Source organism: Parambassis ranga, unplaced genomic scaffold (assembly GCF_900634625.1).
Source record: "Parambassis ranga unplaced genomic scaffold, fParRan2.1 scaffold_22_arrow_ctg1, whole genome shotgun sequence".
NCBI lineage: Eukaryota > Metazoa > Chordata > Actinopteri > Ambassidae > Parambassis > Parambassis ranga.
In genome coordinates, this window is record NW_021144778.1 from 2,669,457 (window position 1) to 2,741,545 (window position 72,089).

Sequence of the window (72,089 nt, forward strand, 5' to 3'; positions counted from 1 at the left end):
TGTCACATGAAGGATGCATAGATAAGAAGCCATGTTTGCCAAAGAGGAAAATGTTCTGAAACATCTGTGTGGAAAAGTTCCTTTGGGGAGTTTTGCTTGAGTCAATGATGTTATATCCAAATGTTTCTGAAACGGGTGAAAGGACAAAGAGACTAAACTGGACAGAGTAGCAAAGTTCATTCTGCACACAGCTGACAAGAGAAAAACACTCTACAAGCGATCTCAGGAACAGGTGCAGTTTTGTGAGGAGTGTGAAAAGCGATGTCTGCAACGTAAGATGAGGTGGGAGATTGCTATGCATAAACGGGGATCTGCTCGTGCAGTTGATGGCTGTATGCACAGTTTTTGAACAAAATGTACTAATGACGTATTCCCTTAAAGCTTAATGAATTATTTTCAGGGTGTCTTCTATGTAATAAATATAAAAAGTTACAATGCTATGCGTATCCATAACGTTTTAATTAGGGATGTCCCGATCAGGTTTTTTTGCCTCATTTTGAGTATCTGCCCATACCGAGTGTGTGTGTGTGTGTGTCCAGAGTGCCACGCTAGGAGATTGCACACACGCAGCAGCTCATCAAGGTCTCGAACCAGGATCTCTCGAGCCAAAAGCAGCTGTCATACCCCTACACTACAGGACACAGAGCCACCCTGCACAGAAGGAATTCACTTTGAGAGTCCTAATAAATATATTCGAGTCCTGATCGGGAGGTAATGTCCGATTCCGATCGAGTCTGAAATCACGTAATCGGTCTCACACTGTGCTGAGGCTTGCTTCGGTCACGTGACTAGTGACGTTTGAACCACTTCAGTGACGTTTGAAGCAGTTGAGTGCTTCGAACGGCATACGAGTCATGTGATTGGTTCGGGTTGTGAATCGCTTGGTGGGATCGGGTGTGTTCAGGGATATGACTATATATCAATATATAGTAATAGATCAATCAGTTAGATAGTGAAATATATTAGCTACATTGATACATACATCGCAATTTGTCATTGTGTACATGTTAGTAGAAGAAAAGTTATTGATCACGTTTCTCTGGCATGTGTGTGTGGAGGACCTCTTGCTGATTCGCGTATCATAAGTTTTGAACCCGGAACCTCTCGCACCCAAACCGACAATGATTCCCCTACACCAGCATCCAGCTTTGTTCTCCGCCGCAAATGCTTTAATTGTGTTAAACATTTTAATCGGATTAATCATGATGATCACTTCAAATGTAACTTTGTATACAAATTTTGTGCAGTAAAAGTGAAAGTTTAATGTATTTTATTGTGTCAGCCTGAAACCATTCAACCATGTAGTGTAGTCAAACGAGACTGTGCGGCGATTCAAATCCCAAACAATCCATGAACCAATAACACGCACCACAGTTCATTTTATCCACCACTAGATGTCCTACTGGAGCACTGTGTCAATGAAGCCTCGAGTAATGAACCTTTTTCTTGAATCGTGTGTCGAAGCTTCAACACAGAACACTGTGCAGTGACACAGCTCCCCATCAGCTTCAAGTAATGTTCTCACTCTGAGCAGCAGCCAGGTTCAAAGTCTTTAATGCAGCCATAAAATGGTGGAAACCTGTGCAGTAACATGTTATCATCCATCACTGATTAACAAGCAGAGATCCAATGCAGCTGTAGAGATTGAGTTATGATGCACAGATGGTGTTCAGGAATCATATGAACATTTCTAACAGCATTCTGAGGCCGTCTCTTAAAATGAAGTGTTTCCAGAAACCTGCCTTCATATTGTATAAACTGAGAATACCTCATCTGCTCACTTCTTTCATCCACCCACAATCAATCTGCTCAGATTATTCATTTTCAGGATCTGGACCACTGTGCTGGCAGAACAACCAAAGCATTGATGTGTCTGATCGTATCAAATAATAATTTTCTGCAAATTTGTAAATCTGTTCTTTGCTTCTGTCACAGTCTCGCTGTGGGTTGTGATCTAACTACACAAAGTCCTCACACAGTTTATTCATAGTAACAGTCAGATAAGAACATCAAATGTTACATTTATAGCGAGTGTAAATGATGTTTGGAGCGGATGGATTTGTTTTCACTGAAACACACTTTATTAAGAAGGTGTGTTTCTCCTTCCTTACGGTCAGATCAAGGTCTGTAACTGTAACTGATAAGAACTCTGTGCTGGTTCAGTCTGTGAATGTTTGACCTGAGCTCTTTGTTCCAAAGGTCAGAACACTGTCATCATGTTTCCTTAAAGAAGCCTTGAGTGTGACGATGAATCCAGAGAGCTGAGCCTTTCTGTGCATCAACAGAGCGTTGAAAAGCTGCTGCTGTGAGTTCCATGTTTGTTCTTTCTCTGCTGTTTTCCTGCTGATGGACGTCACCTTCACTCCTCGGCTTCATCCAGATTCTTTTCTCCATCAGGAGGTAACTAACAGCAGTTTATTGATGAGTGTTGTTGTGTTACTGTGACTTCAAGTGTTTGCTTGTTGTGCTTCATTTGGAAGATTTACTGTATCTGTTCGTCTCGTGCCGATCATCTGATTGTTAGAGATCTTTGTGTCATTCTAACAGACAGTGTGATTCAGCTAGTGAGAGGCGTTCACTGTCCTGTTGTGGAGGACTGCTGGCTGCTTCATACAGTCATTAAACATGTTCCAGATGTTTGAAAATGTTCACAGTCAGCATGAAACAGAGTCTGTCATCAAACTGCTCTTTGTAGAGCAATGCAGCATCTGTTAACACTGTGTCTGCATCATGTGTTCAGTCAGACACTTTTGACTTTTTACATTCTCACTGTGTCACTCATTCATGTTGGTCTGTAGATGGAGCTTTTACTGAGCAGCAGCCAGGTTCAAAGTCTTTAATGCAGCCATAAAATGGTGGAAACCTGTGCAGTAACATGTTATCATCCATCACTGATTAACAAGCAGAGATCCAATGCAGCTGTAGAGATTGAGTTATGATGCACAGATGGTTTTCAGGAATCATAAGAACACTTCTAACAGCATTATGAGGCCGTCTCTTAAAATGAAGTGTTTCCAGAAGTGATGAGCTGAAAACTCTCAGCTGTTTTTTAAAGCTTGGAGAAAGATGGAGGTCCTGCTTATAAACAGTCCAAAAGCACTTTTTATGAATCCTACAAAAACATAGTTTTATAGATAAGTTACAATCCAATGTTTCAGACATCATATGAAATCTTTAATGTAAAATGCTTCTTCACTGTTTATCATGACGTTATTTCTAGACTCTCTGTACTCTGACCCATGTTTACTTTGTCTCCATCTGCTGGTAGAATCCAGAGTGACAGTGGTATTCAGTGGTGTAAGTGTTGGGGGGAGTGTTGTGTTTGTATGAAGGTGTGTGCTAGCAGGTCCCAGGTGTCTTTTTAGTCATTTCATTTTAGTCTTTTAGTCTTTAAAAACGTGAGGTCAGTCCTGATCCGGTCCTTTTGGGATGATTAAACATTCCAGTCATTAAGTCACAGCATCTGCTCACGTAAACAGCTGCAGCCATTTGCTGAAATCATTTCAGTTATTTTTTGTACACACAGCACCCCATGTTGACAGGAAAACATTTCTGCAGATGAAAAAACAAAAAGTGAAATATGATTCTGATGGTTCTAACCTTCAGTCCAGCTGTGTCTGTGGACATGATGAGGAAAGACACACACCTGTCTGTATAAGACCTTACAGCTCACAGTGCATGTTAGAGCACATGTGACCCGCTGACAGTGAGTACAGTCTTCTCTCTGTACACCACACTCTCTGTTATGATTGTCTTCACACCTCAGTGCGAGTATTTGGGTTTTTACTGACCTGACCTTTGACCTCTCTGACCTCACAAAGAGGGCAGAGTCCAAAGGTCAGCACCAGTTCCTCTTGAACACACCATAAACCAGCTGATAGACTGATGATCTTTATTCTTTGATTGATCCCAAACTGGGAAATTTTTTAATCTGAGCCAACAGTCTGTTTAAACCTGTTCAGAGTTTCTAGGAAGTCATGTGACCACAGAGGCTCCTCCTATGATGAAGTATAAACACCCTGAACACTGACTGCTCTCTGCTTCGTCACAGAAACCAACAGCACAGGTAAGACTCACTCACTGTGAAGGAATAATGAGAAAATGCTTCCAACATGTTGAGTGCAGAGTTTTAATGTGGACATTAGCTGGATAGATCAGTAGGAATCAATGGCTTTTATGTTATCATGTTCTATTATGAAGGTGACATCATAAGGTCACAGGTAAAGTATAAAAATGTTGACGTTTCTTTGATGGCCACTTTAGCTTCAAGATGGGAATGGTGACCCTGTGGCCATCTCTCCCCAGATGAAAGCTCTGAGTGTTACAAGAATGTTTTTAGCATGGCCACTCTCTTCCATGTAGTCTACTGTGCTTTATTTCATCTTTGAACAGCACATATATGCTCTGGTATGCAGAACTTATAAATAACCATGGTGGGCCGCCATGGACAGAAATGCCAGGGCCACATTTTAGTCCCAGGTCAGCCCTGATAAAGAGAATGTAGTTTGGTTGTAACAGGATCAACTCATTGTAAACTGGTGTTTAGAATTTCAATACATCACCCTTATCAATGTGCAGCTGTGAGGAGGTTGTAGCCTACTGAGATGTGAGTGGAGCTGGATGCTCACAAAGAGGAGAACCATGCTGCTTCTGCTCTGCTCCATCCTGTGCTGATCTGCAGTTCATTGATTGCTGAGCTCCATCTAGTGGACAGACAGTAGAAGTGAATCAGGAAATGTCTTTCAGACACTTGTCGGACCGGTTTCACCGTCACTGACGTGTTCAGACTGTGAGGCTGTGAGGAAGTGACGGCGTCCTCAGATCAGATTGTGTCAGACAGCAGGAATGAGGAGGACCAGGAGCAGCTTCTTCTCCACACAGGAAGCTGGAAAGTGTCTGTAAGTCCATCTGAACTGATCCAGCAGGTGAGAGTCCTTCCAGAGAAATCTCTCCATGTCTGATCACACTGTGCTGCATCACTGACTGATGGTACAGTACAGATGTTTCTGCTGCTGATTGGCTGCTTTCTCTTTGCTCTTTGATGACTTTTATAGCAGATGAACAGCTGTTTCAGAACAAGTTGTTACTTGTAGTGTTTTTCTGTTCGAGTCACAGCAGACTGTAGAACACAGCTCTCAGGTCACATGATCAGTGAGAAATGCAGGGAGTGTCAGAACCGGTCTGACAGCTTTCTGAGTTTTTGTGTTCACTGAGCTGTGTGGAGTTACTGTAATTCAATTCATGTCAGACAGACAAACAACAAGCGTCTCTGTTGATCGTTCTCTCTGTAAAGTTCAGCAGCTTCATTTGCTCTGAAACTCAGATCGACTCGTTCAAAGCTTCAAGCGGAGAAAAGGTCGCTTTATTCTGACTTTATCAGATCAGTCTGTTTCAGGTTTAACACGCCTGTGCTGCGTTTTATTTTTCATGAATTCATATCGATGATTGAAACTCATCAGAAGAAACATTTTCTCTTCAAGGGTTCATAAATATGTGAATCTAATATTTGCCATGAGGAGAAGTGTGTCAGTCCTCAGAGCTCAGACAGTAGCTGCTCATGTGTTTGTCCTTTCTATAGAAAACAGTCCACAGACTGTTACAGAGGAAGGTCTCAGTGCTTCACTCAGTCTGTTCACACTGTGACAGAAACACACATGAACACATGTTCATTTATTCACATGTTCACACATGGAGAGAAGTGACAGAATTCTGAAGCAAACACTGAATGTGTGTGTGCACTGTTCCACTTACAGCATGTGACATCAATAATAACAGCATCAGAGATGTTGGTGTGTTTACAGACTCACCAAAACCTGGACCTGGACCTGGACCTGGACCTGGGCCTGGACCTGGGCCTGGACCTGGACCTGGACCTGGACCTGGACCTGGACCTGGACCTGCCAGCTGTGTGTCCATGAAGAGTGATTGGTCAAAGGATCATCCCTTGAATTTCAAAGCTGTTGATCCATCTGAGGGTCAAAGGTCAGAGTTAATGTCACAGCTGCAGTTTGTTTCCATCATTATTAAACATTTAAAGTGTAACATGATGTTCAGCATCATTTTTCCAGAAGAAGCTCAGAGTCAGTGTTTGTGATTCTATCAGGATCCAGGATGTGAGAGCAGACTCTGCTGGACCTGGACCCAGCTGTGTGTCCATGAAAAGTGATCAGTCGATGGGTAGGCCCATTGAATTCAAAGCTGATCAGCCATCTGATGATCAAAGGTAAGAATCACTCTGGAAGTGTCTCCATGCTGTGATGAGCTCTGCTGGACTCTTGGGGTTGTATGTGTCTGTTTGCAGGTGGTTGATGGTTTGGAGCATCTGTAGCACAGAGTAATGCATATTTACAGTGCTGCTTCAAAGTGTATGAATCATTTAAAATCTTCTATATGTCTGCATAAACATGACTTAAACATCTGCCTCACTGTACTAGAAAGGCAGCCCACTGAAACAAAGTATGGAAAGACATTTCAGTAATAAAACATTTAAATAAATGATAGATTCATACACTGTGTGTAAATATTATTGTGCTGCCCCCTATAGTCAGCCAAAATTCTATGTTTGAGTTGAGATTGTCCTACGAGGCTTCCGTAGTAGCATAATGGTTCCAGAGCCAAGTGGAAAGTTTCTGCTGTGTTTTTTCATCCTGCTACATGTTTTTTAGTCGTCTGAGAATATCTGTCTGTAAGTATTATGTTTCATAAGCCCTTACCTTACGTCATGCGCTCATAGGAGGCACTTTAAGTTATTTAAGTTTAAGAAAACGGGTTAAAAGTGTGACGCTAATAGCGCTAGCGACCTTATGGGTTTTTCAATGCAAATTAGCATTGTGCTAATCGCTAGCGGTTTATGCATTTTTCTGTTGTCTAGCTCAGCTATGTTTTGTCGGCTGCAGAATTCAGCATTGATCGTGTTTCGGGTCATATTTATGCAGAAATATAGAAAGTTTGACCAACTTCCCAAAACGACTGTAGCTGTCAGCCTATATGTAGCTAGGAGCTAGTCTCCTCCTCCTCAGATTCCCAGGGTCCTGGTTTGGATTTTTGCACGTACCTCACACTGCTGATTATTCTGACTTGAACACAGCCTGTGCAGAACTTTAAGGTGGCTTCTGTTCTTCGGTGTTTTTGGTTGAATTTGGTCAAATTGTGATCAAATAAATTGTGTGATAACAGTTGTTCAGTCTCTTGTAGTGGCCATCATGGACACTGATCCAGCTCTGTGTCCATGAAAAGTGAACATTTCACAAATGTTGATACCACTTTAAGTCCTGTTTCTGTAACTTAGCAGAGTTCTTCAATGATCATGTGGGTCTGCTTGGCTCTGTAAAAGACCCATAAGCAGGTCTGTGTTTGTAGATGTATAATAGAAAGTATCAGTATGTATTTATGTTGTCATGTTATCATCTCATGGTGGTTTCTGAAGGCTTTAAGTAAAGGAAATAACAAAGGTCTGCAGTGTCATGTGTTACAACCGGCCAATTCAGAGTGGTTGCGATTCTTTCAAAGGCACTAAAATAGTAATCCACCTCAGACTCTCTGAATGGTGGCACTAAAGCAATGTGCTTGCTCACATCAAATGTGTCACGAGGAGAATGAGGAACCTGTCGTGAGGCAGATGGGTGTGGAGTCGCAGAGGGGAGACGCTCTAGCTCTAAGGCCCTCACCTTCAGGTGCATGGCCTCCACCTCTAACTCGCGATTTCTCAAATCAATTTCTTTTATTCTGAGAGTTAGCTGCATCTCCTCTGCCGTCATAGCAGGCGTAACAGACGGACCAGAGGGAGCGGTTGGGCTGGGCCGCACCGTGTCACGGGAGCTCACGTCAGCTTTCGCCGCCTCCTCTACAGAGGGCACAGACACACACAGACCTTCCTCCACCAGCTTTTCCTGCAAAAGCTCTTTCAGTTCCTCCTTTTTAACGTTTTGAGGCACTCTGACCTGAAAACGCGCAGCAATCATTAATAAATCCACCTTCCTACACTTGTCCAACTGCTGGACTGTAGGATTCTTCACAAAATACTCTAGATCAAACTCCATATTCAGAGCAAAACTGTCAACCAGTATTATGCAGAGTAATATGAAAAATACAATATTCCAAAAAAACGACGAATTGCCAATTACTTACTGACACGAATCAAAACACGAACGAGCCAAATTTAACTTACCGATAACAAACGTTTTACTTACCAACACGCTTTCAAAAGAATCGACGAGCCCCCAATTTATGTTACAACCGGCCTAGGGGAAACCTAGTTGTAGCATAAAGTGACTCTTCCTTCCTGTTCCGACTCCCAAGGTAGATATGAAAAAATATCAACGACGAATGGAATTTATATAAATTTATTTATAAACGAACCGAGACAACAGAAACCTTCAGGGTGAGCAATGCCAAAATAACAAACAAAACAACTAAGGTTCTCAGCTCCTGTCTTTCCTGAACAAAAGAAAAGAGATTCAAACAAAGATACAGGTGACTTCCCTGACTTCCTAACAAAAAACAGGAGAAAACGAATAAACAAAAACGGCTTCTCACCCCTACTCAAATGTGCCTGGTATGTAATAATAACTTAAATTCAATTACTCTAGGTAAAGCCAAAATCAAACGACGAGTCTAAATTACATAAATTAATATTCACAGTCTAATGTCCAATATACAAGCAAAAATCGAGTGCAGTCTTCTCGAGATGTGGAGAGGAGGGCAAGAGCATCGGGTGGCTGATGTGGAGGGTTTTTAAATTCAGAGCCCATCTGTGTCCTCCAATCCTCGAGCTCCATGTCATCCAGCTGCAGAACCAATAGTATGCTCCCCCCTGTTGGCGGGGAGGGAGAACACTCACACACACAAAATATGACTTAGTCATAACACATGATATAGACTCTATATCATCACACTGCAACATTGTCTGACTGCGATTCATTACAAACCCATCCTGCTGCACATCGCTTAATGTTAAAGAAAGAGAAACATGGTGAGTGGAAGATTTAACTGAACTCTTACAGCTGTGCTGGCAGCCATTAAAGCAGAATATGTGAAGAAGAACAAATTACAAACCTGCTGGATGCAGCTGAACAGTGTGGAGTCAGGATAGTTTTCATTTTTAATACACACATTTTGTGTATTAATTAATTTTCTTCACCAGTCTGTTGACTGTTGTGTGTCTGTTTAAAGTGAAAACACATCAAAACACTTAGTGAAGTGATTGTGTTGTTAAATGCTGATGTTTCTGTCACAGACTGCAGCAACCCAGTGTTCAGACTCCTGCTCAGGACGCCATATTTATGGTGAGTACAAACAGCTTCTAACTACAACACAACAGTCCTGGTGCTCTACAGAGACCCAGAGCCTGACCCCTGAGCAAGCATTCACAGAGACAGAACTGTGGTAGTAATACTTATAACTACAGCAGCTGTGCATACACAACACTTCATATCTAATGTTGTAGATTCAAGTAATACATGTATGAACATAAGCTGTAATATCATGAAACACTAAACTGTTATTCTGCTCCTCAAAGTCTGAGAGTTTATACTCTGTTGTTCTGTTCCAGCTGCTGGAGGAGAACATTGTCAGGTTTGTGAAGGACGAGCTGAAGAAGATCCAGAAGCTCCTGAGTCCAGATTACCCAGAATGCTCAGAGAGTCAGAGGGAGGATGAGGAGGATGAAGAGCAGAGGAGCAGCAGAGAGTCATTAGTGCAGATCACAGTGCACTTCCTGAGGAGGATGAAGCAGGAGGAGCTGGCTGAGCGTCTGCAGAGCAGTAAGAGGATTTGAAGAGCTTTAACATGATGGAAAGAGGAAATGAAGTTTACATTTACACACTCTGCTGTTAATATGATGCAGACATCTGTGAATTCTTCTGACTGAAAACACAAACTGTTTGTCTACAACTGATGAACAGATTTCATGGAGACAGAAAATATTTATTTGACACATTTATTGTAGCGTTCACTTATTAATGACATTTATTGTTTGTTCAGGAACTCCTGCTGCAGAGTGTGGACGTAAACTCAAGTCTAACCTGAGGAAGAAGTTCCAGTGTGTGTTTGAGGGGATCGCTAAAGCAGGAGAGCTGACCCTTCTGAACCAGATCTACACAGAGCTCTACATCACAGAGGGGGGGACTGCAGAGGTCAATGAGGAACATGAGGTCAGACAGATTGAAGCAGCATCCAGGAAAGCACACAGACCAGAAACAAGCATCAGACCAGAAGGCATCTTTAAAGGCTCACCTGGAAGACAGGAACCAATCAGAACAGTGATGACAAAGGGAGTGGCTGGCATCGGGAAAACAGTCCTAACACAGAAGTTCACTCTGGACTGGGCTGAAAACAAAGCCAACCAGGACATCCAGTTCACATTTCCATTCACTTTCAGAGAGCTGAATGTGCTGAGAGAGAGAAAGTTCAGCTTGGTGGAACTTGTTCATCACTTCTTCACTGAAACCAAAGAAGCAGGAATCTGCAGCTTTCAGCGCCTCCAGGTGGTCTTCATCTTTGATGGTCTGGATGAGTGTCGACTTCCTCTGGACTTCCACAACAATGACATCCTGACTGATGTCACAGAGTCCACCTCAGTGGATGTGCTGCTGACAAACCTCATCAGGGGGAAGCTGCTTCCCTCTGCTCGCCTCTGGATCACCACACGACCTGCAGCAGCCAATCAGATCCCTCCTGACTGTGTGGACGTGGTGACAGAGGTCAGAGGGTTCACTGACCCACAGAAGGAGGAGTACTTCAGGAAGAGGTTCAGAGAGGAGGAGCAGGCCAGCAGGATCATCTCCCACATCAAGACATCACGAAGCCTCCACATCATGTGCCACATCCCAGTCTTCTGCTGGATCACTGCTACAGTTCTGGAGGACATGTTGGAAACCAGAGAGGGAGGACAGCTGCCCAAGACCCTGACTGAGATGTACATCCACTTCCTGGTGGTTCAGACCAAAGTGAAGAAGATCAAGTATGATGGAGGAGCTGAAACAGATCCACAGTGGAGTCCAGAGAGCAGGGAGATGATCCAGTCTCTGGGAAAACTGGCTTTTGATCAGCTGCAGAAAGGAAACCTGATCTTCTATGAGTCAGACCTGACAGAGTGTGGCATCGATATCACAGCAGCCTCAGTGTACTCAGGAGTGTTCACACAGGTCTTTAAAGAGGAGAGAGGCCTGTACCAGGACAAGGTGTTCTGCTTCATCCATCTGAGCGTTCAGGAGTTTCTGGCTGCTTTCCACCTCATACGCTGTTTCATTGATGGGGACGATGAAGAGCTGGTGAACTTCCTGGGAAAGAAAAGTTGGTCATCTCTGGATGACATCCTGGACAGAGTCATGAAGAAATCTCTGAACAGTGAAACTGGCCACCTGGACCTGATGGTTCGCTTCCTTCATGGTCTCTCCCTGCAGTCAAACCAGAGACTTTTAAAAGACCTGCTGGGTCAGACAGAGATCAGTTCAGAGGCCATCCAGAGAGCCATCAACAACCTGAAACAGAGACGCACTGATACAGTGTCCCCTGACAGAAGCATCAACATCTTCCACTGTCTGATGGAGATGAACGACCTCTCAGTGCATCAGGAGATCCAAGAGTTCCTGCAGTCAGAGACCAGATCAGAGAAGGAACTCTCTGAGATTCACTGCTCAGCTCTGGCCTACATGCTGCAGATGTCAGAGGAGGTTCTTGATGAGCTAGACCTGATGAAGTATAACACAACAACAGAAGGACGATTGAGACTGCTTCCAGCTGTGAGGAACTGCAGAAAGTTCAGGTGAGTCCAGATGTGACCAATCAGTGTAGATTACTGGTTTAGTTCTTAGACACATTCACACTGTGTGTTTCTCTCTAACGGAGCTCCTTGTGTTCATTGACACATCACATCAGCTGTGTTTTTGTCTCAGATGTTCTTCTACTGTGAAAACATTGTTTTGTATGTTTCTGTTTGAAGCTGTTAAATGAATGGACAATAAATGTGTCTTTATTTGTAGTTAAAACAGCTGCATGTGGCCAAAGAGCTGCACAAACTACATACACTCAACAAAAATATAAACGCAACACTTTTGTTTTTGCTCCCATGTTTCATGAGATGGACTTGAAGATCTAAACTTCATTCCAGATACACAATATTACCATTCCTCTCAAACATTGTTCACAAATGTGTCTAAATGTGTGATAGTGAGCACTTCTGCTTTGCTGAGATAATCCATCCCACCTCACAGGTGTGCCACATCAAGATGCTGATCTGACATCATGATTAGTGCACAGGTGTACCTCAAACTGCCCACAATAAAAGGCCACCCTGAAATGTGCAGTTTTGTCTCACAGCAAAATGCCACAGATGCCACAAGCATTGAGGGAGCGTGCAATTGGCATGCTGACAGCAGGAATGTCAACCAGATCTGTTGCTCGTGCATTGAATGTTCATTTCTCCACCATAAGCCGTCTCCAAAGGCGTTTCAGAGAATATGGCAGTACATCCAACCGGCCTCACAACCGCAGACCACGAGTAACCACACCAGCCCAGGACCTCCACATCCAGCAGGTTCACCTCCGAGATCGTCTGAGACCAGCCACTCAGACAGCTGCTGAAACAATTGGTTTGCATAACCAAACAATTTCTGCACAAACTGTCAGAAACCGTCTCAGGGAAGCTCAACTGCATCCTCATCGCGGTCTTAACCTGACTCCAGATCGTCGCCGTAACAGACTTGAGTGGGCAAATGCTCACATTCGATGGCGTCTAGCACGTTGGAGAGGTGTTCTCTTCACGGATGAATCTCGGTTTACATTGTTCAGGGCAGATGGCAGACAGCGTGTGTGGCGTCGTGTGGGTGAGCGCTTTGCTGATGTCAATGTTGTGGATCGAGTGGCCCGTGGTGGTGGGGTCATGGTATGGGCAGGCATCTGTTATGGACGAAGAACACAGGTGCATTTTATTGATGGCATTTTGAATGCACAGAGATACCGTGATGAGATCCTGAGGCCCATTGTTGTGCCATACATCCATGAACATCACCTCATGTTTCAGCAAGATAATGCACGGCCCCATGTTGCAAGGATCTGTACACAATTCTTGGAAGCTGAAAATGTCCCAGTTCTTGCATGGCCAGCATACTCACCGGACATGTCACCCATTGAACATGTTTGGGATGTGCTTGACCGGCGTATACGACAGCGTGCACCAGTTCCCACTAATATCCAGCAACTTCGCACAGCCATTGAAGAGGAGTGGACCAACATTCCACAGGCCACAATAGACAATCTGATAAACTCTATGTGAAGAAGATGTGTTGCACTGCATGAGGCAAATGGTGGTCACACCAGATACTGACTGGTTCTGAGTCCCCAGACCGCCAATAAAGCAGAAACAAAATGCACATTTCAGGGTGGCCTTTTATTGTGGGCAGTTTAAGGTACACCTGTGCACTAATCATGATGTCAGATCAGCATCTTGATGTGGCACACCTGTGAGGTGGGATGGATTATCTCAGCAAAGCAGAAGTGCTCACTATCACACATTTAGACAGATTTGTGAACAATGTTTGAGAGGAATGGTAATATTGTGTATCTGGAATGAAGTTTAGATCTTCAAGTCCATCTCATGAAACATGGGAGCAAAAACAAAAGTGTTGCGTTTATATTTTTGTTGAGTGTAGATACAAAGACTGCAAAAACTGCAGCACAACATCATGGTATGCAAACATGCAGACACATACCATTACACAAACAGTTCAATCAGGATGTCACACAACTGAATAACTCTTTAAAGTCTCTGCATGAAAGAGAAGAATTTATCTTTCAGCAATATCAGCTGGAAGAACCTACAACAGAGGAATAAAGTGAAATACACTGTCAAAATGAGACGATGAGAATGATCAGAACTATTGTTACATGTCAAACAGTCAGATCAAATGAGATCACTGCTACTACTTAAAGTGTCCCTTTCATAATGTTCTGATATTTCTGTCATCACAGACTTTCTGACTGTGACCTCTCAGAGACTCACTGTGAAGTTGTGGCCTCAGCTCTGAAGTCCGACCCCTCCCATCTGACAGAGCTCGACATGAACCGGAACAGGCTGGAGGATTCAGGACTGAAGCAGCTATGTGCTGGACTGGACAGTCCTCACTGCATACTGCAGGTTCTCAGGTCAGTTAATGTTATTATTAGGCTGAGGTCCAGTTTTTAAATCATCTGTCAGGACTGACAGACAGAAAAGGACCACAGACATGTGTATAAGGTGTAAGGTTTGGGTTTACTGAAGCTCTTTGAGATGCAGCATGGTTTTGTTTTCAGTTGTATATCAGCATGAGTTGCAGATATAACTAGTACAAATGAGTTCCAAAATAAAATTGTTGGAACTTTCTGGTGTAAAATATTTCCGACAAACATATGTGAATATAGAAAACACTTCAACAACATGTAGCGCTCCCCTCTGTAGTCATATTGATGATGTTATGTGCGATCACAGACGGAGATCCAGAAGCAGGTACATTTACTCACTTTAATAGAGAAAACAAAAAACTACCACTGAGGCGAAAACTGAGCTGAGTCCAAAATATAACCAAAAACAACCACAAGGGCGAACTACGAGGTAACTTGAAGGAGGAACGAAAAACAACCACGAGGGCGAAGCACAACTCAGGTCCAGGGCGAGAAACAACCGGGTGGCGTGGCTGGAGGCCTAAGCAAAAAACAAGGTAAGTCACTGGTCACTTAGAACGGACAGAAAGGTGGCTGGTTGCTTAGTACGAAAATAGCAGTGAAGAACTGGCGCCGAGGAGAAGGGAGGCGGCGCTTAAGTAGCCGGCGGAATGACGGGAAACGGAACCCAGGTGAGAAGAAGCCACGACTCCACCCAGCTGGACCATCGAGCCTGGAAAGAACAAAAACAAGGAAACGAGCAAGAAATGAAAAACACAGGAAGTGCCAGAGGAGCAACTCTCACCACATTACAGATGAGGGCAGGCTTTTAGGTTCTTTTAAAGTATTTATCCAATGTTTCTTAACCCTGATTAACTCAGTTTTAATTATTATCTTGGATGTCCCTTTAATACACACAAGTGCAGTGTTTGACCCATCAATCAAATGGCCATCTTTAAATTAGATTTTTAATGAAGATCTTAACTACGTCTGCATATGTCTCTGCAATTGAATCTCTGCCCTTTCTCAGGTGAGTAATAAGTAACACAACACAAGGTTTTAGAAAAATAATTCTCAGTTATTTAAGAAAAGGTTAATGCTGGTGAACTAAGACATGAAAATCAAATTAGAATATTGTTTTGGAGCCTTAAACATCAAATGTCACTTTTTTAACCCTCATGCGTTGTTCGGGACATTTTTGTCCTCTGAGAGAAATTTTTCTGTTTATTTTGGCCATAACTTTGTCAATATGTGGACAAATTGAATCATTTTTCCTCAATAAGCTTAATTTTACATAAATTTTGTTAATATGATTTTAAAATTTTTCATAGGTCAACGGTACACTGTGGGCAAATTTTACCCCCTAATGTGTTGTTCGGGGACAAAAACGTCCCCTAACTTTAACGGTTTTAAAAATATATTAGATAAATATTTTTTTGAAATTTTTTTGCATAGACCTTTTAATTAACTTCAGTTCTAATCAACAGTAGTGAAAAAATCATTTTCCCCCAGGATTTTAACCCTTTAATCACCAATTTTATAAGGGGTGGTGCTGAAAATTGAAAAAAAAACACACAAAATGGCTCATTTTTAATAGAAAAGGTGAATGTGGACTGGATTCTTTTTAACCTTTATTATAGTCTTGGTCATGTCAAACATCAGTAAAAAAATTGACTTTATTGCATTATTAGTTTTTGCACAGCACTGGATTTTCTTTTTTTCTCCCATTTTGTCCCATAGACTTACATTATAAACACACTTTTTTTGACTGCACAGCCATGGCACTAAATAATCATGCATTCTTGATTGTTGGTGGTTTACCCTGTTGGTAGGAGGTAACATTTGTGATTTTTACAGTTAACAACTTAATTACCATATTAACCCTTTACCTGCAGGCCTGTGCTCATGTACTGTAGTTTCTGGCTTAAGTATATGGAGTTATAGGGAGTATTTTAGCACATAATTGTGTGTCTACACACTGTGTGTGTATGTTAGAGAGGAAGAGAGCCATTTGCACACTGTCAGGGAAGGAAAGTCAGGAAAATAAAGTTACTAAGTAAGTGAAGTGTACCTAATTCAGACGTACAACGGCAATGCATAAGCATGTAAAATGAAAACATCCAGGAGTTCTGGCGTCTGAAGTTGTGGATGGGTAAAATAGCTGTTTTTTTTTTTTTTTTAGCTTTCGGAAAACACGTCCTCCAGTAGAGTGACTTTACTTTTAGGTTAGTGTCTCAGTTGAGATCACTGAATTAGTCTAAGTGAGGTCTAAGTGCCCCTTTTCCATGGTGTGTTGCGCTCCACACGACCATACGTACATGTGCATGTTACTAAATAGACACCATAGATAGATAACTTGATAACATAATAAATAATCATTGACTAACCAAATCTAATCTACAGTTTAGTCCCCTACTAAAATTAGTATTAAAAGTAGTTTAGTAAAGTAAAGTAAATTTGTTGCAGCCCTAAAAGTAAGTGCCGGGCCCTTTGATGCTGAGAGGTTCAGACTAAACAAAACAAAAACACTAGTGGACTTGCATGCATCCTCCTGGTCATTTAATGGTGACAAGAGCAGCAAGCAGCATGAAGAGAGGATTCACCTGTGCATGAGTGAAGGATTCACTTGTGAACGAATGAAGGATTCGCTTGTGAACAAGTGACGGATCTACTTGTGCAGCCTTCACAGCTTCACAGCCTGGCCCTTCATAGAGCCAGGCTGCACAATCATTTCCAGAGATTGTGCACAAGTGAATCCTCTCTTCATGTTGCTTTCTGCTCTTCTCACCATCAAATGACCACAAGGTCACATGTAAGACCACTTGCCTTTTTGTTTTGTTTAGTCTGCACCTGTAGACATCAAAGGGCCATAGCAACACTTTCTTTGTTTTTGTTTACTATGAAGACTCTGTGGTTGTGTGTACTCACAGACAACAAGATCAGTGTGCAAATGGCTCTCTTCCTCTCTAACATACACACACAGTGTGTAGACACACAATTATGTGCTAAAATACTCCCTATAACTCCATATACAAGCCAGAAACTACACTACATGAGCACAGGCCTGCAGGTAAAGGGTTAATATGGTAATTAAGTTGTTAACTGTAAAAATCACAAATGTTACCTCCTACCAACAGGGTAAACCACCAACAATCAAGAATGCATGATTATGTAGTGCCATGGCTGTGCAGTCAAAAAAAGTGTGTTTATAATGTAAGTCTATGGGACAAAATGGGAGAAAAAAAGAAAATCCAGTGCTGTGCAAAAACTAATAATGCAATAAAGTCAATTTTTTTACTGATGTTTGACATGACCAAGACTGTAATAAAGGTTCAAAAGAATCCAGTCCACATTCACCTTTTCTATTAAAAATGAGCCATTTTGTGTGTTTTTTTTTTCAATTTTCAGCACCACCCCTTATAAAATTGGTGATTAAAGGGTTAAAATCCTGGGGGAAAATGATTTTTTCACTACTGTTGATTAGAACTGAAGTTAATTAAAAGGGCTATGCAAAAAAAATTCAAAAATATATTTATCTAATATATTTTTAAAACCGTTAAAGTTAGGGGACGTTTTTGTCCCCGAACAACACATTAGGGTAGTGTTTGCGAACAATGCATGAGGGTTAAAGAAAAACACTCCAGCTGTTTGGAGGCAAAAACACAATATAACCTTTTTTCTTAACCCTCTAATGAATTCAGAAACTCAGTTTACCAACCTCAAGGTCACTTAAACAAAAGTTGTGGCCCCCACACCTTAATACACTCTATAAAGCAGCAACTTAAATGATTACAGACTGACATATACCGCAGCAGGCCTGATGCGGTGCTTGTGTTCGTGGACGCCCAAAACTTAATGGCCGCTTCACTCTGTGAGCAAAATAAAACAAGCACCTGAGGTGTTCCAGTCCCGTCCTCCAACAGTCACAGGAGCAGGCTCAGCATCAGCATCTCACCACAGACTCCGTCTACTGTCTCTATCCTCTCTTCTTGCCGGAAGAAACTCCCAAGTCCTAGTGGCTCCAACCTCCGTCCGTGTCTCTTCTCTGTCCTCAGGTGGAAAACAGCAGATGAGCTCCTCAAACAGTCGACTGAGTGAGTCCAACTAGAGCTAGAAAAAGTCCCTTCACTTGTCATCAACTGACTTGAATCTATTCTTCCAGGTGGCTAACAGCTAGCTTTAGCATTAGCACCAAACATAAACCGTCTGAACTTCGTGCTGAAAGTCTTCCCGCCTCTCAGTATGCTGCTAGACTTCTTCTCACAGATTGTCCTGTCAACAACCTTAAGACACAAGTTACACACCGTTTTGTGCACTGCTAACTTAGAAATGAAGACAGAAAATCTCTGTTACACATGTTTCTCCGACACACCTCTCCTAGTCTGTGTCACACTGTGCTCACGGTCCTGTCACTTGTTATTAACCCCATCTATGCTGGTGGGACATCTTTCAGCAACATTCTTTAACATAACACGACAAACATGTAACACTTTTTTACCCTTTGAAATCACATTTTAAATGCTTACACATTTAAACTTGAACTGAAATGATCAACACTCATTAAAACATGTGGGGATTTTAAACTGGGTTACAAACAAAACACATTTAGGAATGAAACCTTCTAGATGTAGGCTTCACTCAAGAGATTAAATGATGATGGATTGTGCAAGTACATCTATAACATTAAACTGCAACTCATTAAACAAGACGAAAATATGAATTGACACACTATGAACACAAAGTTAACTAGAAAGCATTTCCTGCAGAAAATGTGAGTTTGGTTGCTGCAGCTGAAGCATTGCTCTGAATGATGTGAAGGATGGCTCTGAATTGCTGGAGAATCTGCAGTCTGAATTTAAGTTGCTGAAACACTTTGAATAGATGAAGCTGTTTTATGTGAAAAGTAGAAAACCTTTGAACATTAGGAAGTTATGAAACAGAAACTGCTGAAGATGAACAATATGAAGTCACTGACCTTAAAGAATAGCCTGGAAATGCACCATAAAGGTCTGAGGCTGGAATCATATCTAAAGCTAATAAGGACAGGCTGTATGGTTTTAATGTGGAAAAGTATCAGAGTTACCTCCCCCAGAACATTTTGGATGAAGTAGAAGCCATTTCCTGCATTCTGGTGGATTTCAACAGCTATTATACTGACAGAAGTAAAGGGTTAACTCAACAACTATTACTGAGAGATTCAATAACTCCTTATTTATTTTAAGCCATGATGACAAATATAAAACCAACTGAAAATGAAACAGTTCTGTCAGCCTCATGGTGGCACTACACTAACAGGTTATTAGAACAAAATGTTTACATCTGTTACTGTCTACCTCTGTGCCACCATGACTTTAACCACAAAAACCACATTTCTGTTTCACTGTATTCCCAATGAGGCCATCAGCTGCACTGTCAGGCTTTAGAGACTTCACAGAACAGATCAGATTAAACAGATTAGAAACAGATTACCCAAAGCCTCCAAAAAAAGCTGCACAACAGGTAACTTAGTTCACATGAATCTGTGCTGATGTGTCTGCTTGTGTTGATCAGCACACAATCAGTTCACATGAAGTGACTGAAACACAGAGGGAGGATCAATATAGAAGGAAACCCGCTCCCTGTCTCTCACTCCTGGCCTGCCCTATATGCCATAACGTCTGCTGCACCGTGTGCTTGCAGCTGAATCTCAGACCTCACCTGGCAACAATACATTTTTTTCTGATTGGCTGATTCCTGTTCTCTGCCATAGAAATGACAGATGATTAATAATAAAAAATGTACAAACATAATTCACAAATTATAACCACTGACATTACTAAGCTTAGACAATAGTGTCCTTTCATGTTGTAGAATTGTTTTTTTCATTGCACTGCTCTACTTCTTACAATTATTCAGTATTGTTAAATGTACACATTTCATTTCTTTCAGGCTGAGCAGCTGTAACCTCTCAGAGAGAAGCTGTGAAGCTCTGTCCTCAGTCCTCAGCTCCCAGTCCTCAAGTCTGAGAGAGCTGGATCTGGATAATAACGACCTGCAGGATTCAGGAGTGAAGCAGCTGTCTCACGGATTAGGGGGTCCAGACTGCAGACTGGAGACTCTCAGGTCAGGATCCAGCTTGTTGATCATCAGTTAAATTCTGCTTCATGTTCATGTTGAAGATCTGTTGGATTTTTCTTCTTTCTTCTTGAGTTCATGACATGTTTTGTTCCTCCAGTCTGTCAGGTTGTCTGATCACACAGGAGGGCTGTGCTTCTCTGGCCTCGGCTCTGACCTCCAACCCCTCCTATCTGAGAGAGCTGGACCTGAGCTACAATCATCCAGGAGACTCAGGAGTGAAGCTGCTGTCTGCTTTACTCAACAGTCCAGATTGTAGTCTGAAGACTCTCAGGTACACAGAGACCACAGAGCATGAGTCCTCCTCAGTCTGTCAGTTTAGCTCATATATCCACAGCTGTTGATGGATGGACTGAAACTGCAGAGAAGAAATAATCACTGATCCCTGATGTTCATCTTCCTCCATCATTAAGTGTCCATCATGTTAACTTCACTTTTCTTTATACACGTTCTTCATGTCAAAATACATACAGACTGATTTTCAGTCACACTTAGTGCAGATCAAATACTAAATGATGCCCTACTTATTAATGTCCTCAGCTGTAAGAACCACTGAATTATTTCCACAAACAAATGTTCCTGAAACAATCCATATGTGAAGCTTCAGAGGAGACAACAACACAATGGTAGAAGGAGGAGTTCCTTCAGTCAGAGACAGAGAGCAGGGAGACACTACAATATTATCACTGTAACAACTACACACAGACATGAGTGAATGTATTTATTTGAAGTGTGTCAGAAACTCTTCCATCCATGACACATGTGAACCAGGCTTGTGTTTGCATATAGAGTGAAAGGAACAAACAGTCAGAGACAGTGTGGCTTGTTTGCTGCTTTGGATAAATGCACAATGCTGAGATCAAACCTACACTGTTGCTGCATGAAGAGGATTTTACAGTAAAGCACTGACAGAGAGCAATATTTCACAGAATGGAGGACATGAATAAACACAGAGCAGATCAGGAGAGACTCTTCTGGAGTCGACACAGATGAGTTTCAGTCTGTTTGTGTGTCTCTGACAAACTGAGGAACTCTGCTTCATGTTGATCAGCAGTTTGGACTCATGTTGGTTAGAAAATCATTCTGACTGTGTTTCTTCCTGCAGGGTGGAGCATGGTGGAGAGCAGTGGTTAAAACCTGGGCTGAGGAAGTGTAAGTTTGACTCAGTCTTTCCTCATGTTATTGTGCATGAGTCAGTGTTCTATCAGTCCATCAGAGCTGTTGTAGCGCAGCCTCGGCGGTTGGATTTCTTTGGTGTTTACTGGAGTTTATTACTCCCCAGCAGGAGTTTTAGGTTCCAGCTTTGTCATTGGTTTTCCTTTTTTCTCTTGTTAGGGAGCTTTAGTGTGTTGTAGTGTCTCTGTGTTTGTTTGGGCACTGCTCAGCTCTGAGTTCATGAACTGCAGCCTAACACTGAAACCAGCCTGTGTAGCTGCCGATCTGAGAGTGGGGACGAGTGGGGAGGTGCAGACATGCTGTGTGTGGGTTTCCCCTCAGCCTGGGACATAACAGAGACAACCAAAGCAGACAAAAGACAAAATCCAATAAGAGACCACAAAGGGTTGAAAAGGTCCAAACACAGGAAGAAACAGCTCCACAGTCCAAAAGCAGGCAGGACTCAGACACAAAGAATCTCATCCAAAGGGTCAGACTGGACTGATGGACTGAAGAGTGAAGACACTGAGACACTGAGCTGTGAGCAGCATTATTAGGGTTAGGGTTAGGGCGAGAAACGCCACTGTTTAAGAAAACGAGTTACCACCAAAATAAGTTTCACACGGGGTCTCTGTTTAAAGTTTTTAATCAATTAGTAACAAAACACGTTATCCGCCATGTTTCCCTGCACCGCTTCTTCCCTTTTTTCCCAATCTGCTACAAACGCCCTGATTTTCAGCACAATGCAGCATTTCCATTCAACCAATCACGGGGCAGCTTTCCAACTGTCATGGCGGCGCCCTGTCAGTAGATAGAAAGTATGTCCAGTCGTCTTTTAAATGAGTGTTTTAGCTATGTGAATAACTTTGACAGTATCCATGAGGCAGTCCTCTTTTCTTCCATGGGAAAAAAGCGGAAGCCTTCCATACAGAATCCCGAAACTCAGCTGGAGGGAAAATACCGGCCACTTCCTGTTCACATACTAAAGAGAAAAACTTTTGTCATTTCTCTTCATTTGTTAGGCGGGACAGCCGAAACCAGTTAAACAAGCTTTTACTGACAGCTCTGAACAGACCACATTAACTTATCATTCATCTTAGTGCAGCCGCCACAACTTCCATTTCACAAACCATTGTTTAATCTTCAGTTATTATATTTCCTTTTATTTTGCTTTGTGCTTTGGTTTCATTCTGTAACACTGGACTTATTTTTATGAAGGTTTGAACTCTGACAGTGTTTGAACAGGAGAGAAAGGAGTATAGAGTGTGTAGTGAGGGCTTCACAGCCTTAAAGCATCTAGAATAACTGTAAAAAATAAAGCCCATCACTTCACGGATTTCACCTTTTGCGGGTTATTTTTGGAACGTAACCCCGCGATTAACGAGGGACCTCTGATGAGAAGGAAGAGACTGGGCTCTCAGCTGCAGTAAAGGGGGCAGGTCTGGCTCCAACACAGGTTTCAATGTGCAAGATGTCTTGCCCTCACATTCTTCTTCCATTTCCACTTGTCCTGAAACTTCGGCCTTCGCTGTCAACCTTCCTTTTCTTACTCACACTTGCCATTTTAGAAATGGGCAATAAAAAAAAAAACACAGATCACTGGCAAAACAGGGTGAGAGTTTGACCATGTTTGCTGCCATCTTGTGGTGAAATGTTAAATATATATAAATAATAATCATTTTTAAATGTGTGATTTCATCCTGTGGACAACAGTACTGGTGGCATATTATGACATTATTGATTTTATGACAGAGGCTTCGGCCCAGTGAACATATGAACTGGACTTTTGGTCTGTTCTACAGGAAAAACCCTCAATGATAATGCACCAACAATCCCAACCAAAGAAAGGAACATAAGGACAGAAGAACCAAACAGGAAAGAAAATAGAAATAACTATTGTATATATAACCTAGAAAATTTCACAAGACATTTTGAGTGGGCCAATGCGCGCTCACCCACACTCTGCTGCCGGTCCGCCCCATTATATACCACCAAACCTCATTCCTGATCACCGGCAGATGTGAAAGATGCCACTGATGACATTTCATGCTTTTACAGTGTTTCTGATTGGTTTTATATAAGGTTTAATAGGCCCCAAGCTTCTCCATTCATTCTGAATGGAGGAATCCTAAAGATGTGGATGTGACTTTGGCTGCTATTTTATGAAGTTTGGTAAAAGACATGAACATGAGGACTCAGTATGATAAAGTCCAACTCCTTATGAGCAGTTTGCAGTTGAAATGAATGTTCTGTGTAGAGGCATGCCAGACTGATAGGCTTCCAAAGTTAGCTGGGTTTTGTCAGGGATCTCACCAGTTTCCCATTATTTCCTATGAGGGGGGTTAGGTCAGCTTAAGTGGCTTGCCTGTCAAAACAAAAAGTGGCACAGACATGGGGACTCTATAGGTCAGAGGTCTAATGTTTATCTACATTTTACATTTTGAATGAAGGTTCTGTGTGAAAGCATGCCCAAACGCCATGCCTTCAAAGTTTTGACAGTGATTTGATGCCTGTGGGGAGGGTCGATCGCAGTTTTTCTGGATTTTTTCAAACACCGTTTATCCGATCGCTACCAAACCTCAGAGGGTAGTAGTCCTGACCGAGCCGGTCGATTTGATGTATAATTTGTAGGGGTGGCTAGCGCTAGTTAGCTGTGTAATGAATTAGAGGCTTTTATTTTGAAAATCAGTGTGTGTCTGTGTAAGTGTGTATGTGTGTGTGTGTCTGTGTAAGTGTGTGTGTGTGTGTGTGGGGGGGGTGGGGGGGGGGGGGGGGGGGTTGGGGACACTCCCTAATGCATGTTAAAACATGTTTAAGTGTTTTATTTTGAAAATCTACACGTCAGCCATATCCTGTTATTGTGCAGGGTCTTTTATTTTGAAAATCCATGTTTGTGTGTCTGTGTGTTGGCAGGTGTGTATAGTGTGTGTCTGCATATTTCTGGGTGGCTTGTGTGTAGTTTACCAGGCCTAGTAAGGTGTGTAATGATTTGGAGGCTTTTATTTTGAAAATCTCTGTGTGTGTGTGTGTGTGTGTGTGTGTGTGTGTGTGTGTGTGTGTGTGTGTGTGTGTGTGTGTGTGTGTGTGTGTGTGTGTGTGTGTGTGTTTGTGTGTGTTCCTGTATGGGGCTTTTGGATGATGCTCTTTATCCAATGATACAGTTGATGCTGCTGTTCTTCTCATGTTCTAAATGTGTCGTCTGTCTTTACTCACATTGCTGCAAATATCCAGTTTGTGTTTGAACACAAAGCTGATAGTTGTGTGTTTGTTCATTCAAACATTAGTGACAAAAAGTCTGATGATAAACTTTGTATGAATGAACAACACATCAGTCAGTAAAGACAGAATGAAGCCATCAGATGTGTCAGATGATAAACTGCAGCTGTGTCTTTTTCTCTCCATCAGATTTCTGTCAACTTGAAGTCGACACAAACTCAGTGCACACAAAGCTCAAACTGTCTGACAACAACAGGAAGGTGACATGTGTGGAGGAGGAGCAGCCATATCCTGATCATCCAGACAGATTTGACTGGTGGCCTCAGCTGCTGTGTAGAAATGTTCTGACTGGTCGCTGTTACTGGGAGGTCAAGTGGAGAGGATTGGTTTATATATCAGTGAGTTACAGAAGAATCAGAAGGAAAGGAGACAGTGATGACTGCAGGTTTGGAGGAAACAATCAGTCCTGGAGTCTGAGCTGCTCTGATCGTCGTTACTCTGTCCGTCACAATAACAGAGTAACATCCATCTCCTCCTCCTCTGTCTCTGACAGAGCAGCAGTGTATGTGGACTGTCCTGCTGGCACTCTGTCCTTCTACAGAGTCTCCTCTGACACACTGATCCACCTCCACACCTTCAGCACCACATTCACTCAGCCTCTACATGCTGGGTTCAGGTTCTGGTCTCGTGGTTCCTCAGTGAGTCTGTGCTGTGTGTAGAAGCAGAGTGTGTGGAAGTGACAGCAGCTTCAACTTTGTGCTTTAAATGTTGATGATGTTTCACTTTCATTTGAATCACTGACTGTGATTTCAGGTCAGAACATGTTTTTGTCTTAGAAGCAGTGAAATGAAGAATGTGAAGCTGAATTTATGATCATGAACTTTGACATGTCCTCACAAATGAAACCCTTACATTAAGAAATTCATGATTCCATGTTGTTATGGCTCTGATATTAAAATGTAGTATTATAATAGGAGTTAATGGACCTAAGTGGAAAACACCATTTAAAACTGCTGCAATACAAACACTAATAACTCCAACTCAATATTTTGGATAAACTTTGACATGACAGATATAAAATAATGCCTGAGCCTCCCAACTTGTAAAATAACTTGTTTTGTGCATGTTTACATGAAATATTTGCATCATGCAATCTACCTGGCATTTAAAGCGTTAAACTCCTCCAATGATGTCATGTTTGGTAGTTCTGAGCAGTCCTGAAGTTGTTCCACATATTGATGCAGAAAAATATGAATCTGTTCAGTTTTTAGAGCAGTTTTTAGAAGCGGACATTTTTGTCCCTGATGACACAAAGGGTAGTAAATGTGTTTCCCAGTGTTCTGGTGATGGATCAGAAACATTTACATTTGAATTCTAAAATTTGTGTTGAACTGCCCGATTGCCCTTTTTCTCCTCAACCTGTGACGTCGGCGGAACTGCGATCACTCACCTGCTCCTGCCCGGGACGTTAAAAAGAAGCAAAGACACAGAGAAAGACTCAGAGAGACACTGCAGCACTACCACGCAGCTGTGGACCTTTCTGAACCAACCCTGAAGCACAGCCGGTCAGAGCGCGCTACGATCGCTGCGTTTAACTGCGCTAAATCTTTGTGGCGCTGTCGCGGTGCGTTCAATGACGCTCCGTAAATGTGCGCTTTTACACGTTTATTTTGTGTTTAGTTATTTTGATAAGATCGATTTTAAACATGTGGTAAAAGCATAAATTATTAGTAAAATACTGCTTCAAACTAAAGCTGTGGAATCCAAACATGTTCAGGGACATTAGTGGCAGATGTAGCCAGGTATAAAAAGACCATAAGACCATAAGTGTTATTGAAACACTGCTCACATGAACAGTAGTGAATGTTTGAGCACTTTAATGCCAAGTTCTCAGAAATGATATACTTAGATGTACTGAATGTTGTACAACTGAAAGTTAGATTAGAGATTTGAATAGAGATTAAGATTAATGTCAGAGTTACATGGAAAGACTTATGTTTCTGACATTTGATGTCCTGAATGATGCATCTGAGAATTCATGGTGTTGAATGTCATTTTCTGACCTGGTCTGTAGGTCAGGGTTTTTTTGAGGACGGATGTTGTCCAGGACCAACATCTGTGCTGAAACCGATGGCGAGCCAAGTCCCCTGAAGAGATTCCAGCACCGAGTAGATATCCACGTATACACACCCATTCACACTTACATCACAGAACAAGCATCCTTGGAACAAGGTGAACTGCCGTAACTCTACAACCCATATACCTGAGACCATTGTGATTTTGGTTTAAGGGCCCCAACGGGAAATCAGTCATTTTTATAGTGTGCACACTATTTCTTTTTCTTTTCCTAACTCTTTGAGTTATTTGATATTTTTGTACAAACCAGACAAATGATCTTGTCATTTGTAATAATATAAGAGTGGCTGCTCAACTGTTCCTCTTGTGTCTGCCTCATTATTGCTGCTCAGCACAGTGGCTCCTGTCCAATTTGGTTTCTTCTGGTTCTGGTCCAGATTTCATCATTATTATACTGTAATTCACTTTTATACTGTTAGAACTGGTTACACAAACTGTCTGTTCAAATACAGTCCTTCATTTAAAGTGCACTTACCTGCATAGCGTGCTAAGCTAGCTGCTAAAATATGCACTGTCACTTTCATCTTTCAATTCTGAACATTTGTTTGTATGTTTTTTTGAGGTTTTTCACCTGATCTGATCTGATCTGAACCTGATTCTGACACTACAAGATTCAATAAAGCAAAGCAGAAATAAAGCGATGACTGAGTGGAGTCCAGCTGACCTTCAGTCACAAAGAGTCATCCTTTCAAGTGGAAACACTGCAAAACCATATAACACTGGCCAATGTGTGTAGAGAGAGTCTCTGTTACACAAACTGTGCCATATGCACCAACACAGATACAATGGTGCCGGGTAAAGAGGCAAAAATACCCACTGGACAAAGAAGTCCACAGTGACCTGAGGGTTAAGTGCATCCAAAACCTGCTCACACTGCAAGATCTGTGTTCAGGTGTGTACAGTGAGTTGCTGTTAAACTCTTCTTAAGGTGACAGCTGCATTTGCAAACTGAGTAAAAGCACATTCAGGGATTTTTCTACTAAATATTTGATGTGTACAAATGATTATTTTCTACCTACATTTCTCACTGTTAATGTCATTTTAAAACATGTTCTGGTCATCTGGAGTATTGTTGCTTCCACCAACACTAAACACATTTATTGTAAATATGTAGCTCATGATAGGACCAACAAGGCAAAGTTTAAATGTTGCTGTGTCAGACATTTACAAGCAGATCACAGTGAAGATGAGTCTGATGGCGGACTGCAGGAGTCACCGCCTGTACCGTTCCTGGAGCAGCAGAGTTTTTTAGTGTTATCATTCCATAGGTCATCATGCTTTTACACATAATAAACCTATACTTATTAAAGCTATTTATAAATGATATTATGTATTTATTGTAAAACATTTATTATAGTTTCCTGTTAAATATTCCTCGGTGTCAGTTTGATATTACATCCTTGAACCAACCAATAAATACATGTCCCTGAGACGGACCATTATTCATCTTGAAGAGTTCAACATGTGTATTATTACACTGCATCTTACAAAAGATAAAAGATGATATTTATTTCAGAAGAGACTGATTATTCTGTGCATCAGACAGAGTGATGAGCAGCAGAGGCAGAGGATGAGGAGCCGCTCTTTAGAGGACACTGAGGTGGCTGTTAAAGAGCCGCTGTGGTTTGAGGAGCCGCGGACACTTCAAGCTCTCTCTCCGTGGATGCAGCGGGCCAGCTGGATGTCTTTGGGCGTGATGGTGAGCCTCTTGGCATGGATGGCGCACAGGTTGGTGTCCTCGAACAGGCCGACCAGGTGCTGGCCTCCTGCAGAGCCATGACAGCGGAGCTCTGGAAGTAGTCAGCTCCATGTTTGATTATTCTAGATGCTTTAAGGCTGTGAACCCCTCACTGCACACTTTAAACTCCGTTCTCTCTGTTTAAACACTGTCAGAGTTCAAACCTTCGTAGGAAATAAGTCCAGTATTACAGAATGAAACCAAAGATCAAACCTGTTTTCAGCAGCATTCTGCATTCTGGAGATGGACTGACACTGGTCTACGGACTATCCGGACCAGAACTCAATGAGCTGTAAGAGAAAAACAAGGTGAGAGGTGAACTGGTTATAGGAGGGACCACTGTAATGCAAACATGTGATTTGCTGATTCTGGTGTTTTTAGGTTTTGATTTAAATTCCACAAAATCATTTATTTGCATTCAGTTATTTTTGATTGTAACCATATATAATTCATACTTCTGTCTGTGTTCTAAGAGTCTTAAAATATGTGGTTTCCTTTTTATTTACAGTGTGCATGTCATGTGACTTATGAACGTACAGTTTGTGCATATATATAAACAGTTTGATTTCCAGGTTGATGCAGCAACAGCTGCTGCTCTGACACCATTGTTCATGTCTTCCTCTCTCTGCACTGTGTTAACACACCTGAATGCTGCAGAGCATCTTCTTCTTTCCTGCTAAATAAATAATGGCCCTGTGGTCTGGTGGTGTCGGTTCACCTTGGACAGCGATGGACAGGGGGACAGGAAGGTCCGGCTGCTCTCAGCTGGGACCTGTGTGTGTCTGGGTGCACACACACCTGCAGTCTGCCCACAGTTACTGACGTAGCCACTCCGTCACACCCCAGCTGACACATGACCGCACCAGGTGGCTGCTGCTATGACAGTTAGTGTTTGTCAGCATTCCTCGTTAGTATAGTGGATAGTATCTCCGCCTGTCTCGCGGAAGACCGGGGTTCGATTCCCCGACGGGGAGAAAGACTTTTACCACCAGATAGGATGATACTGACCCTGTACATTATTTATTTAGTTTCTGATGCACTATGTACAGTTTTCTTACAGACCACTTCTCCCTCCACTCACCTGTGCAATAACTGTTCATGTGTAAACTGTTGATGATTCTATTCTATATTTTATTGGTAGTTTATTTTATCATATATATCTTTTCTTAACTTATCCTTTGCTATCTGTACCTACTGTTGCAAAAATGCAATTTCCCCATTGTGTGACTAATAAAGGTTTCTTAATCTTAATCTTAAGACTGTCTGGAGGACACACAGAGTGGACATGGGTCACAGAGTGCTGCTGCTGTTTGTGTCTCTGCAGCATGGGCAGCTGCTCCTGCTCCACTCGTCACCGGCTGATTGTTCACACCTGTGATCAGTCATCAGCCAATCCTGCTGCAGCTTCCATCTAGTATATGTGTCCAATGGAAGCTGAGCAACATGTCAGCTACACACATAGAAACACTACACATAGTTTGTCATATAAATAACATGGATTGAATCATGTTGTACAGTCAATGGAAACAAAAAGCACTGAGAGTGGTGCTGGTAGTGCAGCAGTGGATGGAGGCTGAAGTGCTGCCCCCTAGTGTCAATATTTGGTATTAACTCCGACTACATATTCCACCTTTAACTCTCTGCCATATATACTGTGCCATGTGTGAAGTGATAATAACATGTGAATGTGAATTTATTGTAAAGAACTTTACTTATTATCCCTGTTATAAGTGAGCAGTGTGTGTGTGTGTGTTTGATGGAGTGTGTAATGTCTGCTCAGTGTTACTGATGCTGCTGTGTGTGATCTGAAAACTGATCAAACTGTGATGTGTCTGATGCTGACAGAAGAATCAGAGGTCAGACAGTCGGATCCTCCTCTGTGACACCTTTAACATCATATCAGAAATCTCTGTCTGCTTCTGGTACATGCAGCTGATCACCAGCAGGGGGCTCACTGCTTTGCTGTCACTCAGTGTAACAATGGAACTGTTAGAATGATGGTGCGGCTCACACAGGTGTGTGTGGTTGAGGTTAATCAGTGCAACAATAGCTGTGTCTCATTTCAGGGTCTGCATCCTTCGGAGGACGCAGCCTACACGGTCGCGTCCTCCTGAGGATCCTCCGGAGGATCCTCAACCGTTGGTAAATGGGACGGTCTGGCCTTCAAAGCACTTCCTGATTGTGGCGCGACGTCATAAATTTTGCCCCAGGAAAAACAAAAGCAGCGACAGCGACACAACACGGACTACACAACAAGCGGGACAACAGTGTGGATTTAGAAATTTGGAATTTTTTAATATATTTATTTGTTGTTGGAGGAAGAGGAGAGGCGGCTCCAGCAGCAGCTAAACCAGTGACGGCTCATTTTCTTCAGGCTGGGAGAGCGCAGTGGGGAGGTGACGGTAAGCTGCTGTTTAACCATATTATTAATCATAATTAATATACCAGTTACTGAGCAAACGCTAGCCATATAACCAGTAGATAGACAAATATGATTAAATGCAATTTATATTTTATTCAGTTGTAAGACTTGATACAGGGTCTGTTTGTAATTTTAATACTTTAAATTAAATAGCTACATGTGTAAGAACCCTGCAAATAACCCTGAAAGCACTGCTTTAATGTGTCATTAAGCATCAGGTCTGTCACTGCACCAGAGAATTACTGCTGGGTGGAGGAGAGTGGGGCTCCCTGCAGGACCAGCTGTCTGTCCTGGAGGAGGTGTACTGACCATCATCACCTCTGGAGGGTGAGGATACATATTTTATAGCTTTTCATATTTTAAGCTGCTTTGGAAGCCGCTCTGTTGAAGTTATTATTTTTATTTTTGCCCTTTTTAAAAACATCTTTAGTAACATGGCAGCCGCCGATCGTCAGCTCTGCAAACCCTGATGGACGATGTGGTGGACAGAGGAGACAGGCACCCCCCTCCCCCAGATGTCCCACTCACAGCCAGAGGACTCCAAGGTCTTCACCGTGACATCATCCAGTCCAGCAGCACCAAGGACTCCTGCTCAGCCAAACATTTATATATATGTTCTTTGTGAATAGTATTTTCTGCTGATCTTTATAAATAATAAACTGCACATTTTCATAATGCCCACTGGTAAATAGTTAGAAATGTTCAAACTGTGTCTTTGTAAATATTGTACATAACAGAACAATAAATGATTTACTGTGGTCACTGAGAAGTTGTTCAAAAGTTTACTTCAATTATAAATAGGTAATGAAACACATGATGTAACAAGGTTAGAAGAGTTTAAGAACACAGAGACAAGAACGATTTAATATACAATTTAATAAGTAACATTTAAATAACACAGAACATAAAAATCCTCTCTCTCTCTCTCTCCTCACTCTGGCTCCCTCTGGTGGACCATTTGTATATTACTACAGGTTTCATAGTTTTTTTTATGTTTTTTATTTTATATGTTTTTTTCATACTTCTTGATACCACTTAGTATTTCGTGAGAATTACTTACTCTGATTACTCTTATTACTCTATACTGGCCACTATTTACTTTGACAGCAAGGGAGAATATTTTTTCCAACTGACTAATAATTCAAAAGTAACATTTTCACACACACACATTTTCACACCAAGAACAAGCAGCAGGTGCATTCTCACAGCTTTAGTCTGTCCCTCAGCCACATTACACACTTACTATAAACACCAGTCTGTCAACCTGATTTAAATCATATAAACTGCCAGTGATGAAAGAGTGAAGCACACATTTGCATCAGAAGCAGCAGAACAACACGCAACACACACAAGAACTACATCTGTCAATTAGTTAAAAGGCTGTCCCACATATTAATGCTACCAAGGTGATGACAGTGTGCTTTAACACAGCACTCATCATCTATGGCCTCTCCTTATTACACTTTCAGTCACAACACACTGCACTAACCACAGTAACCAAACATGGCAGACCACAGTCATTTACCCAGTCACAGCTGCACTGATGCTTTTACACTGTCCCACACAACTTCATTCATTGAGAGCATTATAGCACCAAAGCAGCACATTAATATGAAACCACACATGATTAGGACTCACTGACCCTGTTAGCCTTTCACATGCAGCAAAATACACTAACTACTTTAATAATTTAAATTAAGTTTAATTAATTTAATTTAATATTAGCAATATGCAGAGAGAAGACAGCATGAAACTGCCACATCATTACAGAGCTTCAGCAATATTAAGCAATGCTTATATTCTCAGTTCACTGTTAAAATGAATGAGCCCTGCTCCATTTAGCACCTGCTGATTAACATAAGCCACAGTACTTTTCCATTAGCAGGCTAGCAGCCACAGGCTAGCAGCCACCCGCTAGCAGCCACGCCTGTCTGTACAAACCAGCACGGCACAGACCGTTTGTAAAACACACCATAACCTCCAAAAAGCTTTAAGAGACATTTCTTCCAGAACATTCCATCAACAGAGCTCAGCACATTTGAAACAGCAGCACATGTTAAACCATTACACTCACAGCAGAGCAGGTTATTGGACAAATACACACAGCACATCATTATCTCCACACTGCACAATAACACCAATGTATGACACGTTTTTAAACATGTAGCAACATTATCAGCATGGATATGTTAAGCTAGGAAGCTAACAACAAGCAGGAGGAGCAAACCGCGTCTTACCTCTCATAAGCTGATGAAGGAGGGTCTGACCGTCGTTTGCGTCACACGGTTTTTATATCAGGGCCAAGGGTCCAATCAGATGTCCCCTTCAGTGACCGTGCACCTGGCTGTCATAGGACGGACTGTCTGTCAGTCAGTCAAATGTCAGCCATGTTGGTCAGTTTGTAACTGGTATCTTTATTGGTTAAGAAAAGGCCGGTCATTATTCAAAATAATAAGTGTACTCAGTAACGAATTGTGATGTTAAAAATAGCGAAGTACATTATTTTGTTACATTTGTACTTAAGTACAAGTAAAAGTACTGGCTTAAAAATAAAGTACAAGTACCCAGAAAAACTACTTAATTACAGTAACTTGAGTATTTGTAATCAGTTACTGCCACCCTTGGATATATGCAGTGCTTCCCCGGGATATTTGCAGTCCACCCCTGGACACATGCAGTCCACCCCTGGATATATGCAGTGCAGTGCAGTGAGGAATGCTCTGATCTGTACAATGGAGAAACCAAACAACTACTCCAAAAACTGGCCTTCAATGTTTGTCAAGATGCTTATGTTTAAGGCAAAAGCTGTGACCTTGTTCAAGTTTTGCAGCATATTTTCGCTCGAAGCCGTGAACATATGTTAATCAAACAGACGAGGTGGCCGAGTGGTTAAGGCGATGGACTGCTAATCCATTGTGCTCTGCATGCGTGGGTTCGAATCCCATCCTCGTCGTTTCATAATTTAAGGTCAACGTCCTGACACAGGATCATCACTTGATGGTGTCATAAATATTCCAATTTAAGACTAGTGGTTAACGCCTTTACATGTCTCTGGTTCTCTTCCAGGCAGTTTTACACATAGTGGAGGTTCCATGATGTAATGGTTAGCACTCTGGACTCTGACTCCAGCAATCTGAGTTCAAATCTCAGTGGAACCTTTTGTTTGGACAGTAATCCTGGTGTTCTGTCTACACAGATCACTCTATGGAGAAGTCCACAGTCTGTTCATTGGTCCAGCTGCAGTCATTAATTACTGAAATAAATCAACCTTTTGATGATATTCTACTTTCAAGTGTTTATTTCTTTTAGTTTTGATGGTTATAACGACAACCAATGAAAACCAACATTCAGTAGGTCAGGAAATGAGAATATGTGAAAAGGTTCAACATTGAAGACACCTGGAGCCACTCTAACCAGATAATGGACAAAACACCTGCAAAGGCCTTTAAATGGTCTCAGTCTAGTTCTGTAGGCTGCACAACCACAGGAAGACTGCTGACTTGACAGTTGCCCAAAAGACGACCATTGACACCTTGCACAAGGAGGGCAAGACACAAAGAGGCTGGCTGTTCACAGAGCTCTGTCCAAGCACATTAACAGAGAGGGAAGGGGTGTACAAGCAAGAGGGAGTACAAAGTGTTCTGCCCAAACAGGGACTTGAACCCTGGACCCTCAGATTAAAAGTCTGATGCTTCCAATAGTTCACTAGTACACTTCATGTAGTGCAGTGAGTCCTGATTGACTTGCAATTGATCCTTTGTACAAGGGGGATTAGCTAAAATGGTAGAGTGCTTGCTTAGCATGTGAGAGGTAGCGGGATCGATGCCCGCATCCTCCAGCCTGCATTTTAACAGGGAGGGTGTAGCTGGATGGATGAGGATGGATGGATAATGTAGTGGACTCACACCCAGCAGATCAAGTCCCAGAGGTTACAGCATCATTTATTAGCTTCCCCTCAGGGAAGCTGCTGTTTACAAGCTGTTTACAGAGAGAAGCAAGAAAACAACAGTCAGCATCATCTTCCATAAAAACACATGACAATAACATGTGAGACAGAGAGTTTATGATCAGTGCTCCCCCTGCTGGTTAGGACATATGATGACATTTTAAATGTACCAGTCAAAAGTCACTCAGTGGTTTGTCTTTGTTTTTATGACTTTCTACATTGTAGATTCATCCTGAAGACATCAGAGCTATGAAGGAACACATGTGGAATGATGCAGTGAACAAACAAACAAGTGTTAAACCAAGCAGAATATGTTTGATGTTTGACATTCTTCCAAGCAGCCAGCTTTTGCTTTGATGACAGCTTTGCACACTCTTTGCATTCTCTCAATCTGAACTGAACCACCAATGCTGTGCAATGCTGACATCTAGTGGTGGAATCCCAGGCTGCAGCTTCCTCATTCCAAAATCAATCCCTCCTCCACATAAAGTCAGAAGTTCTAAATGTGAGTCATTAAATGAGAGGTTCCAGCAGAAACTTCCAAACATCTGAAGAGAAGCTGAGAAGCCTGAGATACAGGGGCTGCAAGCTGTGCTTCAACTGTTCCTGTTTAGACAATGTCTTTTAAAATTTTCTGATCAAATCACATTAGTTTGTATATTTATATTACACACAGAGCTGTTGTTTCAGTCACATTCATTTGTTATGTGTACAGTGGGTGCAGGAAGTATTCAGACCCCCTTAAATGTTTCACTTTGTTATATTGCAGCCATTTGCTAAAATCATTGAAGTTCATTTTTCCTCATTCATGTCCACACAGTTCCCCATACTGACAGAAACACACAGAGTTGTTGACATGTTTGCAGATGTATTAAAAAGACAAAGTGAAATATGACATGGTCCTAAGTATCAGAGCCTTTGCTGTGACTCTCATATATTGAACTCAGGTGCGTCCATTTCTTCTGATCGTCCTTCAGATGGTTCTACACCTTCATCTGAGTCCAGCTGTCTTTGATGATACTGATTGGACTTGATGAGGAAAGACACACACCTGTCTGTATAAGACCTTACAGCTCACAGTGCAGGTCACATACTGGGTGATGACGTCCTCCTGCAGGTGTTACTGTGGAACAACTGCTCTGGATTGGGATGAGTCTGAATAGAACTTTGTTAGCTTTGTAAAGCTGTGTGGTAGTTAGAGAGGAACTGAAAAGAGTCAACAACAAGGAGTTGGTCTCCAACAGAATACAGTTACACATCAGGGCTCGTCCGGGATTTGAACCCGGGACCTCTCGCACCCTAAGCGAGAATCATACCCCTAGACCAACGAGCCATGTGTGACCTCTTATTTTTCATGATTCAGTCGGTGGAAGAACAACACAAAGCACATGTTTTCTTAGTTTGACATTGGTAAAGATATGAACAAAGATTTCTTCTAACTGTGTCAACAAAGATTGAACACTTTGCATATCACTGTCCTCCATGAGGAGACTGTCCTCCATGAGGAGACTGTCCTCCATGAGGAGACTGTCCTCCATGAGGAGACTGTCCTCCATGTCTAGATATGTCTTTTTGTGGCTGTGGCATTAGCTCAACATTGAATCATAAAGTGTATTTGTTGCATAACAGGAAGTGGTCTTGTATTAGGGTGTGACCCTCCTGAGAAGCAGAACCTCTCCTTTATAGGGGCTGTCTTGATAACTGCCTCTCATTTCCACCTGTTGTCTGTTCCATTTGCACAACAGCAGCTGAAACTGATTCACAATCAGTGTTGATCCGAACTGGACAGGCTGCTGCTGCTATTTTCTGAAAATGAAACTTTAATGTGATGTTAATGATTAATGATTGTTTAATGTAGTGTAGTGGTTATCATATATCAACAGATATTACATTGATGTTTCATTATATTAGCTCAACATTGGACATAAATGAAAACTGTGTTTGGATAACTACTACTAACTGAGCTACTACTGACTGAGCTATCCGGGCTCCACATGTTGTTATAGAGAATAATTCTGTGCAAACAGGTTAACTGAAACAGAGAGCATTGATTAAGACTTCCTGTGTGTGCAGACAGTGGAGGTGGTTTCAGGTGTTATAAATTGGCATCCCCATGGTTCAGATGAAGAAGTGGTTCCAGTTCCTCACATTACAGTTACTGTTGCTGTGGCCTTGATGGTATCAGTCTCTATCAGTATCTGCTAGTCCACAGAGGACAGTGGTCCTATACACATAAAGAATACATACTTAATGAATTTATGTGTTTTTATAGAGGACTTATTATATACATATTGTCCGAACCTGAGGGGGGGGGGGGGGTCCTGTTCATATCACCTGACGGGACCGATTCTGGTGTAAGCACAAGTGAAATTGTTATTTGTTGCATAAGTCATACATTACAGGACAATGTGGACCTCATGTCAGTGTTGTATGGAATGCCAGTTCAGCATTTGTTACATTTCTTAATATTAAATATTTTTTCTTGCACTAGTAAGGCAAAACATTGCACTAGTTAACTAGTGAATGCATTTAGACCTGGTTAGCTAATTAGTTCTTACATGTTCATGTTCTTATCTGTCCTTCAAGGAGTGCAGATGTGTTTCTGACTGCTCCCGCTCTGCTCTGCTCAGCGCTGTTCTCTCTTGTCCTGTCCTGTGATTTTTGTGACTTTTTATTCCCTGAACACCCTGCTTTGCTATCCTTGGGATGATTTTTTTGACATGGAGCTAATAAATTGGTCGCTCAGTGCATTGGAAAACATTTTTCTCACAAAGAAAGACATCACCGGGAGAACCCCTCTGCCCTAAAGGGACATTTGCTGGTGGATATGTCCGTGATTCCTGGGAAACCTTGCGTCTGGTATGTCTCCAGCCACTGACCCTAGAAGATGTGGAGGATCTATTCATCTATTGGATATTGGTAGTAGGCATACTTCTGAATTGCGTGGGAGCTGTCCTGCTGTACCGAAAAGTTGGAAAAGCCGCTGCTGGCAAATTGGCACTACCACTAAGCGTGGACACAAAACAAGACCCTGGGCTCATGGGACCTCGGATCTCAGAATTACATCAGAAGATGGACCGGATGGAAGGGCTGATCTGCAACATCTCAGCCCGCTCCGGAGAGGGCTGGAAGCAGGTGGACAACATCGGAAGACAGTCCGACCATTTGAAGATCTCAATGGAAGGAATATCTGTCAAGCTGGAAGAGATGTCGAAGGATCTCTATGCACCTGCAAGGGACGAATGCTCACTGAGGCCGGACTGACCTATCGATTACTGATCTGGGCAAATTAATTACAGATCGAAAATTGTTGTTATGATTTTGGTTGATTTTCTGTCTTCTTTTACTGTGTCTTATATTTCAAGCTGCTCACTTAGAGACAAATAAAATTTTTTGAATCTGAATCTGAATCTGAACAATATGTGAGAGCCCAGAACTGTGGGTCTTCAGAAACAACACTGACGGCTGTGTGCTGCAGAAGTTCTCTAACAACACTGCGATTGTTGGTTTCATCACTGACAACGACGACACAGAGTACAGAGGACTGACGCAGAACTTTGTGGACTGGTATCAGCGAAACCACCTCCTGATCAATGCAGGACTTCCTGTGCGTTTTAGAGGATACCTCCAAGAGACTTTTTTTCTCGTCTAGAGGTGATACGTATGTGTACCAATTTTCATGTCTGTAGGTCAAACGGGGACTCAGATCTCATTCCAGGGGGCGCTGCTGAGCCAGATGATTTGGGGGTTTTAAAAGGTGCACAGGGGCTGATGTCATGATAGAGTAAGAGGCAGGTAGGATGAACAAATCAAGAAACACAGCAGCTTTCTCTATGGTGGCGAAGGGTCAACTTCATGACGTTGCCCTGCCCACACGGTGTAACATGCATTTATGCTTGCATTTCAGAATCAGAATCAGAAATACTTTATTGATCCTAGGGGGAAATTGCTTTCATTCCAGGTGCTCCATGTATACTCAAAAAACAGGTTAGAAATATAAAACAAGGTAAAGTAGTAAGCGTAAACTAAAAATAAAACCTAATAAATTCTAAACATTAATAAACATTCAGTTTAAATCCAGGCTCTCGCACGTTTCGTGCTCGGGCCCTAATAAAGTAAAATAAAATCTTAATCACAGCTTCCTTAATACGAGCTGAACTTCATAGCTATAGCTTCATAGCTGTAGTTTCAGCAGCCAGTTTAATACCGTTCATGTCTATATTTGATATAACAGACACGATGACCATCCTTTAATGCTTTTGTTGCTTTATTACTTGAACTTTTGTCGCTGAGCTCCGATGCTGTTTGATGAAGCATTTTAGCAACAGACTGTTGCACTGTGTCCGTCTTTATTGTGATGACAGCTCCTATTTCTTCACACTTTAGATGTTCCTAAAAGTAGAGTGTGCATCACACACTGTACAGTATTTATCAAGTATTATTGTTCCTCCAGTGCACCATTTCTTCTGTATAATTATTATTAGCAGTTATTACTGAAGATCGATGCCCCTACAAATATTCAAACTTACTGTAAATTCAGTTGTAGGCTGATTCATCACTCTGTCATTTCTCCAGTGTTGTTGATGGATAACCAACTTTAGATATTTTTAATGAACAATAAATGCCCTGAAGTGTATTGTTTTTACACTGCACACCTGGTTTGGATCTTACAATGGTAACCTAAACATCATAGGAACTATACAAGAACAACCTCATGGAGGCTTCAGTGGTGTTTGTAATAAAACACTATCCTTTTTTCACAAACAGTACAATACAGCACATGTGACGCCACAATGAGCAAAGCAGAGACCGCAGACCACGTAACACGGCGTTACTATGCTGGAAAAAATGTGTCTGCCTGTGAGCTTCTGTTATGTACTGTAGCATCCTAACTTCCATCCTTACAAACCACCTGTCCTCTGTTTAAAATGTGGACATTATTGTCCTCAAAAGACTGACTGTCCTTTCTCTTTGAGGTGAAGATGGACTGCTGAGTGTTGTCCTGTGGATGTGTCTCTTCTGTCCTGTGCTCTTTACCTGTGGGGTGGCTGTGGGATTTTATTCACTAATAACATATCAGTTCTAGAATGATGGTGTGTGTTTGATGTGATTTGATGTGTGTGTTTATCTGGTTTTAGGGGTCAGTGTGTGTTCATCCACACGCGGCCGCCTGTGTTGATGTAAATGTGTGTGTCCTGTTAGCCATGATCATGCTGAGACAGAATGCTGAATGCTGGAAAAAGCTCCCAGCTGTTAGACCTGAAGGTAAAGCTGCATGCTGTTGTGGTTTCTCTGAGTGTAGGATCACAAGACTTCTGCTGTTTTATGTTGTGTGTGTTGATCACGATCAGTGATCAATTCACAAGTTGAAAGATAAAGGCGTGGTGGCCAAGTGGTAAGGCGTTGGTCTTGTAAACCAAAGATCATGGGTTCAATTCCCATTCATGCCTTCAAAGATCTGTAGGAGGTTCCTTTTAAAGAAAGACAAAACCCAACACCCATTGACAGTAAAAACTATAGACAGAGCTTCCGTGATGTCACCCATTTGTTTCTGAAGAGCCGTTCTGAGGCTCGTGGGAGCGCCACGTTGGAAGCATCACGTCCGCCAAAAACTCCAAATATGTATAAAGAGGGGGAGCACGAGTGGAGTTTTGGGGGCGGGCGATCGTGAAAGCAGGAAACTCACGCTGTTATACGTCAGCCTTCTGCTGCTCAAGTGGCAACGCCTTTAATTATGCATAATTTTAAGTCCGAATATAATTAAAACGAGTAAGTTATATAAAAAAAATCACCCCCATACAATTGAGACCAGAATGTTTTTTTGTACCAGGCTGTAAACATGTTCATTCCTGCTGTGAAGTCGGACAAAAGCACAAACACACACTCAGCTGATGTGTCCCAGGAAATGTCTTTTTGTCTGACGTATTAGAAGATTCTAGATTCTAGATTCAACAACTAGACAATTAACCCCTGCTGAGACCCCCACAGGGTTTCTGTGGCTGTATCTCCCTCATTCTTCATCCTATGTGGATGAAACCTTACAGTCATGCTGAACATTTGACTCTGCACAGATTGATATGCTGAAATGCTACAGACACTGCGCCACCTACTGGCCAAAGGACCTGTCTTTTGTTTAGGGGCCTTAAACAATTTCCCTCTGGGATTACTAAAGTACCTAAAATAAAAAAAAAATGTAAAAAAATTTCCCAGAATGCGTAATTTAATCTAAGTCTTCAAAATGGTGGAACTAACATTTCACACATTTCATTTCAGATCCTTTATTGTTCTGGAAAGAAAACCAAAACAAAGTCCTGACGTCCCATTACAAATATCATGGCAGCTGTTCATCCCTCTCCTGACGGTTCTCTTCTACCTCCAGCTTGTCCACACTTTCCGAGCTTTCCGAGCACATGTGACACGCGTTGTAGATAGGTCGCTAATTCCAGACAGCTATAGTGCACAGTAGTCTTTTATTCATTTACATTTCAGTTTCAGCTGCTGACACATGAAGATCAGAGGGCACACATGGCTCGTTGGTCTAGAGGTATGATTCTCGCTTAGGGTGCGAGAGGTCCCGGGTTCAAATCCCGGACGAGCCCTGATGTGTAACTTTATTTCTCTGGAGACAACTCCTTGTTGTTGACTCTTTTCAGTTCCTCTCTAACTACCACACAGCTTTACAAAGCTAACAAAGTTCTGTTCAGACTCATCCCAATCCAGAGCAGTTGTTCCACAGTAACACCTGCAGGAGGACGTCATCACCCAGTATGTGACCTGCACTGTGAGCTGTAAGGTCTTATACAGACAGGTTGTGTCTGTCCTCATCAAGTCCAATCAGTATCATCAAAGACAGCTGGACTCAGATGAAGGTGTAGAACCATCTGAAGGATGATCAGAAGAAATGGACGCACCTGAGTTCATTATATGAGAGTCACAGCAAAGGCTCTGATACTTAGGACCATGTCATATTTCACTTTGTCTTTTTAATACATCTGCAAACATGTCAACAACTCTGTGTGTTTCTGTCAGTATGGGGAGCTGTGTGGACATTAATGAGGAAAAATGAACTTCAATGATTTTAGCAAATGGCTGCAATATAACAAAGTGAAACATTTAAGGGGGTCTGAATACTTCCTGCACCCACTGTACACATAACAAATGAATGTGACTGAAACAACAGCTCTGTGTGTAATATAAATATACAAACTAATGTGATTTGATCAGAACATTTTAAAAGACAGTGATGATCTGTTCTTATTGTCTAAACAGGAACAGTTGAAGCACAGCTTGCAGCCCCTGTATCTCAGGCTTCTCAGCTTCTCTTCAGATGTTTGGACGTTTCTGCTGGAACCTCTCATTTAATGACTCACATTTAGAACTTTTGACTTTATGTGGAGGAGGGATTGATTTTGGAATGAGGAGGCTGCAGCCTGCGATTCCACCACTAGATGTCAGCATTGCCCAGCATTGGTGGTTCAGTTCAGATTGAGAGAATGCAAAGAGTGTGCAAAGCTGTCATCAAAGCAAAAGCTGGCTGCTTGGAAGAATGTCAAACATCAAACATATTCTGCTTGGTTTAACACTTTGTGTTCACTACATCATTCCACATGTGTTCCTTCATAGCTCTGATGTCTTCAGGATGAACCTACAATGTAGAAAGTCATAAAAACAAAGACAAACCACTGAGTGACTTTTGACTGGTACATTTAAAATGTCATCATATGTCCTAACCAGCAGGGGGAGCACTGATCATAAACTCTCTGTCTCACATGTTATTGTCATGTGTTTTTATGGACGATGATGCTGACTGTTGTTTTCTTGCTTCTCTCTGTAAACCAGCTACACCCTCCCTCCTAAAATGCAGGCTGCAGCGCTCTACCATTTGAGCTAATCCCCCTTGTATAAAGGGTCAATCGCAAGTCAATCAGGACTCACTGCACTACATGAAGTGTACTAGTGAAGTATTGGAAGCATCAGACTTTTAATCTGAGGGTCCAGGGTTCAAGTCCCTGTTTGGGCAGAACACTTTGCACTACCTCTTGCTTGTACACCCCTTCCCTCTCTGTTAATGTGCTTGGACAGAGCTCTGTGAACAGCCAGCCTCTTTGTGTCTTGCCCTCCTTGTGCAAGGTGTCAATGGACGTCTTTTGGGCAACTGTCAAGTCAGCAGTCTTCCTGTGGTTGTGCAGCCTACAGAACTAGACTGAGACCATTTAAAGGCCTTTGCAGGTGTTTTGAGTTCATTATCTGGTTAGAGTGGCTCCAGGTGTCTTCAATATTGAACCTTTTCACATATTCTCATTTCCTGACCTTCTGAATGTGGGTTTTCCATTAATGACTACAGCTGGACCAATGCACAGACTGTGGACTTCTCCATAGACTGATCTGTGTAGATAGGACACCAGTATTACTGTCTTAAGTTGGAATATTTATGACACCATCAAGTGATGATCCTGTGTCAGGACGTTGACCTTAAAATATGAAACGACGAGGATGGGATTCGAACCCACGCGTGCAGAGCACAATGGATTAGCAGTCCATCGCCTTAACCACTCGGCCACCTCGTCTGTCTGATTAACATGTGTTCACGGCTTCGAGTGAAAATACGCTGCAAAACTTGAAAGAGGTCACAGCTTTTGCCTTAAACATAAGCATCTTGACAAACTTTGACAAACATTGAAGGCCAGTTTTTGGAGTAGTTGTTTGGTTTCTCCATTGTACAGATCAGAGCATGCCTCACTGCACTGGACTGCATATATCCAGGGGTGGACTGCATGTGACCAGGGGTGGACTGCAAATATCCAAGGGTGGCAGTAACTGATTACAAATACTCAAGTTACTGTAATTAAGTAGTTTTTCTGGGTACTTGTACTTTATTTTTAAGCCAGTACTTTTACTTGTACTTAAGTACAAATGTAACAAAATAATGTACTTTTACTATTTACTTACTGTCAGCCATTTTGTCTCTGTTAAAACAGTGGGTGTTGTGGCTAACAAAATCTAAACCTGTAGATAATTAGCTGCCCCTTTGTAATAATATTGACACTTTTTCTGCTAATTGCATTATGTAATTGTTGATCACAATGAGAGGTTAACAGGAGTACAGGATTACTAATGAATTTTGAGTTCATTCGGATTTACAGCTGTATCATTCTGCACCAGATGAAGCACATGATCTGAATCAGGTTGTGTCAGAGAAAGGCTGAAACCCTGCAGCACCTGTTTCTGACTGCTCTGACCACACTGCCTTCTTCTCCAGTCTGCTCTCCAGTGATGTTGCTCCTTCTTCTTTCCCTCTGATTGAGCTCTGTGCTGCAGCCATTGCGACAGTGATCCAGAGAGAGTGATCCAGCAGTGCCTCATGTTCAGCAGCATACAGTGAGCAGCTTTAATCTCTGGATTGACAGACTTTATCTGCACAATAACTTGCAGAACAGAAAGTCTTCCAAAATATCTCCTTTCCAGGGATAGCACACCAAAACTCTCAACTGAGCAGCACTGGAGATGCTCTGCTCTGTCGATTCATCCAACTGAAAGGAAAATTTCTTACATGATCACAGTCTATCCAGCAGCTGTGCCTGAATGTCAGCTGAGAGATCTTCTGTTCTCCTCCTCACCATGTCATTTGAAAAAGGTACAACTTTCAGTTTATTAGCTGCCTCTGTGCCAAGCAAAAGCTCACACCAGTCAGATCTCTGTCAACCTGTACGGTCACAAAGCCAGGGGCAGTGACGCTGTTTTCCGGGATGTCTGAGTGCAGTCCTTTTTTTCTAGCTCTCAGGACAGGAGCTGTATCCACCCTGAAGGACGGCGCCACAGGAAGTTAAAAGGCACTATGACTCTGGTGGGACTCGAACCCACAACCTTTGAATCAGTTCTCCTGTGTTTAACTAGAAGTCCAATGTGCTATCCATTGCGCATTGGTCAACAGAATTCCGGAATTATACGTAGAATTCAGGAGTAACAGTCAGTATTCTGGCAAGTCAGCAGTCCAGAAGGGAAGGCAACATCAGCAGTGGCTCAGTGGTAGAGCAGGGTTGTGTGTCCTTGACCCACATTGCCTCCAGTGCTGGTCATTGTATGACACTGCTTGGCAGCAGCCTTAAGCAATTTCCCTTCTGGGATTATTAAAGTATTTTTAAAAAAAAAGTCAGCATAACAGAGGTTACAGCATCACTGAGTTTCCAGGGAAGCTGCTTTTTACTGCCACCCCTGGATATATGCAGTCCAGTGCAGTGCGGCATGCTCTGTTCTGTACAATGGAGAAACCAAACAACTACTCCAAAAACTGGCCTTCAATGTTTGTCAAAGTTTGTCTTCAAACAAGATGCTTATGTTTAAGGCAAAAGCTGTGACAGAAACAAGTTCTTCTTCAAAGATACACAACTCCAACATCTTTGTGAAGTTTGTGGACGACACAACTGTGGTGGGTCTCATCTCTGGTGGAGATGAAACAAACTGCAGGAAGATGTTGATGAAGATTCTCAGTCATCCAGGTCATCATACGTAGAGAAGATTGAAGCAAGGCGTCTACAGGAATGAGGTGCACCTTCTGGCCGAGTGGTGCAGAGACCACAACCTCTCCCTGAATGTGGAGAAGACAAAGGAGATGGTTGTGGACTACAGGAGAGCACACAGTCAGCACACCCCTCTGACCATCGACGGGGTTCTTGGGTGTGCACATCACTGAGGACCTCTCCTGGACTAACAACACTGCATCCCTGACCAAGAAGGCACAGCAGCGCCTCTACTTCCTCCGCAAGCTCAAAAGAGCCAGAGCCCCTCCCTCCATCCTGTGCACCTTCTGCAGAGGGGCTGTTGAGAGCATCCTGTCCAGCTGCATCACTGTGTGGTACGGAGCCTGCACCGCCACCTGCAGGAAGGTGCTTCATCGCATAGTGCTGCTCATAGCTGAGAGGATCATCAGCGTCCCTCTCCCCTCCCTCCAAGACCTCTACGACAGCCGTCTCATCCGAAAGGCCCTCCGCATCACAGGAGACCCCACCCACCCTTCACACCGCTTCTTTAGTCTGCTGCCATCAGGAAAGAGACTGCGCAGCCTCCGGGCCAGGACCAGCAGACTGAGGGACAGCTTCATCCACCAGGCTGTCAGGAAGCTGAACTCTCTCCCTGCTGTGCCCCACTTTCTCCCCCTTCCCTCTACAAAAGAACCCCCCCAAGTTAGGAACTCTGTGCACCAGCCACTTTACCCTGTGCATTCTCTTGCACCCTAGTCATGTCATCCAGTCTCATATAAGCTGCTATAACTTAAACCATTCCTGGACTGTTTACATTATGCCAACTGCACTGTCTTGCACTATACATCTTTTGCACTCTTACTGCATTGTGCCTTCATTTTTGTGCCTTGTATTTTGTGTGTGCCTCATTGTAGGTACATTTTTTACACTTACACAAGTTTTTAGTTATATGTTATATATGGAGTGAAGAGTAACGCAATTTCGATTCTCTGTATGTCCAGCACATATAGCAGATTTGACAATAAAGCTGACTTTGAATTAAAACGAGTGAGTTGTAAAAAAAAATTCACCCCCCATACAATTGACACTAGAAGAGAACCTATCATTTGAGACCAGAATGTTTTTTTGTACCAGGCTGTAAACATGTTCATTTCTGCTGTGAAGTTGGACATTTTAACATGGGAGTCTATGGGTAATAACACACGTGAATTACAATTTTTCACACATGTCGTAAACATTCCAACTTAAGACTAGTGGTTAAGACCTTCAAAACTCAGTGTGTAACATTGTTGGTAAAAACTGTTTGCTTTGGCATGTTTGTAGAGAAGATTGAAGCAAGGCGTCTGGACTTGTAGAGTTTTCCTGAAGAGGTTTCGCTGCTCATCCAAGCAGCTTCATCAGTTGTTGATCTGTTGGTGGGGAAACATGGTTTATATGTGGTTGCAGACCTCAGTGGGTGGTCTGGATAAAACTCACAAACAATAGCACTAAATGTTTCCATAATTACCTGTGATGATCTGGCTGCCTGTGCCAGGTGTGTCTAATGACTGGCTAACGACTATGATAGATGGCTTCCTTGACTTCCTCTCTGTCTAAAATGTGAACATTGTTGTCCTCAAAGGAGTGTCCTTTGTCTTTGAGGTGGAGGTGAACAGCTGAGTCTTGTCCTGAGGAGGTGGCTCTCCTGTGCTGAGCCATTCTCCTGTGGAGTGGTTGTTTAGTTTCTCCAATGTACAGATCAGAGCATTCCTCACTGCACTGAACTGCATATATGATATTGCTGTGTTTCTCCCTGGGAGTTTCATCCTTTGGCTGTACCAGTTTCTGTCTCAGGGTTGTCCTCCAGTGGAGACTGCAACTTTAACACAGCGCCTTGGACGAAAAGCAGACTTGCAGAATGAAAGGCAGCATTTCGGAATGAAAAGCATTCCAGAATGAAATTCAAATTTCCGAAATGAAAGGCAGTAATCCAGAATAAGTGGCAGCATTCCAGAATAGACATCAGTATTCCAGAATGATAGGCAGAATTCCCGAATAACACTCTGTATGGTGGAACAGAAGTCAGCAAGACATCATTCTGGAATGAAAAGCATCCCAGAATGGAAGAAAGCATTCCCAAATGAAAGGCAGAAATCTAGAATGAGAGCATCCTGGAATAGACATCCATCCACCCACTCCAGAATGATAGGCAGGATTCTGGAATGGTAGACAAAATTCTGGGATTAAACCCCTAACCCAACAACGGCCTGTGATGTCATGGAAGCGTGCGTTCTGGACTCAAGGATTGGTTTTTGAAGACACTCCTCCAAGTGGTGTCTTCAGTTCTGCTACTATTCTGGTTGGGAATCTGAGTTTTATGTGTTCAGGATCTCTGTGGGTGGATCTTGCAGGAAATCAGACTTTTAATCTGAGGGCCCAGGATTCAAGTCCCTGTTCAGGAGCAACACTATATATTCCTAACCAGAAATCTTTGTACATATCTTTACCAATTGCAAACTAAGAAAAACATGTGCTTTGTGTTGTTCTTCCACCAACTGAAACATGAAAAGCAAGAAGTCACATGTGGCTCGTTGGTCTAGGGGTATGATTCTCGCTTTGGGTGCGAGAGGTCCCGGGTTCAAATCCCGGACGACCTTATCTTTGAAATTCAGTAGATTGGATGTCTGTCTCATGTTTACATTTACAGGAATAATCTTCAACCCAAATAGGTTCATATTCCAATTTAGACCCTGTAAACAGCAGTCTGCTCAAACTCCTAGAAGCAATCATTCTAGAACTGATATTGTTTCTTCAAGAGAAGAAGTCTTTGCACTGAGGACTAACGTCGGAAGTAAAGGCTGCACGTAGACATTTTAAGCCAATGATCCCCTCGGCAATAATAAGGAATGTCAACTCACTACTGAATAAGATGGATGAGCTGTTTGCGCTGAACAATCAACAGAGTTACCGTGAGTGCAGCTTATACATCTTCACAGAGACGTGGCTCACTGATATGAGACCGGATGCTAACGTGGATCTACCAGGCTTTACGCCTGTGAGAGCCGACAGAGACACGAACGCTTGTGGGAAGAGCAGAGGTGGGGGGCTCATCGTATATGTGAATGAACGTTGGTGCGAATGAACGCCCAGGACATGTCTCAGTGAAAAAGGTACTGTGTTGTCAGGACTTGGAACTGTTAGCCTGCGGCCATATTACTTGCCGAGGGAGCTAAATCATGTGATCGTGCTCTGTGTTTACGCCCCACCGAGCACGGATGCATCAGCTGCCTGTGAGAAGATACACACAGTAACAGCAAGACTGCAGACAAAGCACCCCGTTTATGATTCTGGTTCACCTGCAGCCACAGTACACCCCCCTGGTCAAAAGGATGTCTAAAACCACACGTTCAATCAGGAAGTGGTCAGCTGAGGCAGAGGATGGTCTGAGGGACTGCTTTGACACCACTGACTGGGATGTACTGCTAAAAACACATGTTGAGGACATAGGGGAGCAGACTCACTGCACTCAAAAAACTGATTCAAGCCCCTCTTAGAGGTGAAACATTATTATTTTGTTTGTCTTATGAAAATGTTATTAATTCCAACAATACCCAAATATGTTTAGCAGATGTAACATAAATATATATTTGCTTTGACTCCCGTGGCCCTCTCAAACCGAATGAGTTCAACTAGCAGAGCAAGAGCATGCGCAGGAGATCAGCCTCTGTCCTACCCGCCATCTGCCTCGGCTTGAAACTACCGTTGGTAAGTTTTCTGTCTTCTATTCAATAAGTTTATTATCTTTATGTGAAACAATGCGCATGCCTTAAGATAAATGGACCTTGAGTTTAGGAAGAAATGTCAGTCATTGTTCACATTGGGGTAGACAGGCTACAAGCAGCTAAGATTAGTTAGCATTCGTTATAGCTAACGTCTATGGTCGCGTCATATAGCTGTCAGAGGTAAGTGGTAAACACGGTTAGTACTTGGAGTTTTCTACACAGGCACGTTGAATTCATCCTTAACACACTGAGAGCACAGCTCGCCGCCAGCTAAAGCAATCCAAAAGTGCTTGGCTTTACTTTTGTAGTGTAGCTGACAGGCTAACGTTAGCCCAGAGCTAACGCTCTGTGTTAGCCTAAGCAGCACTTGTATGCAGGGGTACAGCCAGTGCTTAAGTGTAGTTAATGTGAAACAATACAGTCGTGATTTATTGAAGTGAAGCAGTCGGCATATTGTCGCGATATATTTTATTTTTTATATACTTTTTGTCTGCTGGTGGGTGCCTGCTCCCCTGCGCATCGGGCTGGAACTGCGCCGTACGTGACAGACAGCAGGGGAGACCTGTAAAAGTGCTGAAATGACTTTGTTTAGTAAAAGGAAAAGGTATAAACGTGTTCTATTGTAAGGGGACCACCTGCATGCAGATGTACTTTAATACGTGGATTAGGCTACTACTAAATCCATAGGCGTCGCATTATATCAGAGGGGGACGTGTCCCCCCCACATTTTAAAACGGCCCGTTTGGACCCCCCCCCCCCCCCCCCCCCCCCCCCCCCCCCCCCCACATTTAGTGAGTAGGAAACTCCACCTAACGCTGTTTCGATTGCTCGTGAAAAACTCCGTTCCACTAAGTTCGTAAGAGAATAACCTCACCTCTGAAATCCATCCTCCATGTTTTCCTGGTTACCACAGCGCTGCAATACCGTTACTATAGTAACGGACCTAACAAAGCCAGTGGCTTTCTTCGAGCGAGCGTAAAACACCGTAAAGAGAACCGTCAGTGCTGGTCGACGCTGGAGGAGGTAACGTCAGTGTCATCCCACAAAGTCCAGCTCATGCTGAAGCCTTACTGCTTTGTCACATGGCCCCAGGTGACGTTAGGTTGATGTTAAATCAACTTAGAAAAGTTGGGAGGAAGCTGCTGTTTACTTTCAGTTACAGTAGACGGTATTATTTGTCTGATGACATGTTGTTGCCTTTTCTGCTCCCTCCCCACACACAATGAACATGAGGAGATTCCCAACAAAGACACAGAGAGTTAGAGTTGTTTTCAGCATTAACCCATATTGTAATAAGGCCATGTTAGCCCCTGTTAGCCTGCTAGCTTCAGCCTCGCCGAGCCAGTGCACATAGCCACCTGCTCCTATTCTTATCAGCAAGAATAAAACACATGTGATGGACCGTCAGGACACAGTGGGGCATTATATGAACAGGAAACACTGATGTAGCAGATGAGGCAGGGCATCATTATAAATGCATCCACAAGGTTTGTTGTGAATTGAGCAGTTTTATAAGCAAATAAAAATAAAGACATGCATCTTTTTGTAAGTTAGTATTTTTAGTGTTTCAGTATTATCTGCATTAAGCAGTTTGGTTCATTTTTCTATGGAATTTGCCAGTTTTTTGTCTCTGTAAATGAGAGAAGGCCTCAGATATGGAGGCTGTTAGTGTAGTAGCACCAGTATGTTTGACAAAACTGTTTCACTTGGAAGTAGTTTCTCTTTGTCACCCAGTTTTTGTTGAATCTGTCTCTGAAATAGTCATTAAGTGTTTACTTCTGTAGGTAAAATAGTTTAACAACCTGTTAAAATCCACAGGAAATCGCAACTACTTCATATTATTATATTTCATAATATACTGATGTACTTTTTTTCACCACCCACCCACAGAAGGTGTCCCCCCCCACATTTTTAATGCTTCCTACGCCACTGACTAAATCACATTTTTACTTGTCAACAGTAATTAATTAATTGGTAATTAATTAATGTAAAATGAAAACTCACATTTCTTTATAGCTATTCAAGTCTGTGTGAGAGTAACTACAACTAACAATACTGTTTTGTACTACTACTGTTTTCAAGGTGAATGATGACTTCTTGCAGATCACCACAAAGCCGCTGCATTGAAGTTCATGGCCCAGCTGAGTTGACATTCCTTATTATTGCCGAGGGGATCACTGGTTTAAAATGTCTACATGCAGCCTCTACTTTCACTCCTGCCTTACAGCCCCTGTACTTCTTCCTCAGCTCTCCCTGAACATTGGTCCTCAGTGCAGTGCAGTTCTAGAATGATTGCTTCTAAGAGTTTGAGAAGACAGCTGTTTACAGGGACTAAGGAACTTATGTGCTGTAAATGTAAACATGAAGCAGCCATCCTATCTACTGAAGTTCAAAGATGAGGGCTCTTTCGGGATTTGAACCCGGGACCTCTCGCACCCGAAGCGAGAATCATACCCCTAGACCAACGAGCCATGTGTGACATCTCTTTTTTCATGTTTCAGTCAGTGGAAGAACAACACAAAGCACATGTTCTTCTTAGTTTGACATTGGTAAAGTTATGAACAAAGATTTCTGGTTAGGAATATAAAGCCGCTGCATTGAAGTTCATGGCCCAGCTGAACCACTTCTCAAAGAAGCTTCTGTAAGTTTCCCAGAACAAAGGAGGAACTTCAATATTAATGAAAGATTCACATGTTTATGTGATGCTCAGGATCAACATGAGTGTTGTGTGTTTGTGTTTTTCAACCCTATAGGAGGGCAGCTTACACGTTCTGAAGACAGGAGCCCAGCGATGTGGGGGTTTCATCCAACTTAATTTGGTATATTGAAATGCAAAGGTTTATGTCCTGGAGGAATGTTATGCACCTTACTGTTTCTATTTCTGCTGCATTTATTGGATGGAAAAACTCAATTTTATTGAGTTCATCCAATGAGTATAGGTTAAACAAATGAGTGATATTTAATCACAATAAATATACAGCAACGCAGTGATTAATGTGATTAAAATTTGAATCATGTGACGGCACTAGTTCAAACGTTTGAGTTCAAAGAACCGATCACCTACCAGTGGATGTCATGGTCATGGTTTTCTGCAGAAAGTCTCGTTCTTTTTCTAACATGGCAACCTTCTCCTTTAGAGTTTTGATTTCTGTCAACAGGCTCTTGTTCGGACTTTTGCAACCCTCACCTCTCATTAAAGCTGGTTTCCAATGATGTGTGTCTGGGTGCGTACACACTGCCCATAGTTACTGACGGAGCCACTGCGTCACACCCCAGCTGATACATGACCGCACCAGGTGACTGCTGCTATGACCTATGTTGGTTGTCAGCGTTCCTTCCATTCCATTACAGCAGCATGAAAACAAGGTCCTGAGCAGCATAACAATCGATAAAGTAGAAATAAAGACTATGTACAGAGCAACCATAAGACATGCAGATATACAGATGAGAAATGTACAGAGATGTATTATGTCCTGTTATGATATCATGAAAAACTCTGAGTATTACACTGTAGGTGAGGATGTTATTGTCAACTATGCCTGTTGACATCAGACAAAAACTGAAAGAAAGTGGTAAGTGCTCTTGTTTCAAATGTGATGTGCACTGTACCACTGAAGCTCGTCTGTGAAGTGTAGTGCCTCTGTGTGTATGTCACAGTGATGTTAACAGAAGTCAGATAGGTCTGTTAACACATATAAAACTGACATCTAGTGGTGCCATCGCAGGTTGCAGCATCCTAAGTCCAAAATCAATCCTTCCTCCACATAAAGTCAAAAGTTATAAATTCACCTCATTACATGAGCGGTTGTGTGTAATGACGCGGCTCACCAGCAGAGGGCGTGTGACGGAGCAACAAGCAGGAAACTACAGGGGAGAAGAGACGCAAGCATCCACAGATCAGAACAGACACTCAGCTCTTCTCTCTGAGACCATGATGATACCGTCACATATCATCACTGCACATGTTTTTGGCTGCATGTCTGGAAATGAGAGGAGACAGAACATTATCATACATGTTGCATAAGTAAAGTCACATGACATGCACCACTGTAAATAAAGGAAATCACATATTCTCAGACTCTTAGAACACAGAGCTGAAGGATGAATGTAAGACAGCAGTTTGTTGCTATCTGACTTTTCTGCCAACAACAGTGAACATGGTCTGGACCAGGGTCCCTTTAGCCACCAGGCTCTCGATGGCCTCCACATCGTATCCTCCGGCAGCCAGAGCCTTCTGGAGGGCGGCTGCAGACACGCCGCTCCGCTCCTTGGAAGCGGCCACAGCTTTCACGATGAGCTCGCTGACGCTGGGGCCGGACTTGTTCGGCTTGGAGACCTTCTTCTTCTGCGCTTCGGCCAGAGCGGCGGCTGGAGCTGGAGCTTCTTCTGCCATGTTCAGTTCGTAGCTGCAACACAAGCACAGTCAGAGTGTATGTGTGAATAACAGAAGCTCTTCACTGTAATAAATTTCAAGTCTGTTCAACTTAGACATGAAAGTTCAAAAGTTAAAAATGTGAGTAAATACAACTTTCAGATAAGCTTGGTTTCAACTCAAAAGTGTAAATTGAACATTCTGGTAAACTAATATTTGTTCATTTTTAAAACTTGATGCTGTGAGTTACAACAACTTACTTGGTGTATTTTTCTGTAATTGAACTTACTTTAATGTGTCAAACTAATGAAGATCTCCACACTATTTCAACTCATAATTTTCACTTATAGATAATAAAAAATGTCACTATAAATTATGTGGACTCATATTTTTCAGTAGTTTCTACTTAGAACAATGATTTTACAACTCAAATGTTCAAATGATTTATTCAAACAAAAAATCTGTTTTTTAATAACATTCACTCCAACAAGGAAGGAGGTACAATATAAAAACTGCCAGGCATATATATTCTTACATATATGCCCATTCCTGCAGTGAGAAGAGCAGCAACATCGGGTAAAACAAACGACTAGACGAAACAAAGCCTTTCTTTAACAACAAATGATGCAAAGTGGGATTAGTACAACAAAACTTCTATGCACGTTCCCTGATCATGTTTCAAACAACAGTATCAGTTACCATCTGTTATAACATTTTCACCACCCCAACCAGTTAACTAGCAGGTTAGAGAACGTACAGAGCGGTCTATACAGGATACATCAGTATCAGTATCAGTATCTGAAAGTTGTTCCTGAGTCCATGTATCCTAGCTGAACACTGGTCAGCTTTGACCTTCAGGCTGACCCTCTGCAGGAATTCAAACGTGTACTTCATGGCACAAGGATGGAGGCAGTAGATGAGACCCATCAGCATTGCAAAGCCAGACGGTACATCTCTGATGTCACGATCGTCTCCTCTAGCACCACAGCTACATTGAAGATTTCAACAGGGAAAGCATCATGCAGGATGCCTTCATACCCACTCAGAAGTCCAACAGTCATTCCCTTCATGAGGACATCCAGGGTTTCTCCATGAACCTTAAACAAATAGGAAAAAATAATATTCGTTCTCACTTTATTTGAGTAAAGAACAAAATATAGTCAAAATACAAACAGATGCCTTCTAATTGCCCAACATGGTTATTCTTAATTTTCCACTTTTATTCTTTTATTTTTAATTCTATTTTAATTAAAGATAAAATCATTCTTATCATTGTTTTTAATTGTATTTTTCAATCTAGGTTATTTGTTACTTATCTGTTTCCAGTTTTTATGCTTCTCTAGTAGCACACTGCATTGTCTTATTTGTTCTGCTGCTGTAACACTCCAGTCCGGTAGGCGGCGGTAATGCGCCTTACAAGGTGGCTCCCACCGCCAAAAAACTGAAGAAGAAGAAAAGAAGGAAGGAGGGGGAAGAGAAGAAGACGAGCACAGCGACAGCACATGTGAAGAAGGAGTTTGTTGTTCGCTAGCTGAACAGAAGTGTAACTACTGTGAGTGTTTCATCATCTGAAGCTGCTGCGGAGTCTCTGAGAGCTTTTATCAGCGAGCGGCTAACTGCTGCTGCTGCTGAAATATTGGGAGTGTTTGAACAAACTATCGTCCAGTACGAGGGAGAGCTGGACCGTCAGCGCAAACTGCTGGATCTGCTCCTGAAGCCTGAGATCAAGCTACACAGAACAGGTATGTAAACATGACAATGTCACGGAACAACAACGGCTCTGTGTGAAAAGAGTGACATTCAGCACATAGTGTTTCTGACAGGAGGACACTGACTTCATGACTTGGAGCTGAGCTGGTGAAGACGCTCGCTCATTACCACTGTGTACGTCATCAGTCGTTGAGCTGAGCATCATCGATGTAGCCCGAGTTGATAAACGTTTTCATTTATTGCGGTTCATCCGTTCAAACGGGACCTGAACAACAACAATATGAGTTTTTGTTCACAACCAAAAGTTTAGCGGCGTCAACAGAGGTTTTTGGTGTCCGCGCATCTGCCTGATCAAAATACTGCAGCACTAAACAATCCATACAGACAACAGCTGCTTAGAATGCGCGGACATCATTATATGTTGTTGTCATCATCGTCATGGTTTGTGTAGTTCACTGCTGAGTTGTGGTTTAACCTGCATGTTTAAAAAGTAAACAGTGCAGCACTGATATGATCATTACATGTTGGCTGGTAGCTGAATTCCACCAGCGCCGTGGTGCACACCTCCACAGACCACAGCCAGGTTCAGATGTGACAGCTTAACACCCTCCTGTCTGCCAATGACAGACACAGACAGCAGTATTATTTAAACAAAGTCCATGGTTTGTTCCTGGGGGTCAGGAATCAAGACTCGCTCAATTACAGCACATATAAACTACCTGATCACAGCTAGCAGGTGCTAATTGTCTAATTATACGTTATCAAACCTCCAGTGGTTCAAATGTGATCATGTTTCTTTCTTTAACTTTTGGCTTCACAGTATATTATTTTCCACACAACAGAGGCCGTTGAACATGCTGTCACATGCTGGCCAACATCACTACGTTCACTGTTACTGCTGACATAATGAAAACTGTATTTTTAACAACAGTAGTTAGTAGTGTGTGAATGTCCCACACAGGGAAGCCTAATGTTTTGTTACTGCACCCTAAGTTAGACTTGCTGAATGTCTGTTGACAGGATATTACTGAAAAGCTGATGGTATTTCTATGTTAGAATTCTCTATATATAGAAAATACATCTCTCTGTGTGCTGTGAACCTTCTGACCCTCTGACCTGCAGATCTCCCTCAACAACACAGTTTACAAGTGGAGGATGTTCTGGCTGACCAGCAGCTCTGTAACCAGAAGAAGAACTCCATTCTGGACCAGGAGGAACCAGAACCTCCACAGGTTAAAGAGGAACAGCAGGAAGTCTGCACCAGTCATGAAGGAGAGCAGCATGTACTGAAAGAGGAGACTGATCCCTCTATAGTAACTGCTGCTTATGATGGACCAGAACCAAACCATGACATGGTTCTCTCTCACAACGCTCCTCAAGGTAAAACGTCTCTAAAATGTCAAACTTGTGGAAAATATTGTCCATAACCAGATTAAAAGTGTTTTTTTCTTTGTTACAACCTGAAAGGTTTATTATTATTTGTGTTTATTAGAACTTTAATGTTGGTTTAGGTCATTTGGTTGTTCAAGGTTTTAGATCTTTCCATCATCATTAGTCAGGGCTCTTGTATGTGTATGTGGGTATGGACTGGCCATCTGGCATACCGGGCAATGCCCAGTGGACCGGAACACATTTTTGGGTTGGGGATGGCATAATGTAATCAAAAGTTAGGGCTGAAACAAACCAGTATTTTGGGTACTCGGATACTCGGCTATTATTTTTGTGATTATTCAAGTACTCGGATCACGCGTAAATGTCATAGTTTTCCCATAGAAACAGATGCAGCGGCATTGCTTCAGTCTAGGGCTGGGCGATAAAAACGATAACGATAATTATCGCAATATAACTTTTTTCAATAACAACATGACAAAAGTTCGATAACGCTCAATAAATGTGTACACATTGTGTGACGCTCTGGAGTGCTACATGTGGAGCTGCACCGTCACTGTGAGGAGCTGTGACTTGGAGGAGTGGTGAGAGAAAAATTAACGGCACAGACAACGTGGAAAGAAAGGTCACAAAACATCTGTAGTGTGGAGATATTTTGGCTATTTTGCTTTTGTTTGTTGAAATTATACCTAAAGCACTTAGAACTTGCACATGCAGCCACGTTACTTGTGTTTTATAATATTGCCCCTTCGGAGTCGACAAAAGCATGTTTTACGAAGTCGCTTACGGTTCAACTTTTCTTTTTCTCCGAAAAGAGGACACTTTAGGCTTTCTATTAGTATTCTCCGCCATGTCTCTGTCTTGTTTATGGGAAAGTCAGTGTCCAATCGGACGGTGGAACAAGATCACAACGTGCTCAAAATCCAATTGTAGAGCTTTCTGCTCTCACGTGGTATATCAAAGATGATTGATTCGACAAGAGACGTATCACCCCTGACTAGCTGGGTCGTCTGCACGGCTGAAAAGCAGCTCTGAATGCAATAAAAGACGCGTAGCCGACCGTTATCTCAGCCGGAACGTCATCAAAGTCAATAGAGCGAATGGCACATTTTTTACTTATAGTGTAATGAATTTGTATGGGTTATAGTTCCACATTTTAGTACAAAGATATAGATTGTAATATTGATTTTATGGAGATTTTATTAAGAGATATACACCTTAGTTTTTTAATAAATTTGAAAAAATTTTTAATTGGTCATGTCATGTTTTGACAAATAAAGAGAAGCTTAACACCACAATTAACTCTGGTTTCTACAAACTGTTCTCCTCTAAATGTGAAATAAATATAGATTTTACATATTGTGTTAATTATCGATATCGACTGATATGGAAATAAATTATCATGATACATTTTTTGCCATATCACTCAGTCCTACTTCAGTCCGCGACCTCCTCCATACCCGGCGCCAAAACCATGTGTCTATGTGTCCGACCTGCAAACTGCTCACTCACGTTTCGAACGTTTTCAAACCTCTTGCACCCAAAACACTGATCATCCCGCTGCGCCACAAGAGAATCATTCTCAATGACGTCACTAACGAGTTGTCGAATGCTAAATTAGTTGTCAATGCATTTTGCCTTCGAATATTACTCGAGTACTCGAGTAATCGTTGCAGCCCTAAAAAAGTACATCATAGATATTCAACCACAATGGTATTTGAGATGTTAGTATTAGTATTAAATAACAATGTTGGTGATGCAGCAGTATACCAAAGGGGTACTGGGAAACTCACTCTAAGCTTGAACTTGAAAATTTGAGAGCTCTGCTTTGTGTCCATTTGTTCCTCCAGTTCTCCCTCAACAACATGACTGTGAGGAGGAAGAGATCCTGTCTGACCAGCAGCTCTGTAACCAGGAAAAAAAATCCAGTCTGGACCATTTTGAACCGATTGTCATCCAATACAAAGAAGAGATCAACCATCAGGACCCACTGCTGACACCTGAGAAAGTTACACAGAACAGGTATGTGAAACAAGCAGTGAATCCAGTGACTCATGCAGGATCCTATTCAGTTCTGTGCAACGTTTATATTAAGCTCAATGATCAAAACTGTGAAACATGTTTTCTTGTTTCTTCTAACCCTTTAGATCTCACTCAACAACACAATTTTAAGGAGAAAGAGCTGATTCTGGCTGACCAGCAGCTCTGTAACCAGAACAGGAACGGCAGCCTGGATTGGGAGGAACCAGAACTCCCACAGGTTAGAAAGGAACCGCATGTTCTCTGCAGCAGTCATGAGGAAGAGCAGCATGAACTGAGAGAGGAGACTGAGCCCTCTATATTGACTGTTGCTAATGAAAGGAACTATATTGAACTAGAACCAAGCTGTGACTGGATTGTCTCTCACAACTCTCCACCAGGAAAAAAATCTGTAAAATGTAAACCTGGTAGAAAAGGTGAGAAGCCATTTTCTTGCAGCACATGTGGCAAATGCTTTTGTCGAAATCATGATTTAACTATTCACATGAGAACCCACACAGGTGAGAAACCACATTCTTGCAAAACATGTGGCAGGTGTTTTAGTCAATATAGCAATTTAACTATTCACATGAGAACCCACACAGGTGAAAAGCCATTTTCTTGCAAAACGTGTGGGAAATGTTTTATTGAAAATGGTAGTTTAACTGCCCACATGAGAACCCACACAGGTGAGAAACCACATTCTTGCAAAACATGTGGCAGGTGTTTTAGTCAACATAGCAATTTAACTATTCACATGAGAACCCACACAGGTGAGAAACCACATTCTTGCAAAACATGTGGCAGGTGTTTTAGGCAATATAGCCATTTAACTATTCACATGAGAACCCACAAAGATGAGAAACCATTTTCTTGCAAAACATGTGACAAATGTTTCAGTCAAAAAAGTAAATTAACTGTCCATATGAGAACTCACAGATGAGAAGCCATTTCTTGCAAATTATGGTGGAAATGTTTTAGACAAAATAGTGTTTTAACTGTCCACAAGAGAACCCACACAAATAAGTCAAGTGTTAGCCAAACAGGTGTGACCAACTGAACCATTTGTTTAATGTTCCTTGGTAGGTTTTATTTCTGTGTACTATTGAATGTGAACTGACAGCTGAGATCTGTAATGCTGATTTGTGTGTATGTCAAAAAAACATTATTTTTTTATGCAACCAGTTCAATGAATTTGTTTCCTGAATGAACTGTTAAACAATTTTTTTAAAACTATATCCGCTGTCTGTCAGATTGTGATGGAGGTAAAGCATGCTGGGACATGTTCAATCAATTGTACTATATTTCTGCAGTATCATTTCCTTAACATAGCATGTAACACTTAGACCGTTGCGTCTGCACCCTGATTGTCTGTAGACCATTGTCAATTAATAAATTCAAATGAATTCTATAATACCCAACTTATTTTTCTACGAAGGTTTGAATTTTGAGACAGTTTAAACAAGAGAGAAACATGTGACAATGTGCTGCTATGTGGTGGCAGGCCAGCAAACAGGTGGGCCCTGGTAAGAAAAAGAGGGGCTGCCCAGCTGTAGCAGTGGTGTAAAACAGCTGACCCTGGCGAGACAGGGGGCTAACCCGGCACAAGTAGGCACACGCACGGCCAGGTGCCATGGATGGACAGTGGCAGAAGATTAAAAGATGAGTAGCAGTCAAGGAGGGGCTTGATGGCTTTAGAAGGAAGGGATTATGCCTTGTTTTTGAAACCGGTTGCTGACTCAGGTCTTCTTGTTGCATCATTTTTGATCTGCAATAAAGACTCTGCTTCAGAGTTTGCCTGTCTGCAGTTGTCTTTTTGACTTTTTGAAGATGTGAGCTTTAGTGACCTCAGTTCTCATATTTCAAAAGAATGTACAGAACAACAACAATTTGTATTGATGAAGATTCTCAGTCATCTAGGTCATCATACGTAGAGACGATGCACGACACACTGCTGTCCTACAGGAGCACATTCAGCGGTAGACTGAGACTACCGAGGAGCAGCACAGAACGCCACAGGAGGTCCTTCCTGCCAGTGGCCATCAGACTGTATAACTCCTCCCCTTTCTGTAGGGAGGAGCGCTAGATAATCATGTCAGGCATCACTGTCATTCCCTCCACTGGTCTATATTTATGTTTACTTAGCACCTTACATCTCCATATTTGTATCCATGTATCATATATTGTGCTCATATTGCGTACTGTACTCTGATTGGATTATAGTGACACTTATACTCTTATACTCACTACTTAACTGCATTTAATGTAACTTGATACCTCTGGCACAAGAATTTCCTTTGGGATTAATAAAGTTTTATCTTATCTTATCTTATCTTATCTTATCTTATCTTATCTTATCTTATCTTAAGATTGAAGCAAGGCGTCTGGACTTGTAGAGTTTTCTTGAAGACGTTTCGCTGCTCATCCAAGCAGCTTCATCAGTTCTAACTGTTTGGTGGGAAACATGGTTTATATGTGGTTACAGACCTCAGTGGGTGGGTCTGGGTAAAACTTAAAAACAATAGCACTAAATGTTTCCATACTTAGCTGTGATGATCTGGCTGACTGGGCCAGGTGTGTCTAATGACTGGCTAAGGACTATGAAACTGCCGGAGGGGGACTGGTTGACTGCTCGTTGTTCTTGCTGTGAGTATGTGCAAACTTCCTGGGAATGGATGGAATCACTGCATTGTATGTGGTAGAAAGATGATGTCTGAGGCCACCACCTCTGTTAAGGGAAGGTTTTTCCAGCTTCACATAGATGCTTCCTTGACTCCTCTTTCAAACCACCTTTCCTCTCTGTCTAGGATGTGGACATTGTTGTCCTCAAAGGAGTGTCATTTGTCTTTGAGGCGGAGGTGAACAGCTGAGTCTTGTCCTGAGGAGGTGGCTCTCCTGTGCTGAGCCATTCTTCTGTGGAGTGGTTGTTTAGTTTCTCCAATGTACAGATCAGAGCATTTCTCACTGCACTGGACTGCATATATCACATTGCTGTGTTTCTCCCTCTAAATGTTCACATCTAGCGACTCTAGCCTCTGTGTCCTTACTGCAGGTGGACTCTGTAGCTCTCAGCACTGCTTCACCTTTCAGACAAACTTTCTACTGCCTCTATAATCTAACCAACATTGCATGGAAACACTAGCAAACCTCTGGTAGCTGTGTGTTATTTTAGACCCTGTTCACACAGATTCGCTGCAATCTGGCTAAGCTCTGAATGCAAATGCGGCTAGCGACTCCCGCTAGCACCGTCAAACTTCCAGGTTCACGGGGAGGGTATCCAGGCCGCGTACAAAAACACTAGAAAGGAATAAACTAGTTACACTAACCAGGGACTCACATTTCTAACTTTACATGCAGTTCTAGAGGAAAAGACCAGAAGAATGCAGAGCTGCTGAAACTTACTGTAGTCCTGCTGCAGTGGATCCACACGTCCTGCTGGAAAGTTGTCTGTAGCAGTCAAACACACTGACATACTTTATATTTCACTTTGAAGCTCCGCCCTCTGTTTGTATCAACCCCCTCCCACCAACATGGAGGCCATGCTGGCACCATGTTGGCACAGAAAATGTCACATTGTTTACATGAATAATAGTTGTGTATCGTTGTATATTTAGTCAGGTCATGTCAGGACTGTGTCCTGTGTAACTGCACTGATGTTGAGTTCAAACAGTGATTTGTGGGCATTTTGTGAGAATCACCAACCAGAAGTGAAACAATCGGTGTAAGTGTGAGGATTTAGCTGCAGCTGAGTCACAGGGTGGACCTGAAGCAGCTCAGTCGCGTCATTGGTCACTGCTGAAGATGACATGAACTGTCTGAAGTCACACAGTCAGCTGGTTTGTTGTGCTGCTGTTGTGTTGTGTCAAATTTGGACTGTCAGATGAGTGCTTACCCAGGCTGGGCAGACATGTTGGATTTTGTTCAACAACTGACAACATAAATTATGAACACAAAGAAAAATGAGTGTGTTATCTAAAATAGAAAAACACAGACGTTCAGAGAGTTCCTCAGTTTGTCTGTTTATCGCCGTCTTTGTGTGAACGTGGTTTGAGTCTAACAGGCAGGATCCAGGAGGAAAGTCAGCTTTGTGAGTGAACAAGTGATTGTGTATTCCTGCTTGATGCACTAAGCAGGCTAAATGCTACAGAAGTGGTTACTGTGTGTGATACATGTGTCGGGTTGTTGTGTTCATCATAGTGACAGCATCATTTGTCTTGTACACACTGTTGTTAGCAGTTGTGTGTTTTTGATGCTTGATGGTTACAAATGTGTAACATACAACATGTTTCTAGTGAAAACAGTTGTTGTGTGCTTGTGTTAGTAGAGCAGACATGATATATACATGATACATGTTATTGTTGACATGGTCAACCTTCACTTCAGATGCAGGACCTGCATCGAGCCTGGTCAGTATCCAATGAGACATTTGACACAGATGGACATGATAAGAAGCTGCAGCTGTTTCACATTTGTCTCCTTTGTCCAGCTGATTAGCCGTCAACAGCTGGAACGTTAGCAGCAGCAGCTGATGTGCATTTGAATGGTGTCTGCACAGACACACTCTGCATGGACACGATGCTGCTCATCATGTCAAAGATGTCTTTGTCTGTAGGACTGAAGACAGAAGGACACAATAGTTTATGATGGAAATGTTTCTTCAGGACAGTCGGTCAAAGCTGAGTGCAGTACATAACACAACAGTACCACACAGAGGTCAGACTGCAGCTGCAGCAATGTGTTGTGTAGCTGACCTTGTGTCTTAAATGTAGTTTAACAGAAGGCTGTGTAAATGCTCTTCTGTCATGATTCCAATCAAAGACTGTGACTGTCCTGTTAGTGTGGCCCCAGCCTCATTCACCCTCTGATGGAGACTCATGAAACAGCTGTTTACTGCCTGTTCACCTGCAGTCAGTCATCAGATGGATCCATGCATGTACTTTAGCAGCTAGGAGTGTAAACAGCCCCATCTCCTCTGTCTCCTATTGGTTGTGGACTGTGTGGCTGCAGACTGGTTTTTATTTGTTTGTGGACAAAGTCAAAGGCTTCAAACACTTTCTGTCTGAAGTAACATTACTCATTGTAGACAATTACACTGAAATGATGCTTCTGCATTTGAATCCTTGTTTGTTGACAGTTGTTAAAATATGATGCTGCGTCATGAGAGGTGGGAATGAATTCTTTATATATTTTTATTGACATCAGTCACATTTTACAGTTTTTTTCTGAATGCTTAAACACTAACAATGATTCTTATAGCACAATTTCTAAAACTGTTAATAGTTATATCAAAATCACTCACTGAGTTTGCAAAACTAAAAGCAAAAGTGCTGCTTTACACTCGATTTGCACTTTTGTAACACACAATTTGCAAATATATAAATATAATAAACTGCACAGCTACTCAGTCACAGTGAAATTGATGATTGTAACTTTAATACATTTCTGGAAAACAGAAAAAAATGTACATGCCAAAAGACACATTTTACATTAATCGAAGCCAGGATCACACACACTACAATTCTAATGAAACACTAATTAATTTATGAAGATTTAACTGTCATGCCACTCTGCATCATCAGTGCCTTTGTTTTTTCTGTCTAACAAAAACGCTCCTCAGACTTATTCGGCCGTTACAGTCACCATGCAACCCCTGGTTTGAATAAACACTGGAGTAAACCCTTGCATTCACAGGGTCCTTCTGCTCTCCTGGCTGGTGTTGAACAAAAGGGCATTGCACACAGGTGTAGCTGGCAGGTGATTTGATGTCTGCAGAAACATGGTTTGATGCCAGGCGTTCATTATACTGCCCAATATGTAGCTTCAATGGCAGAAGGATTCACAAAGGTTCTTGTGTGCGATACTGTTTTTATTCCAAACGTGTGCTTCTTGGAAAGCACATAAATACCTATTATAGTTGATAGCTGTTTGGGATTTTGTGAGCAAAGGTTTGTTGAATGTGAATTCCAAGACTCCATAGTGACCTAACTGTCTCTGGTGCACACTTGCTGATGCCATTTGGACACAATAACAGCAGGAGTTATGCTAAAGCACAAAAACACTTTCCACAGTTGATGACGAAATACAGACAATGGAAATAACCTGTGCTGCTTGAAGTTGTTGTCATAGTTGATATCTGAGTCTCTAAGCCTGACGTTCGTCCACCAGACACAAATGTCTGCTTCAGGAGGACCGGCTCAAGCGCTGGATCTAAGGTTTCCGGTAAGTATACACACACAGTTCAAGAATGTACACACATACCACACACACACAGAGTAATGGAGACATTGTTCAATAACGGCCTCATTTTACAATTATGATGTCATATGAAAGTAGCCCTTGCTGTACAGTACTTATTTGAACATATTGTGGGCAGTGTGTTCCTACCTCCTCTAGCAGTACTGGCATGCCCATGCGTATGGCATTTTCTAGGGTACGAAGGAAACTGGGGTCTGTTAGCTTGATCACTTTTAGGCCATGCTTCGTCTCTTTGTTGCGGATCCACCGATTGGCCTGAGGGTGAAAGAAATAACTTTGACTTAATGTGGCAAAAGACTTTGTACCTGAATGGATGCAAAACAAAATAGCTGTGTACAATTCACAAAGTGTATTACCTACAGCATTCAAGGAAACATGATCAGACATGGAAACACAATAAAGAAGCAGTGAAAATCTTAATTTAGTGCACATTTGCAATGCTGAACGAGCCGGTTGGTGTCCTTTCTACTGTATGAAGGGAAGCTTGGTATTGTTGCGTTAGGTATCCTGGGGCGGGGGCCAGTCTGTGACTGTGTCTCTGACTGTGTCTGAAAGGAGGTTCTATTTTCAGAGAGATTTTTTTTGTTTTTTTTGCTAGCACTGCAGCACATCTTAGTATGACATCATGTGTAAACCTCTAACTACCGGTAATATTAACACATGACTTATACATATGTCCTCTGAATTAATTTACATCACCTGATCCTGTGGGTTGATCATAAGAGGCCAGCGACGGTCTTTGGTTACCAGGATTCCATTCTCTGTAGATACAGTGTCACAGGGCAACCGTTCAGTGTTCCACTGGAGGATGCCATATGGATCACTCAGAAAGTCGATCAGGCGCAAGGGGGAACTGATGGGTATGTTTAGCTTCTGACACTGCTTAATCCACTGGGGAACAAGTGTAAACAGGGTATATGGTATTAGCTGTTACTGCTTTCTTCACAATATGTTTCATTTTTTCTGTTCTCTATTATTTGCTTTTATCATGTAGCTTGTGTATTTTGATAATGCACAGACACTTTTCATTCAGAATCACTACTGCACTAGAAATTACATATATAAAAAAATTGTATACCCAGTCAAAGGCAATGCAGTGAGGTGCAAAACTCTAGACCAGGCTCACATTGGCCATACCAGCTGCACACTTTATCACAGAGGCCCTAAAGGTTTTAAACCATCCCATCACACTGTACCTACCAGCTGTCTATGGTGGGAAGTGAAGGCTCCATAGTAGGCAATGCAGGCAGCTGCAATGCATACATTTCCCACAACACTGTTGATGTCCTGCTCAAGATTTGCAACATTTTTTTCCCAGCGTATCTGCTGTCCCCCAGAGCAGAAGTCAGTTTCCCTGCTCTGTCCAGTCGAGCCTGTGTCAGAGCCATTTTGCTAACTACGAGGAAGGAAAAAGACATTTTCGTGAACAGAGTTTAGACAAGTTCTATTTTTAAAGCATAAACTGATTTTAGAAATGCATCCAGGTATGGTTTATCATATCAACATAACAGCATTAAAACATGGCCGTCACCCAAATCTTCCTTCTCATTTATGCTGCTGTCCAACTGGTCCTGTAGGTCCTTCATCTGATCCTCCACCTCCTTAAGTTGTTGTTGCTTTTCCCTTAGTGTTTTCTTGGTTGTATCCAGCTCTGCCTGCGTAGGTAAGGGTAGCGGGAGAAGAGTATGCAGACCAGTCACACAGAGCGGTGCATGGCAGATGAATAGCCAAAGTGACAAAGGAACAGACAGCAGACTGTGAAGAAATATTGCAAATGTGCATGTGTATCAGTAATAATAAACTGCACTCTTTATGACTGACCTGTGCTTTAACCACGTTTTCTCTTTCTTTGGAGTAAAGATCCATAGCTATGACCCACATGCACAACGACCCGTAAGCTTTGGACACCTTCTCCACCTAAAAGCAGCACATGATAAAGTATTACACCCAGCACACTGAAACAAACTGTGTCAAATTCCATCTATTTTTTCAGAATATATATCATTAAATCTACATAGCCTACAGTACAGTGGATAAAGGATAGAAATTACATTGCCATTCCAATACTGACATTATGACATTTACTACAAAACTGCCCAAGTGTCTGAACTCTAATCTGTTTTTTACTTTAAGTAAAAGAAAAGATAAGAGAAGTTCTGTTGATAGATCCGATAGATCATGTCCAAATGTTGGACATGAAATTCAAACAGACCTTCTCAGGTAGGAACTCAGAGTTGTTGATGTATTTTTGCAGCTTCAGCAGGATCTGAGGTTTGCTATTATCCTTGTCATAGTCTGTCAGACGCCTAAGGAAATTGAAGTCTGGTCTGTAAAAAATAAAGCAATATTAGTGAGAAACTGGAAAAAATGGGGAGGTCAAAAACGTCTAATAATAAAAGAAGAGTTTTTGCTACGAAATAAATCTGTTAAAAAAGAATTTGACATTTTTATTACATGTTGCATAATTGAGTAAACTCAGCCACAAACTGTCATGTAAGAAAAATACACTACTTACAAATAACCAAAGCTTGTGTTGATATATGCTGTATAGCCTTCAGTATAATCTATCAAAGCCAAACATTATTACGTCCTGATGCCATGACCACCTCTTTTTATACGTCCAAAACAACACTGTAAGTTGGAAGATCTAGCAACTAGCAGCTAAAAATCCCTTTGTTGTTCTAGTACATCCCAAAAATCTGGAAATCTGGCAACAACAACAACAACAACAACAAACCTTTTAGTCTTTGTTACATTTCTGAAATCATTCCCAAAGAATATTGCAGCCTCCAAATGTGCAATGTCCTAATTACAGAGGTCGCATGTAATGTGCAATGGACTCATTTTCTCACATGTCTTATCCATTCCCCCTGAAGCTATGTGCACTCAAGTCATCCATATAATGCAAAAGAACACAGGCCTCATCTAATAAAGCAGCCTTCATCCAGTTCTCTTCATTTTTGCCACTGTCACCTGTGCACCACTCCCACCTCCAACATACCGACAACAGCACAATAATCAACTGTTCACCCATTGTCTGGTACATCCCAGAGTGTAAAACCTGCCTTTGTTATTTGCTTTGTGTTTTGGCTCATCAGTTCACGCTTATTTACAACTTTGCAACTAGAATTTTCACTAACTGCAACTTTAACGTTGCAATTAGTGCCAGTGTGCAGAAGAGTGGGTGGAAGAGGTTGAAGTTGACAGGATATTGGGCAGGATTGGATTTGGAGCAGCAATCCAGTAGAATAATAATAACATAATAATAACTGATGAAATTTAGGGGGGTTACAGAGGGATGAGTCATGAGATGGTAGCATAATCCCCCTGAATGCTTACTACAAAAAAAGTGGGATTAAAAAAATAGCACCATGGAAAATAGTAGAGTGAGTGTAAAACGACAGAAAAAAGATACTACAATAATGATAGCATAGTAATGATTGATAACTGCCTCTAATAAAAATGCTGACTATGGTAATCTTCACAATAAAAAGAGTGAAACCAGGGTGTCAGAGATTTTTTTGCACAGAAACAGTGAATGCTTTTCCACCGTTTTACTCTACCTTGTTTGGATATGAAAAAACAAACTATTGGTGTCGAATGAAATCAATGGTACTGAACAAATTCAATGCACAGTGTTTGCATTTAACTAGGCCCTTGATGTCTGCTGTGCCCTTCATACTGTGACTTTATTTTATAAAACTGCATCTGACAGTTTATCTGACAGACAATATTTTGACAGATTATGTTCTAAAAAACATGGACGTGGCATAATCTGTATGAAAGATATAAAGATTAGCTGGATCAAGAAGAGTCATTTCATGTGACAATTTTTGTTTTTTAAAAAAGAAAATGTAAGTATACTGACTTGCAGCCGAGCAGGATACAAACAGCCTCCATGACTGTCATCACTAAGTCTGGGGGTTTGGTAAACGTCTTGATCTCAGAGATGTCGACCTTACTGAGACTAATTCTATTAAGGTCCTGATTGGAACTCTCCAGAGCCACCGATGCCTCATCCAAGTCCCTCTGGGCATCCTTTGCTTTGTCCAAGGCCAACGCTTCATTTTCCTTTGCTACTTTGCGCACCTGTGATGACATTAAATCATTGTACCATTCTACACATTATGAGAATGTGTATAGATTTAAGTGCACGCAAACCTCATCTGCCTTCTTCTGATTTATAGCAAGTTTTGCATTGACATCAATGGACTTTTGTTGACTGGCTCCAGAGCAGACAGGGCCACTTCCATTTTGTCTACAAGCTTGTTGGTCTCCAGCAGCTTTGTCAGACCATTTTCCACACGGTCCCTGTCCTGTACACAAACACCACAACATACACACATGTCTTTACTATCTATATTATCCAAATTCTACTATTACATACACAAAACCAGCTTCTATTTCTTTGGTAACAATGTTACTAATCAACTAATCACAATGATTGGGTGGACATACCAGAATCAACTGCTGTCTCTTGTTTTCAAGCATGCTCAGGTAGAGGGTGATCAACTCCGAATAGGGAGTGGTAATATGGCTGGTCCTGTTTTGAATAGTGGCGCTTAACGCTTAACTTGTTTTGAACGTGAGCCTTTTACACTCAGAAAAATAGTCACACAAATACTATGGTAAATGAACCTTAAACACCACAATCAATGATGATTCTTTGTTGTACTAAAGTACATGTTAAATAGCTGACTGGGATTAAACAGCATGCCTTGTGTTTAATGCATGGCCTGCTTTGTTTTCCTATGACCTTGGTCATACCTTCTTGTCGTCCTCAGAGATACACACACCAGGGAACAGATCTGATAGGATATCCCTGGTAGAGGAATGAGTGTAAATTGCAGCAACACATACACACAAAGATATGTCACAAAAATGTAAAAACACAAAAAGCATTACACCTCTGACTAGTAAGACTTATTATTATGTAATTAACAAGCTGAGACAACTGTGTGTGTCTGTGATGTTGTACAGGCTTACTCAAACAGCACAGCATCACCAGTGAGAAACTTTTCTAGGTTTGATTTCCTCAAAGCTCTGATGAGAACAACATCCTCACTGAGGTTGGGGTTGTCTCTCTTTAGGGACCTAAGGACACAAATGCTTTGATTACATCCATTTCTGGTTAACCTTGATGTGTATATCACTGTGCACTAGTTTTGTTCATGTTATCTTGGACATACTACAGACTCATTGATTCAAACTAATATTTTTTTGTGATAATAGTACTTCAAGGGAAAGAAAAATAAAAGGTGAATTGATTGAAATAAATATTTGCGACACAGGAAAATTAGAGCTAACATAGAAAAATGATTTAATGAAAAATAGCCTTCTTTCAAATACAGATGTAATAAAGATAATAAGCAGCAAATGTGCACTGATAATTTAATACTAAACAAACTGATCTTCGCAACAAGCTGGCTCCATTGGATTGTAAAGGTAGAGTAAAAAACATTAGTGTCATTAGAGTGGGAGGTAATGAATGTGTGCTTAGTGTGGAACGAGCAGGCTCACAGGAGCAATATCTAGTCAAAGACAGACAATGAATCTCAAGCCAATTACAACAGTTCCCTGGGCTTTTGCTAATAATGATCACAACCCATGAATTTCACTACATATGGTCAAGAACATCCATTCAAATTATGTGCGCACCCACACAGACCAGGAACAACTGCACTAGGTCTTTCATCTCCTCACACACTTCGTGATGATGACTGTGTTAGACCTTGTAAAACAAGTGCTTATACCCTTTTATTTGCCATAGAGACAATGAAATAGTCAAGAGCTCTTACCCTCCTGTGTGACTCATCACTAGTGTAGGGTAACTGTTCCTGTTCTGGTCTAAAGTATTGTCTGCACAGCAGACAATGTCCTTTTCAACATTCACAATCTGTTACAGTACAGTATATACTAATGCTAAATATAAAAGGCGCATGTGTTGGTGCGGTCCCTTTGGGACATTCCTGAAAAGGTAAATGTTTGTCTGAATGCACGTGTGTCATTAGTGCACGTGTGTGTCATGGTCTTACCCTGCCATGACTAGAACAGACTTGACAGCTTGCATGCCAAAGTCATAGTGATCAGGCTGGGACAGCCGCTCCGAGCACAGCTTGTACATCTGGGTCATCTTCCTTGCCAAGGTCTCATGGGACTCAAATCCTTCACAGCGCAATTCCTGGACAGAGCCAGAGACACACAGATGCATTCAAGACAAAGAAGAAAACAAGCATTTATTATGTCAATGTATATGTCAATTTAAAATGTCACAATTGTCCCATTGACAAGCAGCGGAGCAGTCCATTTGTCATCTGTGACTGTGCTTACAGTTTGACCCGTATGTCTTATGCTTGAGGACTGAAGAGATTTCTTCATCATGTGACACCATTTTAATGAAAAATGAGTCACTCAAATGATCACTGTCATCTGTCTCTGACCTCTCCTCCACTCTCCTTAGTCTGGATCATACTGGGTAATATCGTCTCATAATCTGTGTTTACTGTCTTCCTTGTAGTTCTGTGCCTCGCTCTCGCTCTCTCTCTTTGCAGGTCTCAAGACCTGCATGCTGACCTGCAGTCTGGTCCCTGATCTCTCCTGTGCTCATCGACTTCACTAGCCCCTGCTGCTCATCCTTGCTATCAAATTACTATTCCTACCTATGGACTGACGATATATATATACATCTATTACAATATAATCACTGTCTCATCTTGCTGTCATGTTTGCTCTGTACTGTATCATGTTTGTATCATGTTTGCTCCTCTCTCTCTCTCTCTCTCTCTCTCTCCTTCATCCTCTCTCTCCTCTCTCTCTCCTTCATCCCCTCTCTCTCTCTCTCTCTCTCCCTCATCCTCTCTGACTAGCAGCAGGACTGGTTCCCCCTTAAGTTGACGGGTCCTGCTCAAGGTTTCTTCCTCTTAAAGGGAGTTTTTCCTTGCCACAGTGCTCTTAGGGGGGTTCCTGTGAAGCGCTTTGAGACAATGTCTGATTGTAATATGCGCTATATAAATAAAACTGAATTGAATTGAATTGTCTGTTCCTGCACTGTGTGTACTCCCCCCGTCTTTTATGCTTGGTGAGACACGTTCTTGCATAATGGTTTTGTCCTTTACATTTCACACAAGCTTTTCTAAAGGCAGGACACTGCCTTGGTCTCTGTTTCTCACCACATCTCTTGCAAGTGAATACATCTGTTTACTCACTCTCAATACATACAGTCAATTCTGAAGTTACCCCCTA

The 72,089-nt window shown here is 42.0% G+C and overlaps 1 long non-coding RNA gene and 6 other non-coding genes across 7 annotated transcripts; 4 read left to right on the forward strand and 3 right to left on the reverse strand.

Annotated features, from left to right (window-relative positions):
* The first annotated feature begins 5,921 nt into the window (after window positions 1-5,921).
* Window positions 5,922-9,560, forward strand: LOC114430278 (uncharacterized). Its single transcript, XR_003669981.1, has 4 exons — window positions 5,922-5,982; window positions 6,104-6,223; window positions 9,236-9,284; window positions 9,551-9,560. It is a non-coding gene; the product is annotated as an uncharacterized LOC114430278 (long non-coding RNA).
* Window positions 9,561-33,788: 24,228 nt separating this feature from the next.
* trnas-gcu (transfer RNA serine (anticodon GCU)) lies at window positions 33,789-33,870 on the forward strand. The gene has a single exon. It is a non-coding gene; the product is annotated as a tRNA-Ser (tRNA).
* A 2,254-nt stretch (window positions 33,871-36,124) lies between these two features.
* Window positions 36,125-36,196, reverse strand: trnap-agg (transfer RNA proline (anticodon AGG)). Its single transcript has one exon. It is a non-coding gene; the product is annotated as a tRNA-Pro (tRNA).
* A 4,045-nt stretch (window positions 36,197-40,241) lies between these two features.
* On the forward strand, window positions 40,242-40,313 carry trnat-ugu (transfer RNA threonine (anticodon UGU)). Its single transcript has one exon. It is a non-coding gene; the product is annotated as a tRNA-Thr (tRNA).
* Window positions 40,314-41,390: 1,077 nt separating this feature from the next.
* On the forward strand, window positions 41,391-41,462 carry trnap-agg (transfer RNA proline (anticodon AGG)). Its single transcript has one exon. It is a non-coding gene; the product is annotated as a tRNA-Pro (tRNA).
* Window positions 41,463-43,348: 1,886 nt separating this feature from the next.
* Window positions 43,349-43,430, reverse strand: trnas-gcu (transfer RNA serine (anticodon GCU)). Its single transcript has one exon. It is a non-coding gene; the product is annotated as a tRNA-Ser (tRNA).
* Window positions 43,431-51,501: 8,071 nt separating this feature from the next.
* trnap-cgg (transfer RNA proline (anticodon CGG)) lies at window positions 51,502-51,573 on the reverse strand. Its single transcript has one exon. It is a non-coding gene; the product is annotated as a tRNA-Pro (tRNA).
* Between the last annotated feature and the right edge of the window lie 20,516 nt (window positions 51,574-72,089).